General features: G+C 49.0%; 1 protein-coding gene across 1 annotated transcript; it reads right to left on the reverse strand.

Annotated features, from left to right (window-relative positions):
• Positions 1–13921: 13921 nt before the first annotated feature.
• LCP2 (lymphocyte cytosolic protein 2) lies at positions 13922–53201 on the reverse strand. Its single transcript, XM_079772622.1, has 20 exons — positions 52979–53201; positions 48660–48722; positions 44380–44426; positions 37662–37730; positions 37196–37227; positions 36337–36374; positions 32888–33089; positions 30923–31020; positions 29432–29498; positions 29263–29346; positions 26618–26643; positions 26482–26501; positions 26288–26395; positions 24915–24949; positions 21992–22121; positions 20566–20615; positions 19310–19404; positions 18409–18486; positions 16576–16731; positions 13922–14659 (listed from the first exon to the last, which is right to left on the reverse strand). Exons 1-20 carry the CDS (start codon positions 53054–53056, stop codon positions 14537–14539), a joined length of 1599 nt encoding a protein of 532 aa, XP_079628748.1. The 5' UTR covers positions 53057–53201; the 3' UTR covers positions 13922–14536.
• Between the last annotated feature and the right edge of the window lie 18044 nt (positions 53202–71245).

Raw genomic sequence — 71245 nt, forward strand, 5'->3', positions numbered from 1 at the left:
CTCCGAGAGCGAGTGGAAGAGTGAGATAATTTACCCAATTGGTTTTCCTGGAAATGAAGGCTTTATGTCCAGAGTTAGTAATAAAACTAACTGAGGCATTCACACCTGGTTCCATAAAATGCTTAATCACCTTGTTGTTCTGTAACAGCTTTTCTCTTAATGGGGAAACTTATCGGCTTTTTAATTTCCTTTATTTGATTAGCATTAGAATCCACAGCTACAACCTGTGCTGGGCTCCAGCAAAATGTTGTATTTGCAAACGTATTAAAAGAGATAGAGTTGTTTTAAGGGCCTCATCTGTAACAGTCTCAAGCCTTAAGTAGCAGATCATGCTTTTAAAGTTTTCTTATGGAGGAAAAAAGGGAATCTATAATTACTTATGGAGGATGGACACCACAATAAGTAATCATCATGGATCCAAGACATTTTTATGAAGGAAAATACTGTACATTATTATAATCTATGTTTTTCTGAGTTCAGATCTCTTTTCCCCCATTTATAATGTTTATTCAAAATAAACACCATGTTTATCCTTCTTTTAAAAATAGTTTAATGATGATTTTTCCCAAATTACAGTGGTTTGAATCTACTCATATGAAGCAATCAGCACTCTGGATGTGTGACAGGTCTTCAGGTTCTATCTCAAGTCCTGTGAGCAGCAGCTGGGAGGCAGGTGGTTGAGCCCAAGCAGGCCTGGCAAACACTTGTGAGTAGGTTCAAGGTGATGGGGAAGATGGGGCTCCAGAGACAGCACCTTCTACTCAGCCCAGCCCCCCTCATCCCCAATTTTCAGGATTCTCAGTCTTTTTAAAAAATATATATTTTATTGATTTTTTACAGAGAGGAAGGGAGAGGAAGAGAGAGAGTTAGAAACATCAATGAGAGGGAAACATCAATCAGCTGCCTCCTGCACACTCCCTACTGGGGATGTGCCCACAACCAAGGTACATGCCCTTGACCAGGCTCGAACCTGGGACCCTTGAGTCTGCAGGCCGATGCTCTATCCCCTGAGCCAAACCAGTTAGGGCAGGATTCTCAGTCTTAATGCTATCTCCACCTACCTGCCTTTGTTCACCCTACCTCTCTTAAAGGCCTAATTTTCTTCTGCTCTTATCCATGGGGCGTTTCCCACAGCACATCTAGAATCCTGCAGATCTGCGGTGAAGTTTTAACTAGTCTGCATCAGTATAAGGGGAATTTAAAAAAATGAAGCACCCAATAAGATTTCTGTTAAACTTGTTTTATTTTGAAATTATTATGATCTTCCTTCCTTTTCCTTCTTCCTTCCTTTTTGATGCTAAATTATCCCTGCTTTTAGGAAAGAGTGATGGCAGTTATGTCTGTTTCGTTAATGTCTCTAGTTCGGAAAATAAATGTTGCTCCCCCAAGGTCGGTCACTCCGTGCTTGTGTGTTGCGTGCACATCCGTACCTGTGTGTTCAAGTCCAGTGATCTGTGAGGCCCCAAACACTGCGGAGCCAGGATGTAGTTGTTGACTGTCTCAGGAGACTGCATCCTGTTCCGGGAGACAATCTGGCGCAGAGAAAAGAAGGCTTTGGAGTCGCACAGACAGGATCTTGATTCTTGTGCCCCTGGGCAGGCACTAAGCTCTCTGAGCTTCAGCTTCCTTTTCCAGGTAACTGGGGTGATAACAGCTACCGCAGAGAGCTGTCAGAAGATGAAAGCTGCTAGCATAATGCAGGATACACAGTGAGTGCTTAAACAGTGCGTGTTTTCTGGCCTCCTGTGCCTCTTCCTTCTCCCTTACTGAGCACCTGAAGATTAGATGAAAAGTGCTCCACGCGCATGTCAGAAGTAAGAAAACACAAGAGTCTGACACTAGCAAGTGTCCACAGGCAGAATGTTAAGTGAGGAAAGCACTGGCAGAGAGCCTGGCTTGAAACTGCAGAACTGGGTAGGGTTGGTTCAAGAAGACTCCCTCCAGGACTAAGGTAAGCTTTGAAAGGCATCCATAGCACATGGAGAACGAAGGAGTCTTTGCAAGGGATGGGATACTGAAGAGCATCTGATCTTAGGTTCTGCAAAGTGTGGGACCGATCCCACCAGGGATCTAAGAGATGTATGTGATACATAGACACTAAAAATCATGTAACTACACAAGGAGAGTTATTCCCCGTCCAAGTCTTATCATCCTGAAACATTAAGAAGAAAGTCTCTGTTTGTGCCAGACTACCTTTAAGACTTCTATAACACGTGGTATGAACCTATTTTAACAAAGAAAGTCAGGCTGCAGGAACATAGCCATCAGGAGGAAAGAATAGCTAGATGATTAAAAATAATGTTTCCTTCTCATTGTCTTTATTTTTCCTATTACCTTCTATTTATATTTTCTTCCATTTACATTGGTGACATCAAGCTTTTCAAGTAGACTTAAATTTTAAAGGGAAGCACATTTAAAATATGAAGGTAATAATGAAATAGCTGGAACATAGCGGCCCTATAACTAATGACACTTAGGAAACACTGATCTAGCACATCCCTTTCTAAAGAAAGCAGATGAGGAAACTGGGGCTCAGAGAAACGAAGGTCCTCCTTTCCAAGAGTACAGAGCTGGCTGACCTGAGACTGAAGCTCAGTTCTCTTGTCCCCCTCCTCACCTATCAGACAACAAATTCTGTGTTAAATCGAAGGCAACGGGATACAAATTAAACAACAGACTGTGTGCTGTGGGTTATGAGGAAGGGACTGGTTAGTGAGGCTGGTGTGTGTGAGAGTGAGGCTTAGAGAAGACAAAGACATGTATAGAAGCTGGTACTGCAGGTCTGAGCTCCTCATCAAATTGAAGGCATGTCCTGTGGGCACCACGCAAAGTCTCGGAGTCAGCCCCAAAGGTGGTGGTGGCAGAGACTCCTCTTGGAATCCAGCAAAGATGGCCCGAATCCCAACGTCTCTAGTTGGCAAGAAACCAGTGAACATCTCTCAGCTCATCTGTGCTCTTTCCTCATCCATAAAAATTTAGAGGAACGATGATAGCGCACATTTATTGGGCACATCATCTGCCAAGCCCCGTTGATGCATTCTCTCTCTTAACCCTCAAAAGACCACTAGAAGGCCGTTACTATCTGCGTATGACAGATGAGGACATTTGGACCCTGAATGATTAAAGCGCTTCCCAGCCTCTTTATAGCTAAACAAGTGATGGCGTAGGATTCAAACCCCAGCACTTTCAGTCCAGAGTCTGGCTGGCCTTAACCACCCTCCTATGCTGGGAATATTAAATGCAGACGAGGCCTGTAAAGCACCTAGCACAGTGCAGGGCACATAGAAGGGAGGGGATGTCAGCACCTCCCTGCCCGCCCTCTCTGCGCGCACCACAGCGCCGGCCACTTTCAGCCTGGCATCTAGAATTTGCTCCATGGTCAGGCCATTCCTCAGACAGGACAGTCTCCCAGGAGATGGGAGGTGGAGACCAGGCTGGGGCGGAGGGAAGCGTGGGGTGAGGTCCAGACTTCTTTTTTTAAAATTTACATTCATTCCTCATTTTTAAAGTTAAGTTCACTATCCCCACCCGCCCCCTATATTTTTGTATAATCTCTCCTTTCCCCCTCGGACCTGAAGGCAAAGGAAAACGTTCTTCCTTCTTGCCTGGAACTACAACTCCCAGAATGCATCAGGCAGAGAAGCTGACCAATCAGGAAGCCCTCTCCCTTTTAAGGCCGCTGGCCCCACTCCTCTAGGGGTCAGAGCTGCAGTGACCCTGGGCCTGGTGGGTTGTGAGGTGCGCCAGGTTGTGGGCAGGCCAGGGTTCCTGGGTTTTAGGTCATCCTAATCCGGCTTGGGGCCGGGGGACAGGACGGTGGAGACTGTTGAAATGTCCAGGCTACCCTAGGGTCCATCTTCAGTGCCGGAACTAGTGGGCATCGCGGCCGGAGCCCCTGGTGGGTGGTTGCGTGGGGCGGGGTGGTTGGCAGGCCAGTCCAGCAGGGCCAGGGCGTGTCCGCAGGGTCACAGGAAGGCGGTTCACGTGGTCCCTGTTGTCCCCATCGGTTTGCCTAGGGCTCCGTTTCAGACCCCCAGGAGGGCTGGACGGGCCCCCAAAAGCCCGGGGCTCCTCGCGGGTGTCAGTTGGGCCGAGGAGGAGGGGGTGGCGGTTAGAACGGTTAGAACGCGGGTGCGGGCCTGGGTGTGTGTCTGCCTCCGGCTACGGGGTTGGTGCCTGCGGGTAGGTGTCTGGCCTCGCCCCACGCTTCCCTCCGCAGCCCGAGCCCGGTCTCCACCTCCCATCTCCTGGGAAGACTCTCCTGATGGAGGAATGGCCTGACCGAGCTCGCGGGGAGCCTGAGGCAGCCCCGCCTCTGTCCCACTGGAGTGGGGTCTTGTCGCAGCTCTGCCCGCTGACCCCACCCACCCACCCATGGGTGCTTGAGAGCCCTCGGCAACCAGACCCGGAGTGGGAGGGTCAACTTTCTTGGGCATTTCACTGTCCATTTAGTGAAACCTACTTCCTCCTTGTTCTCTTTTCTTTTTTTAAAAATTTACACTCATTCCTCATTTTTAAAGTTAATTTCACTATCCCCACCCGTCCCCTATGTTTTTGTATAATCTCCCCTTTCCCCCTCGGACCTGAATCCCTCGGTTTGCCATACCCAAGATACAGCTGCCATTCCCGCTGTAGTGCCCAGGGGCTTGTGGGTGGATGCCAAGTGTGTTTTATTCATGGTCCTGAAAACGAAAATGGTACTTCCTTTGCAGTGGCTCTGCAGTGAGTTTGAGGAGGAATCGGATAAATCCCTCTGACTCAGGGAAAGGCGGAGGCAAGGAAATAATTGTTTTCAAGGGCCTCTAACCGCCCACCTTGCACATTGCTGGAGTGGGGTGTGCTGACTGCTGACTGCGGCTTCTTTTTCAAGTCGTTGTGAGAGATTTGAATGGCTCAGGTTAGTTTGGTTTCCAGTGATCCACCTACGTTTTTGTTTCTGGCACAATTGTTTAAATATATGTGCTGTATACATAACAGAGTAACACGTTGATTTACGGATTTCACTCAACCAAAATTCAGAGGTGGAATTGGGTTGCCCTAATTTCCTTCGCTAAAATAGAAGTGATCATTTTGCTATCCTCTTAGTCAATGAATTATAATTGAATCTTATTTTGAATTTTACTATCTCTTTAAAAAATTTTTTACGGGGACCCTGTCACTCAAGAATAAGTTAGAAAAAGACAGTGACTTCCATGTAAACAATGATGGCTCAGGTGTCAGGGAGTTAGTGAGTGCAGAGGCTTGCTGAGAAGGGGATGTCTGCATCTCCCCTTTAAGGGCCCCATCTTGTGGTAATGGTTTGAGTAAAGAAGAAAATTCATCCTAAGATTTCCAGTTGGAGGTGTTTTGAGTTGAGAAAATCTATAATAATAAAGGCGTAATATGCTAATTAGAGCAGACAGTCGAACGACCTTCTGGACGTCATTCCGGATGTCCTTCCAGATGAAACTGCAGCGGCTGGGGGGCTGAGGCAGAGGCAGTTAGGGGCAATCAGGCAGGCAGGCAAAGTGGTTAGGGGCAATCAGGCAGGTAGGTGAATGGTTAGGGATGATCAGGCAGGCAGGCAGGCAATCGGTTAGGAGCCAGCGGTCCCGGATCACAGGGAACCATGCGGGATCAAGCCTAAACCAGCAGACGGACATCCCCCTAGAGGTCCCTGATTGCAAGAGGGTGCAGGCCGAGCTGAGGGACGCCCCCCTCCCCTGCACAAATTTCATTTACTGGGCCTCTAGTATTAACATAAGTTGATATCTTTTTATGTTAGAATTCTAACTATAAAGACTACTATTTCACAATTATTTATTCTGAAATAATAGGTTTTCCTTTTAGAAGTATTGAAAATTTAAGTATTTTAATAACACATAAATGCTTCTGATTTTACACTGTTTTTGTTTCTCTTTTAAAATCAGATGTTGAACAGTGATGTTTCTGACCATAGGCTAAATGTAGAAGCCATAATTCAAAATATTAATACAATTTCTTTGGAGTTGAAGAAGATGAAAGGTAAGTAGGGAATCACTAAACTAAAATGTTTGCATGTCATTGTTATAAAATAAATAGTAGAGCCATTTTTGCTTCTGCTGGGGTGTTAGTGAATTTTGCCCACTATTTAGGACTTTTCTGTTTCTTAAGAAATGCTTACATTATAGTGTGAACTAGGATCTCTAAAGATGAATTATGTTTAAGCATTGATCTAGGGTTAGCCGGCTTGAATTCCCATCCTTGACACTAACAAGCTTATGATAGTCTAACCTCTCTAAATTATTGCCCTTTCTTCCTTTCAACAAACTATTACATGACAATGTCACATTCTACAAAATTCAGTGTCTTTATCCATTAATCCTTACTAAGCCCCTAAGATTCCTTACAAATTAAAAATTAGTAGTTTGTTTGATTCTGTGAGTTAAGGGCTCTTCATTTTAAACAGACTCATAGAGTTGGATTAGACCTCATAGGGCACGATGTTTGGGCACTCACCTCACAGACATATTCTGTTTTCCCCCAGGCATGTGAAATTTCCATGACTGAACATTTCTAGGGGTAATCTCTCCCTGACCAAACTTTCCCCGTGTCGGGGAACTCCCTATCCCACCAGTCACCCTGTTCCATTTAAGATTGCTGCTCCCTATGGACTAGCTGCAACCTGTTCCCCATTCCTTTCAGCTGCTGGTCCTACTTCTAACCATGAGAACTACATAGATTATGTAGTTCTTTTGACAGCTCTTGGATATTTGAAGATAGCCTTTGTGTCAGTTATGAGGCCTTCAGCTACATGTAAAAAAATACCAACTTAGCATGCTTATAAGTAAGGACAAGAGCAAGAAGATCCAAGGTGGGGCAGCCTACAGTGGATTCAGAGTTTTAGAAACTGCATCGGATACTGGGTTCCTTCTCTGTTTTTTCTCTGTTATGTTCACTCTGTTCATCCCTCCTCATGGTCATTACCTGCAGACTTGGCCAGACACTACCTCTGCCTCTTCTCTTTACATAAGCCTTTCCCAGATCCCTCCAGCACATTTCCCCTTTCCTGTCATTGACCAGATATGCATCAAAGGCAACTGTTGGCAGCAGCTGCTGCCAAGAGGAAGAGGACTGCCAAGACCAGTGTGGACCAGTCAGAACTTACTGCTGAGGCTGAGGAGGAGAGGACGACCACACATGGAGGCAGAGTGTGCCGCCAAGAAGAAGAGGAAGGTGGCTGTTAGTTAGGACCAGATAGTGAGTGCTGTGACGCTATTTCCACCTGTTCCTCCCAGAGCAGCATTTCCCAGACTTCGCTCTGTGAACCCTGCTGTCCTAAGAGATGTTAATAGATGGGTGCAGGAACAGTGGATTCCACATTCTTCCGGGACTTAAGTTTGGGAAGTGCATAATGCTCTGTATTTCACAAATTTACAGTACACATTAGCAAAGGCACCGAGGAGTCCAATGTAAAGAAATTTGGTTAGCTTTGCTTAATTCATTCTAAAACCAATCTCAACTTACAGCGAGGATTATCTTCTAACATGTAAATATGCTAAAACTCCCATTGGTTCACTCTTGTCCTCCTTGAATGGACTATCAGACCTCTTGAGACCAGGCCCCAGCCCATCCAATCTCTCATCTCGTTATCTCCCCCCTGCATGTGCTGTGCTCCTACCATGCTGAACTGTGGTTGCTTTTTTTTTTGGTATCTGTGTGTTAACACATGCATCTCCTTCTGAAATGCCCACTGCTGCATCCACCTCTCCACCCCCCGCCCAGGTTAGCTGCTACTTATTATACTGTGTTAGTCAAGGCTAGGTAGGTTGGAAAACTTCCTTTAAGCCAGCTTGTTACCCCTTCTACCTTTTCATACCATCTACCACACTGTGTTGTAATTGCATGTTTACTTCCTTTCCCTGTCCCTGCTCGACTGGAAACTTTTTAAAGGTATTCCTAGCAGTTAACAGTACCTTGATATCATGTTTCTTGGAAAATGTTTACTTAATGAATAATTGGTTCTGGATGCTTGCACTTTTAAAAAATTCCTCCCAAACTTGATTATCTAACTGTCCTAGATAATCCTTTCATGAAGTAAATTAGAAATAATAAATATGATATACATGTCCTGAAAAGTTGTGGGGTAGGTCAGGCAGCTAGGATACAAGGGGCTTTTGTAGACGTGTAGGACGGTAGACATCTGGTAAACATCGAAGATTAAATGAACACTCTGTTTACCCTACTCTCCCCCAAAATAATAATGTCAATAAATAATCATAACATTTACCATAATCCAAATATCCTTCTAAAAGCTTTATATAAGTGGCCTCGGTTGTCATAACAACCCTGTGTGGTAGGAAATATTACCATTGCATTTATAGGTATAGAAACAGACATGGAGACATTAACTAACTTTCCCGAGGACAGATATCTAAGTTAAAGTGATGTCAAACAGACAAAAATTCATAAGACAAAGAGCTCTCAAAAAGTGTTAACTACAAAACAGAAAGCTAATGGAAACAAACAAGTTTAAACCCTAAAGTCCAAAAATCTAAACTGTGAACTGGCTGGGTAAAGCAAAGAAATAGCCCAAAGACTCAACACACGATTGTACCAGAATCCTCTGGAAGTAGTGGGGGAGGTGGAGCTAAGAACAGGAGGACTGGTTAAATGTTTAAGAAGTCATAGGCCCCTAAAGTCTCTTCCTCCTCTACAGAACTGGGCAGCTGTTTCTCTGTGACAGAGACGCGAGGTTTATTCCATGAGAGGGTAAAACCAGGGATCCCTGGCCTGCAGCCATTGGTCACAAGCCGAGGGGGAGAGTACTGTACTAAAAATGAGGGTATTAAGACCAAATTGACCTCTAGCTTTCTCTTCCCACTTGCCTATAAAACACCAGAAGCCTGATTTATACCCTTGAGCAGATTTTTCTTTCAGGAATATGACCAGCCTAAGAGAAAAGACCAAAAAATACTGATAGCACAGGTTTCCCCACGAGCCACCCAGTCAGACCAGCCTACAATACCGCCTACCCGAAGAGCTTCTCTTATCCTTTTAGTGCCACAGCCTCAAATGTGAGAAAACAGATGTGGCACAGACATTAGAGGAAAGCATCTACTATGAAAAGCAGAGACAACAAATAGATTCAATCAAGGAGGAAGAAAAACAAATTATGAAGGGAAATAAGAACTCCAGGAAACTATAATATCCACAGAGGAGATGCTATGTCTATGAAAAAGAACATGAAACTACAAAAAATATTTAGAGAACAGAGGGAGCTCTTGGAAATTAAAAATGTGATAATAGAAATAGACTCTGTAGAGGGTTAAAGATAAAAATGAAGAAAATACCCTAGAGTATAAAGAAAAAAAAAAGTTTTAGGGGGGAAATGACAAACCAGGCAAAATGAAGTTCAATATCCAGTAAATAGGAGTGTTAGACAATGGACAAGGAGAAATTCATTAAAGAAATAGTCTGAGGAACTCTTCCAGAGTTGAAGGGTATGAGTTTTTACAGTGAAACAGCCCAACACAATGGATGAAAACCAATGCACACCAAAATACAGTACTGTGAGCTTCAGAACACTGGGAGAACAAAGATCCTCGAAGCTTCTAAAGAGAAACAAGAGAAGCTTGAAAATTCTCAATAGCAACACTGGGAGCTGGAAGAAAATGCAGTAGCGCCCTTGGACATCTGAAGAAACATGATTTCCAACCTAGATTTCTATATTCAGTGAATCCATTAAGCATTGGTGTAGAGAGAGAACTTCTCAGACATAGTTTTCCCCCTCAGGAAGTTACTAAGGTTGGATTCCACCCAACAAGGGTGCAGACCAAAAAGAGAAAGACGTGAGATTCTGGAAAAAGGATGCTCCACACGAGGGAGGGTGAAGGGAGTCCCTAGGATAATGGTGAAGGGAGCTCCCAGGATGCGAGCTGTGCAGTGGTCCTGGCGGGCCTCGGTCCAGTCTAGAGAGGTCAAAAGGCTCAGGAGAGGAGAGACTTTCAACTGTAGAATAGGTAAGCGCGTGACTGGACTGGGAGAGGAGATTTACCCAACTGGGGGGAATTTGAGATATGTTCATGGTAATTAAGCAACAAAAAATGAAATTAACTGTGGCTGGGTGGTAGCTTAAAAGAAGGGAAATGTCATATTACAAGACTCAGCTGTGAAGAATACTTATATAATGAACAATTTTAAGCATTAAATACTGAGCTAGCAAAAATTGTACTCAAGTATATTGGGGATGAGCATGAGTAAAAAGCGTTATATCTTAATCTTCTGTAATCAAAAGCAGATAAGTAATACTTGAATTTGAAAAAATAAAATATGCATGTTATTTAGAAATATGGAGGTAATTCCAGCCCCCACCACAAAAGAAAAAAAAAAAAAGATAAGAACTCCACAGACACAAAACAATAAAAGCAATAAAAACAAAATGAGCTCCAAAAGTTAGAAGTGGTAGCTTTTGGGAGGTAAAACTGCTAGTTTTGTAACATGCCTCATAGACCTATTTGATTCTTTATACTATGTGCATGTAGAACACACAGAATGATAAGTTTAAAAAGTGTAAATAAAATTTGCATAAATCAAGTTGCAGTTTAGTAAGATAGCTGACAAGTTGGGCTAAAGAACCCTTCTAGTAAATTTTTGTCATGCTTATTTTTTAGTACAGAAATTTGACTTGAAGTTACAATAAGCACACCTAAATTGTGGTTTGATCAATAATCACTTAAAAGAAAACTAAATCAAAAATTAGGCAATAGCTACTGAAAGCAACAATAGTTGTCTAGGACATGTGTGCTACAATATGATCCCTTCTGTTATTATTTTACACAGAGCGCTCCCAGTTACTGCTTTGTGACCTTACTCTACATTTTAATCGCCCTGTGAAGACAGATGACTCCAAGGAAACCGAAAGAGACAAGCCCCTCTTTGAAGAGTTTAAACTATCAGATGTATCCCTTGCTTCTAACCATTTTTCTTCCTAATTTCTTATCTGTTGTGAATTTATAACTGTATGTATTGTTGAATTAACAAGTATCTTGGAGAACTTAGTTTACTAATATATTTAATATAATAAAATAAACTGAGTTACAAATAATCATTTTATGTTCCTGAAGGCTGTTGTATTTTAACATTTCAAAGAATGGCTAATCTGTTTCACTAATGGCAATGGTATGACATAGGAAATTGGCCATGTGACACTACTTATCATTTACCTTATGCTTGATTTTGGCTCAGGCTGAAGGAGAGTCACTAAATTATAAATGGATGGTATGAGTTTATGTTAATAAGATGTTTCCTGGTAGCAGGTGCCCAAAACAACTCAAGCTAACTGAAGCATGTATTGGATCACGTGACTTGGAAATCCATGGTGGGAGTAGATGTCAAGGACTCCGGTAATTGACCAGATGTCTCTGTCCTGGTTCTGTTTCTGTGCATTGGTCTCATCCTCTCCTGTTATGGACTGGTTTCCTCCACGAGACAAAAGGAGGGTAGAGGCATGGCAGCAGACAACTCCAGGTGTGCAGAGCACTCCAGGTGTGCAGATCCCTAGAGGAGAGAGACCCTCCAATTCAGCCTTTGTGTTTAGCATTCCAGGGAAGGATGCCAGCTTTGGTTAAGATTCTTATTCCTGAGCAGGGTCCTAAGCAACTGTGATTGGTGAGGCTGGGTCATGTGCCAGGTCTGTGGCCAGAGGAGGAGAGGCCCTACCAGAACGATGGAGTTGCCGTTGCCTGAAGAAGGGGAGGAAGAATGCTAGTCATGAAAACGTCAGGTACTCACCACTGATTTCAGTCATGGCCATGGGATAGCTTTTAGTTTTATAATATCTTTACCCTAAACTTCCTTACTTTGTCCCTTTCCACCAAAGAAGTCTTAAAATAATAGGTTTTGGTTTATCATGTAAACATGATTCACTACCAAACAGTTGCTTTAAAATCTACCATGTCCTTAATTTTAGACTAGAGGCCCAGTGCACGAATTTATGCATGGGTGGGGTCTAGCCAGCCTGCCCTGATGGGGGCTGATCGGGGCCGGACCGGCGGGGGGGAGGGGATGCAGGAGGTTGGCCAGCCCCACCCCAAATAGGGGGGCCTATTGGGGGTGGGGCTGGCTGGAGGAGAGGGGCTGCAGGCAGTTGGCTGGCTGGCCCTGCCCCCAATCAGGATGGGGGCCGATTGAGGGTGGGGCCGGCTGGGGAGAGGGGCCATGGGAGGTTGGGGGGAGGGGCCGATCAGGGCCCCAATTGGGCCAGTTGGCCGCTACAATACGTGTCATAGCGACCGATAGTTCCGGTCATTCCAGTCTTTCTGGCATTCCAGTCGCTTGGCTTTTATATATATCTATATATCTAGATCTAGTTCTAGATCTATATTTATATATATATATATAGCAAGCCAAGTGACCAAATGGCGGAATGATCAGAACGACCGGTGTCTATGACATGCACTGCAGTGGCCAACTGGCCCAATCGGGTGGGACCGGCCAGCCAACCACCCACAGCCCCCTCCCCCTGCTGGTCCCACCCCCAATGGGCCCCCCACAATCTGATCACTGAAGTGTGACCTTCGGTGATTCTAAGTAAGTAAATGCTCTCCAGCCTTCGTAGACCAGGAACCTGAATGATAAGTGGAGGAAAACTGCTCATAGTCTGGACCATCAGACGGGTGTTCAGGAGAGGTGCCCAGCACAACCACCATCTTCCTGCGTTCTCTCTCCACTGCTTACTACTAAAGAGGTCAGCCACATCACACCATGGCCTCTCTTTAGAGGGTTTGTCAGCAGGGAACTAAACCACATTACCTGTCTAGGGTGAGGCTTAGAAACAGAAGCTGTAAGTGTCCCTGACACTAAAGTGCCTTTGAAACTTCAACTCATCCGGAAGCCAATAGCAAACGTGTATACACCCTGCAAAGGTCTTTGACAATAATAACTCCTCCCGGCCGGCCCTGCCCCCAATCGGCCCCCCCAACCCCACCCCACCCGTGCACGAATTCATGTACCAGGCCTCTAGTTTTTTAATATAAAGGGTAGAATACTATGAAGCAAGACACAAAGTCAGCTCACTCCATAATAGAACTTATAATGGTTGCTAGACTCACTATCCAGCACCAAGCTCAGTATTTAACACAGAACAGGCACTGAATAAATGCTTGTTGAATATCCTATTGAATAAACATGTAAATAAGTGTAGGTTTTTCAGCTTTAAAACTCCCTAGTTCTGGACCCTAAATTGAGAACTTTGGCTTGTAAGGATGATGTTTTGTGAAACATCATTTTTATCATCATTGGTTAAAAGTATCCACACACTCATCATAGCAAATTGTCAGTTTTAACCTGGTGACACTCTTAATCCCTTCTATGTTCTATTAGCTCATGAAATGAAGTTGCAAGATATTCTTTTCCACTCGGAAAACATGTAGATTAAGCAGAGAAGCAAACAAATTTTCTCAGTAAAAGTTGTGGAAGAATAACCAAGGGTCCAAAAGGGAAAACTTGAAGAACCACTGAATGCCAGGTTTTTGTTTTGCAAAATGCCTACTGCTTGTTAGGTGAGATATGTTAGCCAAGGAAAGAGCTGCATTCCTTTGCAGAATTTATAAAGCTCTTACGGGAAGGATGAGGAAAAGGTCTTTATGACAGTTGTCGGGGATAAAAAGAGGTGGAAGAAAGGTTATCTGGCCAGAAATTTTTCTGTGTATATTCATTGCTTTTTTATCTTCCTAGGAAGACTTTGGTAAAATCTACAACCGAATCCTTGACATCTACTCCTACCATGGACTTCCAAGTCACATGACCCAATACATGCTTCTTTATACTTAAATGCAAGTGTATTTGATTTAAAATGTTTTCTTTTTATATTTGTAGCTTAAGTTTGCTTTAAAACAAAAATATAATAGTACGGACCAAACAGTAAAGTCAATAAAGTTGTTTTAGGAACCCAAAAGTAAAGCAAAAGGCAAATTAATTTTAATCCCAGGAAGTTATTCCAACATGCATTTATCTTTTCATAAAAAAGTATACAAAATCCCCCCAACAAAAAGAAACACCAAATAAAGGATGAAATATTTTTGAAGCCTTTTAAATTATTGCTGCTAAGAAAGTTAATTTTAGTAATTTTCAAATTACTAGTATACATATAAAAACTCATGGTTGCCACTGACTGACAAGGTTTGGCTATCAAAAAATCAGTTTTATGTGATAACAAAAGCAATTATTGTTTAAAAGTTTTGAATCTTGCCCCAAGTTATTTTTGTAGCTGTGGAAACTACTGTACTTTGAAACAGGTATCAAAATGCACATTATTTGTACAAATCATTACAGTGCACGTCTACAGTGCAAGTGTGCACATTATCACTCATGCACTTCACAAACACTGAAGAAGAATAAATAAATTATGGGACACGTGACAGTCTTCATTTCAAACACTTTGTTAAGCGAAAGGACCAAACCCTCATGTTCATGCTGAGGGGTTTGATTCAGTCCTAAGTGTTTGTCCAGCCACCAGGGTTGGCTGATCGTCCGAACTGGCAACAGTCAGGGAAGGTTCGCCTGCTCAGCTAACGTGCTACTGGCAACCTGCTGAATGGGTTAACGTGCACTGGTATCTGGAACCGCGGTTTTTCCCATCGATGAGCAGGAGCGGCATTTTCCGGAAGTAGTCGATAATATCTGACACAGACAAAAAGTCCTGAAAGATTTGAAACAGGGAGATAAATCAACACTGGAGCAGGTAGCATGAATTTCACCCTCAGTTTTTTAATCTGCATAATACCCTACCTTGTGAAGTTAGGAGGATTTTTATTTTTTCAATGTAAAATTTGACAAATGTTTTAATGATTTCTGCTGTAGGACTTTGAAAAAATGATTCCTCACCAACATCCAATATACTATGGATAAAAGACTATATATACACTGAGTGGCCAGATTATTATGATCTCTGAATGCATAATAATCTGGCCACTCAGTGTATCCTACCTAATAATAGACAAATATGCAAATTGACCACACCTTCGCTACACCCAAGCCACGCCCACCAGCCAAGCCACGCCCACCAACCGATCAGGACAAGTATGCAAATTACCCCAACAAAGATGGCGGCTAATTTGCATATCAAGACAGCATAGGAAGAAGCCAAGAGCTGCAGAAGGGAGCAAAGCTGCGGAGAAGCAAGCAAGCCGGGGGGTGGGGGGGGGAGGAGAAGGGAGGAGTGGAGGCGGGGCCAGGGGAGAAGGGAAAAGCAGGCAGGCTGGCGGAGAAGGCGGGGCGGGGGACAAGGGAGGAGAGCAGGCAGGGCGGGGTAAGTGCAGCAGGAAACCCTATTGCAGGATTTTTCCTGTAATGGGAACGCTAGTGTATATATATATGTATATATATATGACTAATTTTTTTAACTTCATACAGGGGATCATATATAGAGGGTTCTAATTATGATGCCTTTGCCTTTACCTCTCTTGGTGTTTTTGATTTTGGTTTCTGAGTCCCATATCTCAATCATTAATATGTGAGGAGATGTAGGAATCAGGAGGCCACTGTCCCTGGTGTCTGGAGGGACATCTACAACATGGCATAATAGTTCCTTCACGATCTCTCTGCTGCCTGTCCACTGCCACCCCCGCACTCCCCAGGGCTCTGTGGCCGAGTCTTTGCATTCAGTGCCTGGATCACCCTATCCCCGATGGCCAGGCTGGGAAAACCCCATCTATCCTTCTAGGTGAGTCAGAAGTCACCTAAGTATCCCGACAGGACCACGCACTTCCTCTAAGACCACTCTGCTAGGCACCTCCCTCGGGGCAGCTGTGATTCAAACACTTGACCAAAATCATGTGGGGTGGGGGGAGGTTTCCTACTCATTTACATGATTGTAACTTAAACATATTTGGAGTGAAATGGAAGCTATGGTGGGCTGTTTCTCAGTCTGGGAATGTTTGGTTCCGCTGATCCTCCCTCCTGGAACTCTGAACTTAAAGAACGTGTTTGGGGCAGTAAATTTAGCTGTTAGTTTCCTTTGCAAAAAGCAGCCTTGAAAGGCTTTCCTCAACCTGATTACCACCCAAAAAGTGACTGGTATAAACCTCGGCTGAACAGAGGAAGATGTCTTTGGCAATTTGGCCACCTTCATTAGCCACACCTCCAGTTTTAGTAGGAAATGAACCAAGTATCTAAATAATCACCAGAACAAAAATTCTATTTTTCCCTTTTCCATTTGTTGATTTAAAATACAGCCTTATAAATACCCTGCGATCTTACATGGAAATTAGGTGGCAAAGATGACCGAGAAAGGACTTGCCTTTGACACCATCCAACTGGATCTCTTTTGAAAAATTTACATGTTTACATATACTTTCTGATTTCAAAAGTTGCACATGTGACTTTAGATTATTTGGAATCAAAGGTAAAAGAAAGATTCCTATGGTAGAGGTGTGGCTACTGTTAATATTTCGTTTTATTTCCTTTCAGTAAATGAAGGGCTTCACGAACATGATTTAACTAAAGCTGCCATACAGCATGGACCTGCAAAGAAAGTTACAGGGAAGTTCCATTCGGTAGGTATGCAGGGAGGCAGAACAAGAGAATTGGGGTACATTTTGCAACTGAGGTCCTTACCTCCTTTCCTCGGAGCCCAGTTCCCAGCATGTAAACGTGGCTTTCCTCCATGTAACGGATCTGGACATTGTAGACCTTATCTTTGTATAACACCATGAGGACGTACGGATTGCTTGCTGTTTTCTTCGAGCTGTCTCTAACCAGAAAAGTGCCATCCTAAAAGGAAACATTCGTGTGGGGATGGGAACAGTAAGTCAACAGTGGGCCAGGCCAAGCCAGTGAACATTCAGGTCCCAAACTGCTGAAACCCCAGGAATGGTTATGGGGAAGGACAACAGAGAAAGGTCTAAGTCAGTGATGGGCAACCTTTTGAGATTGGTGTGTCAAACTTCGCCAAAAAACTGAGCATAACTCGGGTAGTGTGTCACTTTGAGGAAAAAACTAACTCCAAGACTCTAGTCGCAAATGTTTCATCCTCAGGAGCAGCAAATGTTTCATCCTCGGCATGCGGCCGCGTGTCCTCAGAAATGGCTACACGTGTCAGTGCTGACACACGTGTCATAGGTTCGCCATCACTGGTCTAAGTCAACCTCTGCAGTCTCTGCTGGAAAGGAATGCCCTCTCAGTAATAAAACACGTAGGCGGGTGAATGGGTCCAGGGCCAGGTGAGATAAGGACTTGATTGGTCAACTAAGGATATAGCTCCCTAGTCCTGGGATCTAATTTTCTTGCCCTTTTTCCCTCAGCCAAAGTCAGAAAAAAACACCCAAACGCCTTGAAATTCACGCACTTTTTTAAAGCTCCTGACCTCCAGGGGAAGTATTTCATCCCTGAACAAAACTGTATGTGGACTGTCTTTGTGCTTATATTTTTTTTCTGATATTTCCTAAAATAGTTTTGTGATTCGTCCTGTACTTTAAATTTCTATTCCATAAATTATTGCTATCTAATATGAATACTGTAAAGATAATGATATTAATTAGAATTAATTAGTAAGGAGGCACTTGAGCTACTTTCTCTTCGTGTACTGAATCAGGATGGCTTTATAGAGCCATCGATCTGCATTAATGGCTTTCCCTCCTGCTTTTCATTCCAAGTTAATGAGTAAATTTCGGTCAAAACATCTCTGTTGAAAAAATATAGCCTTGGATCAGTGATTTGGAGGCTTGAGTTCACTTTAGAATCACCTGGAGAGTTTTGAAGACCCCCCCACCCCACCCCGCCGTGCACACACAGCGCCCCTGACTAATTCAGTCAGACCCTCTCCAGGTGAGACCCAGGAAGCAGGATTTTAAAAAGCTCCCCCAGGTGATCTGCAGGTGCAGTTAAGGTTGAGAACCCCTGTTGTGGACTCGAGATGTGCAAGATGCAGGGTCTTTGCTTTCTCCTCTCTGATTTGTGTAGATTTAAGGTTAAGTTCAGCACCGGATGACAAGACATCTGGTTAAGACCCGACAGCATTAAAGGGCAGCTAGACACTTCCAGAGGAAAGGGCCTGGCTGTGACCTGCTGTCCGCCTGGCTGTGACCTCTTCCCATCGTCGTCCGTGTGAATGGCCACTGAGTATGAAGAGGAAGCCTGAACCAGTAAGATGCTGGAACTTTGGGGGAGAGTCTTCTTTGGACACTATGATTCCTATGACAAGTTGGACCTTTTGGATGATAAAATCTGCAATTCTGCCAGCCCAGTGCGGCCTTCATTGAGATTTTTCCCGGGGCCCTAGGATCACTGGGACGCTGCTGGGAGTTGTGAAGCCAGCACTAACGGGTCCCCTCAGTGTAACAGCATGGACCTAGCAGAATCCCTAGCCCGTAAGTGGTACTCAGTAAAAGCCAGTCCCCTTCTTCCCCTGCCATTAAAATTTATACTTAAAAATAAACTTTAGCACAGTACCTGGTTTATCCTTCTAAGAGCAGCTTCTGCCTCCGGTCGGGTAATATAAGAAACGTACCACTCTTCACTTAATGAATTCTGAAAATGTAAAAAATACAGAATAAATTGTGCAGTTACATAAGTAAAAAGAAAGGCCTCCAAGTAATAATTTTCATAAATCACCACCTCCATTCCATGAGGTTTGAAACCTTTGTTTTCTTAATTTAATATAGAATCATTCAGGTAAGGCTAAATAGAAGATATTTCCTGCAAACTGCTTTTTTATCATAACACTGTTTCAAAGGTATCTGCAAATAAGTATTTCTTATATAATGGAATCTCTAATCAGGAAAAATATAGATATAATAATTTCTTCAGTTTAATAGAATAATAGACTTAATGAAAAAACTGAATTAACAAGCATTTAAGGAACTTATTCAAGGACATAAACTAGGAAACAGATGAAAAATAGGATTATGGTACTCATTGTTAAGTGCAAAACACATTTGCCATTGGAAAAGTCTTTAAGAACACCAAGGAAAAAGAATATATTTTTCACCTGGATCCTCCCTTTTAATTATTTTCACTTAAAAACAAATTAAGGCCATGACCAGCCGTGGCATGGCTCAGTGGTTAAGCATGGACCTATGAACCAGGAAGTCCGGGTTCGATGGCTGGTCAGGGCACATGTCTGGGTTGCAAGCTCGATCCCCAGTGTGGGGCATGCAGAAGGCAGCCGATCAATGATTCAATGATTCTCTCTCATCATTGATATTTCCATCTCTCTTCCCTCTCCCTTCCTCTCTGAAATCAATATATATATAAAATTAAGGTCAAGAAGATAAAAGTACAAAAGAATATTCAGTGGGAGTTTATGATGATTCATCGCTGGGGGAAAATGAAAATATATGTGTGTCTTTACCTCTTCTTCCCCAGGGGACGGTGGCCGGGGTTTGGTTGGAACTGGCAAGGGAAAGTTCCTGCCTTCTGACCTGAGCGGCGCTCTGTTGCCAGGACCTTCAAAAGTACAGCATTTGGAAGTGAATTTACTGCAAACCCTTTTTCACTTCTGTCATAACACCCCTCCCCGCAAATGCTCTTGCAGTTGCTTCCAGCAACGAACATTTCAGGAAGCCTACTGCAACAACGGTTTCCACCTGCTCCAAACCACCAGGGCTGCTCGCATGGCTCTGTAGCCGGGGCGCTGGAATTTCATAGAACCACAGATCTGCGTGACTTCTTAAATGTGTATTCCATAACATGAAGTGACTAGCTCCATTGGTGAAAAAGTCACAGTCATCCCAATGTGACCACCAGAAAGAATATTCAAGAGGCAGATCTTTCATAGACTCTCCAGCCCCCCAACCCCCCACCTCTGCCCAGAATGGATTCCCGACCACCAGGTGGTGACAAGGCAGGAGTGAAGATAGTTACGTTCTCACATGTTCACAAAGAGAAATGTCAGTTGCCCAAGACAAGGTGAAATTACCTTGAGAATATTGTTAGCTTTTAGAACCAGAGTTTGCTCCCTGCTGCTCACTCTCTTTGAACACCTGGAGGAGATATTACTTAAATGGCACGGCCTCACCCTAGCTGGTTTGGCTCAGTGGCTAGAGTGTCGGCCTGCAGACCAAAGGATTCCGGGTTCGATTCCAGTCAAGGGCACATGCCCAGTTGCAGTAGGGGGCATGCAGGAGGCAGCCGATAGGTGATTCTCATCATTGATGTTTCTATCTCTCTCTCCCTCTCCCTTCCTCTCTGAATCAATAAAAACATATTATATAAAAAAAAAAAGGCACAGCTTCACCCAGACTTACCGAATTGGAATCTGGTTGTTGGTTTCTCTTAATCTGTGTTTTAAACATGTTTCTCAATTTTTAAGTCAAGTGTAGGTAGATTCATTGTGGAAACAAACTACAGAGAAAGCCAAGTAGTATGCCGAGCCCGGGATAAAAACAGCAGGCCCGGGAGGTCACCTTGGGAAGGTCAAAGGCCAAGGCCGCCTTCGGGAGGAGGTGTGTGTTTCCAGCAGCCTCGGCGCACTGTAGACACCGACTTAAGTGCTGGATGAGGAAGTCAGGTGCCTTTAGGAACCAACAGAACCAATAGGCTCGGGTCGGTGACCCTGTCATGAGGGCGTGTTGCCCAGAGTAGGCCCCTGGGTCCCAGACCACAAACCTTGAGAGAAGTACGGCGGCAGGGAGGCGCTCTGCGGGAAGCTGCTGCTGCTGTGGAGGGAAGAACACAGGCTCAGCTGGGGGAGGAGGAGCCAGCGGGAGGCTGCATGAGGGAGACAGGCCTTAATGCTCCTTCCTTTGTGATCACTTCCCACCCAGCCCTGGAACCGTGGGAGCCGGGCCGAGAAGGAACGGGGCGCACGCATCCCACCACCGTCCAAAGTCTAGCAAGCTTCACAAGCCGCCAAACAAAACCAAGAAAACTGTGAGTAAGGGCATTTACAAGTGACTCCATATGGTTGGCTGCAGTTTTGGGGCTTTTGAGTTTGGGGAATGGCAGAGTCCCCTGGGGAGAGGGCGTCATGGTTAGGGAAATACAGAAATGCGCATGGAGTTGGGGAGCAGGGGACCCCCAGGGCCTAACAGTGGACAACAAGAGGGTGGGCGGGTGAGGAACAGAGACCAGGCGGCGCTGCAGCAGCCGGAAAGGGATTCTGGGGACCTAAATGCCATCTGTCCATGCTGCACGGCCATGTCCCCACCCATTAGCCCAAACCTTCTGTCCAAGTCTGCTCTGCTCAGCAAGCTCCGGGGAGTGGCATTTTGTAAGAATGAAGGCTAGGGCAGGGCCCCGTGTGGGGCGGACGGTGTGGAAAATGGCAGGCGTGGCAGAGGCAGAGGCAGAGCTGGAAGGGGGAGAAGCAGCAGCAAATCAGAGCAAGAGGCACCCAAGGAAGATTAAAAGAAATGAGAATCCTTCCAGATATTTGGTGGGGGAGAAAGAGGGCGTGCTGGTGGTTGAGTTTTCTCCCGTATTTAGAGCGGGACTGGGCCTCTCCCTTTGGATATTAAAGGAGAGAGCGAGCCCCAAGGGCCGGAGGTCTTGGGGGACACCAAGAGGCATCCTGTGGGCTTGCTGAGGGAGAAACGACCCGAGTCTTTCTCCTGTTCATGCCTGTGGCTGGCCTCGTTGTGGGCCCTGAGATATGCCACTGCTGTTGAGAGAGAGGACCTGCAGGGAGGAGCCTGCACAGTGAACTCTTTGCACCTGCCAAGTACATGGTAGGCTTTCTCCATCTCCCATTCAAGGTGCACAGTGAACTCCAGGTACTCAAACAACTGGGTTTCTTGAGTGGTTGTGTGTTTGTTTTAACTCACAAAGTGAAAATATTCCCCATTTCCTGCCAAAGAGTCCATTCTTTGGGATGACCACAAGGCATTCTATTCTGTACCTCTCTGACCCTGAGCACAGACTCAGAGGACACTGTGGGTTAAGATATGTGGCTCTTTGTGATTAGCTTGGTTTTGGTTCTTAAGACCCAAAATGTTCTGACCCTACTACACACTGGCTCATTCAACTTACCTCACATTAGCTCAGTCTAAGTGGACCCAGATGTTAAGTTAGATCTTAAGGACATTGCACAAACCTCTCTGAGAATGCTCCGAACGCGTGTGCTGATGGGAGGGAGGGCTTAGGCGATGGCTTGTTGGATCTTGAAGGGAAAGTGTTGGAGCTCATGGGGAGCAGTGTTGGCTGGGGCAAAGGTCTTTGATGCACTGTGGGAAAGAAGAAAAAAGTAAAGCTGATTATCAGGATCCAAGTGTCATAGAACATTCCAGAACTGCTCCCCCATTAGAAACAACTAGTCCAAAGAGAGATACAAAAATCCAAGGAAGATGAAATGTAATTAGGAAGTGGTTGGTAGGATGGAACCCCACCTCCCAAGGACTTTCTAGAGACTTTTCACCTTGGCATGCATTTTAAAATGCTGCCATTCTGTATCATTCTCTGTAATACACATTTTCCTTTTCTTTCTTTTTTGAAATGCTAAGTTGGCAGAAAATTATCAATCGGAAACCATATGCATTTTAGAAATTATTCACAAGTTTTGTTTTGTTTTATGAAAGCCAAATTTCATGCTGTCTCATCCTTCTGCAGTTGGTGATCCTTTATCCATATGCATGCGAGGGCACAATAGAAATGTTTCCATCAAACCACACATGCCATTTTTCACTCGCTGTACCGTTAAGTAATTTGCACCGATACGCATGAACTTAATAGTTCTCTTTGGTAATCCAGCCAAACAATTCCATTTTATTATAGCCATGCAGTGTACCACATGGTATATGTCCATTTAATACTAATTTAACAAATGTAATTGACTTGATGGTGTTTCTGTACTAAATAATTTCATTTGAATGCCTGAGCAGAAAAATGAAGGGATGAGTTATAAATTGTAAGATGAACATACCATCATCTTCATCCTGGTAAAGGGAAGAAAAAATATATATTAGTCTATCATCAAGACGATTCCTCGATCACATAAATGGCTCTATTTCACATTAGCAGTGTGTGACTCTGTAATGAATATATTGTAGGGAGCAGAACTAGTTAAGTGGTTTATTATTCCTTAATACAAACTGGCATCGAACGACACTCCACCCGGAGTCTCTCCCTATATACTTAGCATCAAATAGGCCCTGAGGTGCCTAAAAGGGCCAAAGACACAGTAATGACACTATCTACTATCTGCCCCCAGTGATTCATACATGATCTTTCATCCAACTTCCTTAGCGACCCATCAAGGATTTAACCTCCCCGTTTTCAAATGGAAACCAGCCGCTCAGGCAGGACTCCTAACTTGCCAAGGAATTGTTACAGAACTGGATTCAACCCTGCATGTGTCCAACTCAAAGCTCAGCCTTCTTTTGGGTTCTACTGTGCAATGGCCACTCCCGTTAAGAGCAACTGCATCTTATTTATGATGCAGTTTACCAGGTGCGTCCACATCACTCAGCACATTGATCTGCAGGGCAACCTTGTGAAATAAGCAAGGGGGAGGCAAGTTGCTCTACTCCTCAGATGAGAAATGATGGGAGAGGCAACAGCCATGCTGCCACTGATTAGACCGAAACTGGCAACTTGGACTTGTTTTGTTTGAAAGTGTTGTGAGAATTACATTAGTTATTACTTGTGCTTCGTATATATGGAGTGCTCAGTAAAAGTTAGCTGTCACTAGTCTACCACTGAGATGAGGCAAGAAGGATCATAGCCAGAATCACTCATCCCACGTGGCCAACTGGGAGTCCCCACACAGGGGCTCAGCGAATCCCCACAATGAAAGCTCTCTTCAACACGGCTGCAACCGGATCCAGTCCCAGGTTCTCACGACATGAGCATCTACCCTTCCAGAGACTGTGAACCTCAGGAATGTGATGTTACCCTCACCTTCCACCTTCCCTCCGCTTGTCCCTCTGGCTCGGCAGCCAAGCTGCCATTCTCGCTAGCTCCTGGGCTCCATGGGCACTGCCACCCACCTGCCTTTGCTCGGGACATTCCTGAGGCTGGGCTGCAAACCCATTTCTCTTAGGGTGACTTTATTCTGTGTCCTCCCCAGCATTCAATGGCCATCATAATTGTCACCCCTACGAAGTCACCCCTGACTCCTCAACCCCCATGGATCACTTTCTTCCCTTCACCTCTGTAGCTCATCCCATGATCGTACACTGTTTAGCATGTTGGCTGTGGGTTTGCCTGTATCCATCACGTGTTAACACTTCATCTGAACAAGCACACCATCTAGCACAGAGCTTCAAAACAGCAGGCACTTGTGGGCTGAGCGCTGAATAGGGGCAGGTGTATGATAGCCTGCAGAAGGCTTCTAGGTCAGAGGACTCAGATCCTGCCTACTTACTCGCTGTACAATGTTCAATGAGCGTGTCACCCCCTCTGAGCTTCAGTTTCCTCTTATAAGAGAAACCATGATTCCTCACGGGGTCCGTAAATACAAAGCAGGTGTTAAACTGGGTGACCAACTTTCCTGGCTTGCCTGGAACGGATGGAATTCCTGGGACATGAGACTTTCATTGCTAAAACTGGGCAAGTCCCGGGCACATAGCTGGTCCACCAAATGTAGCTAGCTTGCTAACATGCACACAGTAGGCCTTCAATAAGTGCTGTTTCCCCTCCTTTGCAGGTTGTGCAGGTATTAAAAGGAAAAGAGAGGACTTAGAAACTCTGCTGCAAGGCCCAGCCTCTCGGCCATCCCTCCCTTCATTCTCCCTTGCACCCACTGCCCTTCACCTTGCCATTTGCCACCAGGGTTGGGGCTGCTATTCACCCAGCCACCCTGGCAGCTCTCAGAGGGGCCTGAGCTACTGCAGTGCAGCCTGGCGGCGGGCAGGCGGGACAGATGGAGGCCCCAACAGGCACAGGACTCTGGAGCCCACAGTGTGTAGGCTTGTCTCTGGGATGGGCTCCAATGAAGGCAGGGACAGAGGGACCCCCACCTCCACGGAGCCCGCACTAGTTTCCCCTGTGCCAGGCGTTCACCGAATGGCATTGTGTACTTACATTCTCTCTTCTGTCTGGTACCCAGGCATGCCTGAAATGAATTGGGGCAAAGAAAGAGAACTGAGCATGAAGTTTCAAAGACCCGGCCTCAGAATATAGATCGTTTCACTTGATGTAATAATGAGAAATCAAGCCCATTGAGCCGTGACAAAATAGGAAGCAAAGAACTCCCAACACCCAGCAGAAAAGCGGGGAGAGGCCATGGGGGGAGGTCTGGTGACTGAGCTCTGTCATGTTGCCAGCTGAGCTAGGCAACCCTTTATTCTGTTCAGCTCCTGCAGCAAATAATTACAAGTGAAAAGAGGGTTTAGCCAGCAAACTAACTCTTTAGTAGCTATTAAATTTCATTGAGTAGATGTTTTACCAAGCAAATGAGAGCCATTGGAGCTCATATTCCCCTTCGCTGATGGTGGTAAAGGGCCATCCCGGCCCACCCTTCGGGGGAAGGGAAGACAGTTGGAAAATGCTGCTGCTCTGGGGCTTTGCCCAGACACACAGCTAGTCCAGCAGGCTTGGTGGCAGCTGCCGTGGAGTGGCGGCAGGCAGCTGTGCACCTGGGCCCGCATCCCCATCCCCATCTACTCTCCCTCCAGAGGGACATGGCGGGAGGGGGAGGCATTGCACATAGTAAGCGTTCAATGTGAGGGCTGGAAGCTCCACCTGCCACGTCTCCCTGTGTGTGTTTAAAATTCCGATATTTTGTTCATTATGATATTTCTTCCCATTCATTTTGATTTTTTAAAATATTCCATTAAAATGTTAACTTGATCGCTGAGGTTTGGGGGTGTCCCCCAGCCCTGGGCCAGATCGAATCGTCACACTGGCCGAGCCAGGGTCAGAGTTACAACTATCATTCAGATAAACGGAAGCCTTGGCTTTGTCCTTAGTAAGTGGTGAGGTTGGGCCTGACCCTTTGGTAAATAGGCCCCCAGAACTTTCTAGCAAAGTGAGCAACGTTAGAGCAGACCTCAGGATTCTGCTGTTATAAAACAAGCAGTAGCCAACACCCACCCCCCCCCCTCATTATCTCCTCCTGCTGTCTGTATGGAAAACTGCAATGCCAGGCAGGTCCAGTTCCCCTGCCCTGTGGTGGAAGCAAAATGCAGCCACACCTGAGACTGGTTGAGGACAAGATCCCCATAAACAGCAGTCACACCCACACCCCCGATTAAGCATCTCTCCACCCCTTTCTTGGCTGGATTGCCATTTTCTTCCAAGGGACCCTGGGACCTTGCATCCAGCCTAAGCGGCCCTAGCATTCCCTCAGCCACAGCGGCAAACAGGATGCGGGTCCCCAGTAAAGCTACCACTAGGCAGGGGGCGGGGCATCCGCAGCGAATGACAAGCTCAAGCAACAGAGGACAGTTACTTGGGCACCGGTGGCTTCTTCCCGGGCAGGGGGCTACTCCTGTCGTGTCTCTCCGTGGTCGGTGGTAAAGGAGGCTTTGGAATCTTGGGTAAATGGTCCCCGAGAGGCCTGCAGAATTGAAAAAAATGTGTGAGACACAAACCAGAGTCCCCAGGTAGACCAGTTCCCTCCCGCAGACACGACAGGGCTCTCACCTTCCTGCTGGGGTGGAGGCCTGCAAGACAGGAGGGGAGACGCGTGAGTGGCCTAATCACTTTTCAAAGAATAAAGACAAGATACAAGACGCGATAAAAACGAAAACAAACACAACCAAACAGGAAAACAGCTCACCTTGTCAGAAAACACTGGTTTCTTTCCTGTAAATGACAAAGAGCAGACGGGCCTTGAGTTCTGGCCTTTACCAGCTAAGCATCAGGCATTGAAACATAGTTTGATGAAATTGAACTGAGTCCCATGGGGGCGGGTTGGGGCGGGGAAGGGAAGGAGCTGCTTGGGTTCGAGCCGTGAAGAACCATAGACCTTAGACCTGATTTCACAGGCTCAGAGAAATTAAGTGACTTGCCCAGGGTCACACAGCATTGCGGACATATAAACAGTATTCTGGGTTCTGTGCTTCTCTTCCACAGTTTATTTTAGGTAACGGGTGATAAAAGGATCGAATGTCTTTTGGTGTTTTATCCCTTTCATTGGTCAAGAGATTCTTGGTATAAAGCCTAAGGTTATGTTTGTATCTGAAATAAACCCATTTGCCACAAAGAGGTTTATTTTCCTCTACCCCTTTGGTACCGTTGACATTATACAAAATATTAATTACACTTAGTTTCTGAGAAGATTTTTAACTTGGGGAAGAGGGTTTCTGAAGATTCTCCTGGTGGGCTGCATATCATTTGGTTTTGGTTTTGGTTTCGGTTGGCTGGCCTTTCTTCCTTTCTTTTTCTCTTCCTTTCTTTTTCTTTTACTTTTCTCATGGAGCAGATAACCCGCAGGCTCCCTGAGGAAATGAGAACTCTGCATTGCAAAGTTATTCACAGCGATTTCTTCTTTACTCTGTCTGAAGTGCCCTATGTCTTCAATGTAATACAAGAATTACTCAACTGGATTCAAGCAGATCTAGAGGTAAATGCTGCATGACCTTGAACAAGTTATTTAAGGTCTTTGCGTCTCAATTTCCTCACCTGTAAAGTGGGCTTGTGGGTGAAAGTGCACAGGTTTGCTCTAGGGGTCAGGTGACACTATATGCAGGGTCAGGCACTTGGTCCCTGTCAGCTGAGCTTCCCCCCTCCCTCCCACCGTCCTGCGCAGCGACCACCCTGAGGTGGACGGTGAAATGGTCTACCAGGAGTTGTGTTTTTACAGGATTTATTTTCTAGATGCTGAGTGCAGCCAGGCCCACGGTAGGGCTAAGGATCTTGTCTCACTGTGAAGGACTCCTGCATAGTGGGGGAGCGTTTCGGTGGTACAAGAATAAGTTTGTCATTCATAAAACTCGTTGGAGGTGAAAACTCTACTTGAGAGGGATAACCAGAAAACTTCTATCTTTAGGCCTGAATAGATTTTCTCTTTTAAAAAATCACTTATTTATGCGTATTCTCTGGGCATTTTAGGAATCTCCTGTGAAGAGTCTGAGCTTTGTAAGAGGTTAGTTCTCCCAAAACATCATGGACAAGTGAGTCACTCCGAGGGCAGAGCTGGTATTGTCAAGACAAGGTCACTGCCAAAAGGAAAAGGAAATCTTCTAAAAGGTTGGGTTAGCTCAGAGGTGACTGAGACTTGATGGCAGTATTCCACTTTGTGAAGCTTTGGGACAGCACCCCGTCCTGCACGAGCCAGCAGAGCCGGGGGCCCTTTAAGAAAAGCAGCAGCAAGCAGCAGCCTCGAGGCCAGGAAGTGACCGTCATTTTGCCAATGGGAGAGGAGGCTGAGGCCCCAGGAGGCGAATGCCTTGCTCAGAGTGCAGCGAAGGAAGGGAGGAGGGGCCCGGGTGGGGCCTGGCCTCCAGGCTCCTTATCCCTCCAAGCCCGGGGCTCCGTCCTTGCCTGGGACTCCCTGGTCCACAGGAGGAAAAGCCGGCATCTTCAGTGGCAGGAGGAGGTGGTGGAAGAGAGCACCACTTTGAAGTCAGAAAGACATGGGTTCAAAGTGTGTACCTAGTTATACACATTTAAGGATGTTATTCAACCTCTCCGAGCCTCAGTTTCATCATCTGCATGGACAGGGGGGGGAATAATGCACCTCTTTGTTGGGTTGGTTTGAGAATTAGAGATAATGTAGGTAAAATACTATGGTAGGTAAAGCCCTGGGCCCATAGGAGGTGCTCAGTAAATGGTAGCTACGTTTTAGAATTGAGTTGAAAATAGCTTCATGTGGAGGTAGCTGCAGTCCAAGACTACCCTGGGTCAGTTCTGGGGGAAAAGGACTGTCGTATACCCACAGTTTGGTCAACTGCACACAAACAACAAAAAAAGTAACCCTGCCATTTAAATAGCACGTTAGAGTTTTACGAAGCATCTTCTCCGAACAGAACACACACCTTACAAATAAGGAGGTAGCTATGAAAAGGTTAGGTCCCTGTGGCCAGGGAGCTGTTAAATAGCAACCAAGGTGGCTGATGACAGGCCTCTCAGCCCAGTTCCTCCCTCTGCGCCACAGTGCCCCCTGCACCGCCTTCGGGAAGGCAATGAGATGAGTGTACACAGATGGCCCCGGGGAGAAGCAGGCCCAGCACAGGGCAAAGGGCAGGAGCTCTGCTTCAGGCTGATCTGGGTTTGGGTCTCCACCTGGTAGCTGAGTGATCTTGGGAAGTTACCTCTTTGTGCCTCGGTTTCCTCATCTGTAAAATGAGGATGTTTCTAATAGCCCCCACTTCGTAGTGTTGTGGTGTTCGTTAAATGAGTTGGTGTGTGTGAAAGGCATGCAATAAGCACTCTATGGAGGCTGGCCATCATTATTATGCATCCAGTACGAATGATACTGACCTAGTGTGAGGGGCTCTCTGTCAAATGGAGCTAACGAACGATCGAGGGTGGGCTTGGTGCTTCTGTCTATCGAAGGAGCCGGGACTGGAAGGGAAAAGAAGGAAGTCAATTACAAGAAGAATGGTTGGCTGGGGATGGGGCATGGCGGGCCAGAGAGAGTGGTACTCACTCTTTGCTGTTTTGGGGGTTCTACTTCTGCTAGGCTCTTCGTGGTTGGGCTGGGGTGTGGGGAGTGGCTGTTTGGAAAAAAACAAACAAACAAATGTTAGGAAGTATTTGCAACACATCAGCAGTTCCTGGTGGCTTTCTCTCCCCAAATATGTCTGAATCTGTTCACTTTTCCCCATTTCCAAATTCCACCCTCAATCTTAATCTCTGATCCCTGCCTGAACAGTAGCCTGCTATGGGAGTCCCCTATTCTGCCCTCTCTCCCCCAAAGCGATTCCTGCATGGCAGCGGAGTGAATGAGTTGCTCCCTGATAAGCCTGCTAGTGGATCCAGCTCAATGTCACCTCCCCACCCATCATGACATTCCTTTCTGTCTCCCTAACCTCAAATTACTACTTCAATTGTCTTGTTTATGCATCTATTTACTTTTTTATTATTTGTATCCCCCCTGATGAAATCAAAACTTCACGAAAGCAGGGACCTTATTTGTCTTATTCATGCTCACTCTCTTCCCAGCAGCTAGAACGCTGCTGGGCACACAGTAGCTGTTCAATAAATATCTGTTGATTGAATGAGGGAATTCTGCATCCCAATAGCGGAGTTCACAGCCTTCATATTTCAAAAGTAAAATGCATTTGTAGATCAATTCCGGTCTGTGAGCCCCCTTCGCAAGAAAACTGCACAAGCAGGAGGGAGCCGACCATTCTTAGATGGGAGGTCCTGACTGTGGTGTGCTCTTGATTTTGAGCTTTGGGGCCAATATGTCCTCTCCCTCCCTCTAGCCCTCACACTGTCCTCTCCCTCCCTCTAGCCCTCACACTTTGGCACTTGCCATAGCTGTTAGAGTGCTCAGGTCCCTCATGCAGAGAACACATTTCCAGATATTGACTCCTTATCCTGAACTTCTCGGGGTCTCTCGGGGTCCCTCTGGGAACTCAGATAGGCCCCCAGGACCTGAGACTGTAAGTTTGGAGAAAGAGGAAAGGGATGCTGCCTGCCTCTCTTTCGATCTGGTTCACTGCTTCATAAACCTTATAGTCTCCAGGCATTTGCCCGTGGAATTTCCGGCATTGGCCAGCAGGTGGCGCACATCTTTTTTGCAGAAGAGAAAAGGGGACCTGGGACTCTTGGAATACCAATAGGTGTCATTGACTTAGAGTATATTTTACAGTTTTCACTTATTTCAAAAGTGAGAGACTTTTTATTATACAATTAGTTTAAATCGTTTATGATAAAAATAGAATGCCAATAAGCATTATAACATGAACAAAAATCACTAGTATTTCAATCCCTCCCCCCCCCCCCAAAAAAAAAAAAAAAAACACACATATACACAACGCTGTGAGTCCGTGGGTATGCATTTCCCCAGCCTACATATAATCCTGTCTTACTGGTGAGAAGTAGATGAAGATGTTTATCGACTTCTCTTCTCTCTGGCAGAGGAGATCTTTGGAAGGGACAGAAAGTGCCAGGGAAGAGCGAGGAGGCCTACCGGGTGGCTCCGGCCGGCTGTGGGGGGAGGCAGGACAGCCATCGGTCTCTGCGGCGGCACGGGCGGCTGCTGTGGGGACTTCCCGGAGAGGGGCCGGTCTGGGAAACACAAGCATAGTAAAATGAAAGGAGAAATGCTAAAGCAAGGTGAGTGTGGGCCACGCTCAGGGGTTCCCAGAAACAGATCCTGCACCCAGTTCTGCGCATCTCGGGGCTCCAGACTTCCGCCAGCGCCAGCGCAGGCCGTGGCAGGGATGTGTCCATACCTGGGTTACAAGCGGTGGAGAACCTGACACACATACCAGTACACACAGAGGCACGCCCAGCTGCCTGGGCAGGGTTAAATTGGCACTCACGGCTCATGGAGATGCTGTCTGGGTTCCCTTCCATCCCCTCACAAATGCTCTGGGCTCTTCTGCCCCCTCCTACTTCCTCCTTTGGCTTATCTCTTCCCTTACAGGGAGGAGCTGGTCTTCAACTCCTGTTACCCAACCACAGATTCTTAACTGGTCAGGACTTGCCCTGGAGAGCAGCTCACATCTCTCTGGTCACTACAGAAGTTTCCCTGAGCCAGGCTGGCGGCTGACAACGGCCCCACCCCTTCAACAGGGAAAGGCCAGGCCAGGACTGCCAGCGCCGGCCTCCTTACACTTTGGACCCTGGCTGCCTCTCTTGTCTCACCCTCGCCCCTGCCCTTGAGAGGCATTACCTGTCCATGGAGAATGGGGCTTAGAACGTAGGCAAGCCAGGTCCGAGCTCATGCCACTCCACCCACACTGGCCATCTCTCAGCTCCTCTGAGATGCCACGCTCCTACTAACCCCAGGACCTTTGCACAGCCATTTCTACTGCTTAGCATGCTCTTTCCTTTCCCACAACTACCCTCACTTAGTCTCATCCCTACTCATCCTTTAACTTTCAGCTTAACTATCACATCCTCAGGAAATCAAACCCAGACTAGGCATATACGCCAACCTCATCTCCCACACTTGTCTTCTGAGTATATATCATGTTTTAATTAAACCATTTTGTGACTCATTCATTTGATGTTGCCTCAGCCACTGGACTATGAATTCTTTAGGGTGAGGACTGTCTTGTTCACTCTGTATCTTCATAACTGACATATACGAGGTACTCAACAAGTTTAGTTATCTGTTTCTTCACTGGGCCTGTTTCCCTATATATAAAAAAAGGTTGATAATTGTTGCCCTTATCACATAGAGTGCTTAAAAAGACAAAGTAAAATGTTGACATCGAGTTTATGAAAGGGCTTTAAAATTGCCAAGTGTGATATAGCTAAAGAATTGGTGGTATTAATTTTTTGTGATACTGACCATCAACTTTCTGGCTTACTCCTTGAGATTCTATTCTACGTGCTTATTTTCTGTCACCATCTCTCCTACAACATATCCCTGTGAGGCAAGGGCTATGTCTTCTTCCCTGATAATGCCAACGTTCAGCATTTAGAATGGTGCCTGGATCCTAGTAGGAGGTCAGTGATTTTTATTGAATGATGAGTGAATGAATGAATGAATGAATGAGAAATGGGCTGACAGAAATAGAGAGACAGTGAAAATCTTAAAAATTTGAAGTTATGCTCAAACCCCATTCAATATGGTTATGTTAATTCTGACAGCCTGTGGGTAGTTGTGTCACATAACTATGAGTTGGTGAAAAAATATGGAGAAACAGGACACAACGAGTTATTCCTGCCACGTGCCCTCAAGTGGCAGTTCAATGCTGGTATCAGCCATCATAGGCAATGATTGCTCTGCAATATTAACAGTCCTCACCGCAAACCTACGTGTTATTACTATCCTGTCTCACAGATGAGGAAACCGAGGCCCAGAGAGGCGGAGTCACTTGCCCAAAGCTGGCATCAGCACATACAGCTTTCTGCTGCGTGGGCGCCCACCTCCGTGCATCGGTGGGGGCGGGGGGCCGGGGGCGGACTGCAGGGCCCTTACCGATGTACATGGAGTTGGAGTTGGAGAAGGGCTTGGCAGGCAGGATGGAGCTTTGCAGGGCTTCCTCGTCATTGGAGGGTGGCGGCTCGTAGTCGGCGTCGTCTTCCACGGGCGCCTGGTCCTCCTCGTTGGGGGATTCGTAGTCACCATCATCCTCCGCAACCTGGTCGTCATTGGGACTCTCGTAGTCTTCTTCATCTTCCTGCCCACAGTGACGGGGACAGGGCAGGCTGTAGAGGCTCCTCGGCACTCAACACGCCTGTGTCTACTCTCTCTGCCAAGCCTCATAGTGGTACTCGCGCGGGGTGGCAGCACCAGGGCGGTTACTCCCATCTTACAGATGAGAGCACTGAGGGCGGGGAGGACAGTCTGACAGGGCCAGCAAGTCGTGGCCTGGGACCTCTGTCAAGGTCTTCAGGCCACGAGGGCAGTGCATTCTCCTCTGCACCGTTTTGCCCAACTGAGACAAGCGGAAGAAATGAGGAGGACTCTGGAATGGAGGGGCCGGAGGCCCGGCTCCGCTTTGAGTAAACAGTTTTTACTCCAGGCATCACCAAGAGCAAGACTAGACGCCTGAAGCATTTGTGATGCCCCAAGCTCACTGTCGATTCTGTTCATTGGTGGTGGGTGCTCATTACAACCCAGTGCGGCACTGAAGGCTACGCTAATGGCTAATGGGAAGGCAGAGAGCCCCGCCTGCGAGTCAGAAAGCAGGTTGCACTGTGTCTGAGAATGTTTAGGGGAGTCACACTGCGCTATTCATGTTGGCTGAGGGCTGCACATACAGAAACAGGTCATTACTCATGACCTCTGCCACCGGGTTGGAAGCCGCTCTATTGGAAAGACTCTAAGCGTTAAGCTTTGTTGCGTTTCACGTGTGCTTCTTTGTGTGTGCCAGGAACGTCAGCCCAGGGGCGCGGTGGTGGCCTGTGAAGCAGTCCCGGGACCTGGACAGTCACAGGAATGACGTCCCAAGAAGAGGGGCCGCCATCAGCCGCCCAGCGGAGTGGCTGGTCACTCTCCTGCCAAAGTCAAGGGCAGTCAACGCGCCCAGGGCATTTCTCTCGAGTTCAGGGCAAAGAAGCAATGGGAGGTTGCAGCTCGGTGAGGAAAGCTACGGGGTGAAAATCTAGAAATCCTGGCAGCTTTGCCGGGTGGCGTGAGGAAGACCAAATTGTTCAACTGAAAGATGGTTGTGTTAATTTTTGACTTGAGGAGCATTTAAAAATATATGTTGGGAGGCAAAGTGAGGACTGAGTGGCTTCCTGAACTCCAAAAATGGCCTGTCCTGTCCTTAGTGTTTCTTTATCTTAAGAGCCAAGTGGCGGGGGGGGGGGGGGGGGGGGAGAGGGGGGAAGAACCTGTGATAATCAGGACTTCAGAACGATGGTACCAGCCCTCTCCAGCCCAGGCTGACTGTGCCCTGGCCTCATGGGGCGACTCTCGGTTCTCTCAGCCTGCCCTCCCAGGCCCATTGCTCCTGACTTCCCACCAGGCCTCCCCCATAGGCCTTTGCAACAGTAGACTCTTCCTCTCCGCCTCGAGGACGATTATGTCTCCCAGTGTTTTATGTGTGTGTGTTTGTTCCTGATCATACTCTGCCCCGTGCGTGTTACCCTGTGCCTGCCCTGCTCTGCGAAATGCTCACACATTCGGGTTCTTTATCCCCACCCCGCCCCCTAGTGCCCGTGCGGTGCCTGGCATGATGTGGAAGCCCCGAGTGGTGTAGTGGGCAGCGAATGGAAACCCTCTGTTTATAGACGGGAGTGGGGAGGCCCGTCTCGGGCTGAGCCCTGCACAGAAGGCACTGCATGCCAGCGCCCGCAAGGATGTCGCTTCTGTGCCAGTGGGTAAACCTTTGGGGACGCTCTGGTCTGTCTTCCCTTCATACAAGATAAATCCGTCCTATTCCTTCGTGTTCAGGCACAAAGCACAGACTTAGCGGGCATCTTTTTCAAATTCAGTGCTCCCTTTTGCCTGAGACCCAGTAAATGGGACAAGGAATGTGTAGGGCCTGTTCCTAAAGGCACTAGATCAGTGGTTCCCAACGTGGGGCACACACCCCACAGAGGGGGCAATTTGATTTTTAAGGGGGGCAATTTGAGAATGAGTCATTAACAATGAGTTTTCATATTTCTTATGGTTCTAGGGCCTCATATACAGTATATAAATATATATTGTGACATATTTATGCATTTCAGTTCTCTATTACATGTTTTGAAAGTATTTGCTATTTTCTCATATCACTTCATATTATTATTTTTTTTTTTTAACAATTTCTTAGTGACTTCTTCCTCAGGACTTCAACTGTCCTTTCATTCTTTTATTTTTATCTTTCATGGAGGCCACGTTCTTTAGACCAAGTGAATGGCCTTTTAGGCTTCCTCCCTGTGAGCAGGAGCTCACTTTTTGAATAATAATTCTATCTCACAGGTGAGGCATCAGGGTTTTAGAGATGCTTAGGTGGGGCACGACCTAAACGGTTGGGAGCCACTGCACTGGAGGCAGCACCTACGGGAAGACCCGTGGCCCAGGGGCAGCCACCTGGTCCTAGGCGGGCCTCTAACTAGCTGAGTGGCTCTAAGAAGTCAGGCGCCCACTGGGCTCAGCAGCTTCATCCGTACAATCCACAGATGGGCTGCGATCCCCATGGAGCCTTCCCCCGGGCCTAGCCTCGTGTGCAGGGAATATACACTGAGTGGCCAGATTATTATGATCCCTGAACGTATAATAATCTGGCCACTCAGTGTATATCCTATATAATAAAAGGCTAATATGCAAATTGTCCCCTCGACCAGGAGTTCGACCAGCAGGTAGGCCGGCCAACTGCCCATGTCCCCTCCCCCTGGCCAGGCTGGCCGGACCCCACCCATGCACAAATTCATGCACCAGGCCTCTAATATATACATATATATATACTGAGTGGCCAGATTATTATGCGTTCAGAGATCATAATAATCTGGCCACTCAGTGTATATTGGATATTAGGGGTGAGGGTGTGCAGAGCTCATTAGAACCTCAAAGGGATCACTGTGATTCCTCAGCTATAAAACCAACTGGCTGGAACCTTCCCTGAGGTCTTCTCAGGGCTAAAGGTTGATTCTGAAATCCCCTTCCTATTGCTTCACCAGGGGGGACTTATGTGCACGAGAAAAGCTCCATCCAAGCTGCTCTAAAGCAGGGGGTAGGGGGTGGGTGGGGAGGCCCTGCCGTGGGTGGTAATGGTGGGTAACAGTGTGGGCTGCACTGCACGGGCCAAGTTCGGCCCAGCGTCTGGGTTTGTAAGAGAAGCTGGTGTGCTGCCACGTGGATGGCAACGCCAAGAAGAGTTCCTCTCCGGCCTTCCCACGTTCCCTGACCGTGGCGGGCACACTGGCCTCTGTGAGAGGCCTGCTCCTCACTACAAAGACGCTCTGGCAGCTGTCGGGAGAGCAGCCAGCCATACTCACAAAGGACGACCAGCCCCCGTTCTCCTCCTCGTGGCTTTCTGTGGAAGGAGACAACGCTACGTTAGTACCAAAGAAGGCGCGAGAAAGAAAGTGAAAGCAGCTCTCCCTTCGAGTGCCTCCCCCATCAGTGCCCCGTCCCCGGCCTCCATCCCACCTGACACCCCCCTGAGTGCTAGCCCGTCTGCCTGAGGGGCTCACTCTCCCAGAGGGCAGCGGGCTCTCCACCTCCCGTGTGTCAGCCCCCGAGAGCGCTTTCAAGCCGCCGATGTAACCACTGGGAGACTGCGTTAGAGGCTCAGAGGCAGGGGGCTGGCTCCACGCAGGTGCCCAGCCAAAGCCTGTGTTCCCCCGCACCCCCGCCCCGGCCCCGCGTTCCTCCCTGTGTCTCTGCAGAGTGTCCCCGCTGAGCAGGGCCGTAAGCCAAGCGCCTTGTATAGTGACATCTCTCCTGCCCTCAGTCGGGACCCAAACCCTTTTCTGGGTCAGAACTGGCTAACAGGCCGAAACCGGTTTGGCTCAGTGGATAGAGCGTCGGTCTGGGGACTGAAAGGTCCCAGGTTCGATTCCGGTCAAGGGCATGTACATTGGTTGCGGGCACATCCCCAGTAGGGGGTGTACAAGAGGCAGCTGGTCGATGTTTCTCTCTCATCGATGTTTCTAGCTCTCTGTCCCTCTCCTTTCCTCTCTGTAAAAAATCAATAAAATATATTTAAAAAAAAGAAAAGAACTGGCTGACAGGCAAATGAACAAGGTCACCGGCATGCCACCCAGGAGCCCTAGGAACCAGCAGATGGACTGAAGCACCTGTCCCCTCTTCCCCCGCCCCCTAAAGCCATCCCTCTCACCCCGAGACCTTTACCTATTTCCTCAGGAAACCGATGGACTTGGGGTCTGCAAAGGCAAACAGCGTTGCGTTAATGGCCTTACTGACTTCAGGAGGCTCCCCCTTTCCTCCATCCGGCTCTGCAGGAGGATCCCCCAGTGGAGAGTATGTCTCACCACCCAGGACTGATGTCCTTGTCGCTTGGCAACCAGAGCCGGACTGCCCCAAATTCTAGAAACCACCAAAGCCACACGGGTGTGGCCACGGGCAGCTCGTGACTGTCTGCCTGTCTCGGACTGTCTGACTGTCTGCTGACATCCAGACCCGGGGTGCAGGGTAGGGAGCGGGAACACCCCCACCCCTCCCAGGAACCAGCTTCAAGACCCCGGACTGAAGGGACACTGATCAAACACTGGGCCGAACCAGTTCTGCGCCTCCCATTTAAGGCCCAACTTGAGTACGAAAATCCTCGCCCTCCCTCCAGCACACTGGGCCCACTCACTTGCGTGGTGCAAAGATGCTCCTCCTCTCCTCATTCTTGTTGATTTCTTGACTTAACTTACTGAGAATCCTACAAGATAAAGGGACGGATAAGGTGACAAAACCATCTGCCCCCAGCCTTCCCACTCAACCCGTCCGACCTCACGCCTGGACCGGCCTCCCCCAGCCTCCTCCTCTGCCTCCAGCCAGTCCCCTAGGAGGCTCCTCTCCTCACTTCCCCCCAGAGCTGGTCGCCTGCATGCCCTGCCAGCCCTTCTCCTGCCCAGGAAGCCCTCTGTGTCTGGCTCAGCCTCCTCAGTCTAGCCCCGAGCCCTCCGCGAAGACGGGTCAGCTCACACCTGGCCCCCTTCTCCGGCGTCCTCAGCCTTATGACATGGAGATGATGGCCGTGTAGTGGGTGCTATCGCGTGAGCCTTCCTGGCTGAGGTGCTCTGACTCCTGGTGCCTTGCGGAGATGTCTGGCTTCTAGGAAGCCTGAATCATCTCGGAGAAGATTGTATAGCGCTTGACAGGGGCTGTTCATTAGCCCGGATCTCCTTCATTCTCCTCTGCCTGCCTCCCCCTCGGTGACGTGGGTTCTAATCTCGGAGAAGTATTCCCGGTCAAGGAACAGCCTGCGGAGTGGGAGTGGAAGACTCCTTCCATCACCCATGCCCTGAAGCTAACCGTGGCCAGGACCCTTGGAGATACTCGTGAACCAGAAAATCACCAAACGCCAAGACAGGGGGGCCTTCTCCGGCGGGACCACACACAAGCAGGCCCTGGCCATAGGCGTCCATTCCCTGGGCTCGAGCAAACCCCCAGGACACGGGACTCCAGCCTCCCTTCAGACCCACTGCTGAGACCACGGGAGTGAACAGGCTCGGAGTTTCCTAGGGACTCGGGGCAGCTGGGAGGAGCCTGGGAGATGATCTGGTCTCATGCCATTTTACAGACGGCCCAGACAAAGGCAGGGACAGGCCACCTGTGGGTTAGTGACGAAGGCCACCCCTCTCCCCACTACACAGAAGCCGGGCTCCCCAGTTTCCAGGCCAGCACACCCCACACACCACTTCCTGTATTCATGCCCGTCAGAGGTGAGCACTCTGAGCCGTGCCCATCTGAGAATGACCCAGGAGCTACGTGCCTTCTGCGAAGTGACTGTCTCCAGGTAACAAGCCTGGCCCAGAACAAAATAACTATTTAGAAAGGCAGTGCTCAGCACCCTCCACTTCCTGCTCAGCACCCTCCACTTCCTGCTTCCCTCCTGACCAGCACCCTCCAGACCCCAGACCCACGCTTCTCCAGGCTCCCAGGGCTGCTGCTCAAACCCTCCTCCCACATTAGATTGACAGCTAAACTAATCATGATCAAGGCAATGGGGACTTCTGAGAACAGAAGGGGTGGGCAGTGCTTAATCCTGGCAGCAATGTCCTGTTGGGATTTCACACTTCACTGACTGCCCGGAGGGGAAGAACTCTAAAATACCTGGGGCTTCCCACTGGCCTTCTGGCTATCACCTGGGACATGTGTCACCTGGACATGGTTCCTTTGTTTCCTTTAAGTGATTGCTTTGAGAGGCTAAGGGCCCCTCTCCTCCCTCTGACTTGGGGGATGGAAGGATTCCAAAGAGGGAATCCCGGCAGGGAGGCCCGATGGTGTCCAGCCTGTGGCCAGGTTGGAGGTCTCCCTTCATTCAACAATGTGCCAGGAACGGGCTCAAGGCACCTCAGTGCACAAAACAAAGCTCCCTGCCATCAAGGAGGTTCCATGCTAATTCAGAGAGAAGACAATGCACAGTGAACATTTAAGGAAGTGAAAGCTAGGTGAGACCTGTGTATACAAACATGCCATGGTGGTGGGGGGAGGGGCGGGGACAGGGTGCAGGGGCGGGTGCAGTGCAGTTGAGAAGGAGCAGGCCTCCTGCTGAGATGACATTTCAGCAGTGACCTGAGGAAGGTGGGGCGGCCCGCCTCACCGCCCCCACCTGGTCCTGCAGAGCCTGGCTGGGCTCTGACTCACGGGGCTGCTTTGATCCTAGAAGGACCTCCTACTCTGCGAGGTGGAGGTGTCGCTTCTCACCAGTATCTTCAGCAGCCAGGCTGGAGGCTAAGGAAGGAAATGCCAAACCACAGGCCCCAGCAGAAGAGAAGCAAAGAGCTGAGAGAGCGGAGCAGGGCCTGCCCTTCTGGTTTGCAGCAAAACCTGGGCTCTTGGGGTCCTCCTCCTTTGGTAGGCCTCAGAGGACACCTTCCTAGCCAGCTGGGACCACGCTGGGGAGTGGGGGGACAGGGCAGGAAGGCAGTGGCTTCCTCTATGTGCAAACTTTGTAAGTTGTCCTCCACTCCCACACCCCCAGAGGACCAAGTGACAGTGAGTGGCCGGAGGTGACTCATTCCCCCTCCTTCCCACAAACCTCACGCCTCACTCAGAGCCAGGGAGCAAGGCGGAGGGGGCTGGGCAGCTGGTAGACATAGTTCTCTTCTTTGTCTCATTTTTAGGGGTTCACTGGCTGAGGAAGAGGGGCTGAACCTTCCAGTAGGAAGCTAGGCCATTGCAACAGGTGACACCCTGCCGTGACCTGTTCCAGCCCAGTTGCACCCCTGCTCGCTGCGTGGTAGGGGCCAGTCTGGCATCTCCTCATCACGTTAGACCCAGAGTCTGACTGCGGCGTCCTGCCCATGGGCAGAGCCCACCCTGTGACCTCAGGCAAGGCGTTGGCCCTCCCTGTGGATTTAAATATAAAACTTACAATATGGGTTTTTAAATAACCTCCCAACAGGCATCAGCAGACTTTATCATGCACTCTACCGGCTTACCCAGCTCCTGCTCAGCTGCGTGTTGGTTTTGGACTAGGCCCTCTGTAAGGAGGCTCCATTTTCCTATTTGAAACCTGTCCCCCATTACAGAATTTGGGGTGTCTCTGGGAGACACTGTGTTCTGAGAGACCGACGACATCTGCAGACAGAGAAAGCCCTTCTCACCAGCATGTGTGTTCTGACAAAAACCCTGCTTAATACTGACTTTTTAATCAGGGGGAAGGAAGTAGATTCAGAGGAGCGCAATCGGGTTTTGGTCTGTTGCACATAAACAAATTCTCCTTCACAGACCTTTCGGGTAATGATCAGGGCAAATGGACCTACGGGCCAGGGATGGGAATGAGTAAGTCGTGACTATCCATATGTGTCAAGAACGGCACCAGGCCCCTTATGCGGGCTGCCTCCCTGAAAATCCACTGCTCCCAAGGGTTGGCTCTTTCCCCCTCTGTAGATGAGGAAGCCGAGGCCAGAGTGTTGAAGTGACTGCCCCAGCTCGGAGGAGGCAGAGCCGGCTTTCGAACCTGGTTCTCCCTGGCTCCAAAGTCCATGCCTTTCTATTCCTTCACACACACACACACACACACACACCCTCTTACCAGGATAGGATAATTAGTGAAACTTTGATATTGTGCTCATGGGGATTTTGCACAGAATAATAAGAACAGCCGACCCTTCTTCCATGCATTTTATTATCTCCCCATTATTTCCTCTAACGTTCCTACTGGCCCTTTGAGGTAGGTTCTTTCTACACTTTCCTCTCCTTTGGACTTTAATTCCACATCTATGAGGCTACTGGAAGTTTTCTACAGTTCCTTGGTACTCTTTATTGTTTTATTTTAATAAAGCAATGTGTTTCATTTCGGGTAGTTTCTATTGCTGATTCTTCATGTTTACTAATATTTCTTCTGCCGTGTCTAATCTGCTGTTAATCCCAAGCAATGCATGTCTCATCCCAGACATTATCATTTTTATCTCTAGAAGGTTCTCTTTGGGTCCTTTTGTATTTCTCAAGCCTCAACTTAACTTTCTGAACATATGGACCACAGTTATATTGCCCTTGTCTGCTACGTCTACTATCCGTGTCAATTATGGGTCAGTCTCAAATGCATCGTTTTTCTCCTCATTATAGGTCAGACTTTTCTGCTGATTTGTGTACCCATTCATCTCTGATTTGATGCCTGACATTGTGAACTGTACTTTGTTGGGTGGTGGATGTTTTTATATTCTGATAAGTATTTCCGAGCTTTGTGTGTGTGTGTTGTTTTGTTTTGCTTTTCCAGTCTTGCTGTTAAGACTCACTAGGTAGGAACAGACATTTTTTAGACTAGGACTAATCATCCCCTATGATTGAGGCAAGGCCTTCTATTGTTAAAGATTCACTCTCCCCAGTGACTGTGAATCGGAGGTTTCTCCAGTCTGGCCCGTAGACACAGACACCATGTCCAGCCCCGTGGCTGGATGCTATTCCCTCTAATGGTGGGTGGTTCTTTTCAGGACCTCTCCGTGGGTGCCCACTCCAGTGGGAGCTCCGCTGCAGAGGGACCCCTGCAGTCCTCCAGGGCACTTCCTCAGGGCAGCTCTCTCTTCTCTGATCCGCATTCAGTGAACTCTCACCTTCTGCACCCTCAGCCCTGTCCCCTCAACTCAAGGAGTTCAGCAGACTCCACCCGTGTCCCCTGCCATGGCCTGGAGACTCCCTCAAAGCAGGGAGCAACCATTACCACCACATTCGCTTTCCATCTCTCATTGTCTGATGTCCCATGTCTTAAAAACTGCTGTTTCATATATTTTGTCTAGTTATTTGGTTATTCAGGTGGGAGTGTAAATCTGGTCTCATCACTTCTTATTGGTCAGAAAGCGAAAGTTTCCATTCATACGCTAGAAATGACTAGAGCACCTTAGGGGGTGGTGGGGACTGCAGTGAACTGGGGAGCACACCCCCTATCTAAACAGGGCAGTAGACACTCAGATCCAGATGACTGCTCCCACATTATAACATGAGCCCGGGGTTACCGAAGCTTCTGTCTGTTTCTAAAGAAGCCAGATTTTATGAAACATACTTTGATTTTAAAACCCCATGTAGATCAAACCTACCTTGCCTGCAGGCTGGCTCTGGCTGACCAGCCACCAATTCTGACCCCTGTGTGTTAAATTCTCTTCTTTCTACCGAACCATGGTATTTTTTCTACAGCATTATATTTCCATAAGCATAGAAATATTCTGTCTGCACCCTCCAATACAGTAGTCACCTGTTCCATGTGGCTATCAGCCACCAAAATGTGGCTAGTATCTGAGGAACTGAATTTTCCATTTCATTTACATTTATAGAGCTGCTATATGTAGTTAGAGAAAACCCTTGGGAAGAATAAGCATTCTTCAACAACACTTGCCCGTGGAGACAGGTAGCACCAAAAGCAAATCCTTATCCCTTTTTTCCTTCACCCTGTCCGATGAGGAAAACCTGGGGTCCTGTTTCCTTTAATTGACCTTCTCTAGCAGTCGTATTTACTAGAGACCTCCCGGCCTCCCACTCCATTGCCCTACTTCCCTTTTATTAGTATGAGCTCTGAGACCCTTGGAACAAGAGAAAGGACCTCAGAGAATGTCAAGAATACTGGTCTCAAACTTGTGTCCCCGAGACAAAATCTAGCTCATAGATATGTTTACTTAGACTTTCACAATATTTAACAATATCTGAGCCAACATTTAAAAATTAAGATAAATCAAATAAAGCCAAGCTATCTAGCTACTTTTGGTAAATTCAGAGATTGAGCATTCTTGGGTCCACATTGACCGGAGCTGAGTAGCTGCTGCTCTCTGTGGGTGGAGAATATAATTCTGATTTGCCACAATCTCCACCACTCCCTACTGTTCACCACCAATGAGGCTTTGTGTTGATTACCTCATTTATCATCATAATTGTGCTATTATTTTTCTTATAGAGAAGAAATATGTCTCCATACCCATGTCTTATTCATAGGTGGTAAAATGATCCCGGCTGGCGTGGCTGAGTGGTTGAACATAGACCTATGAACAAGGAGGTCATGGTTGGATTCCTGGTCAGGGCACATGGCTGGGTTTTGGGCTCAATCCCCAGTGGGGGGCATATAGGAGACAGCTAGCTGATCAATAATTCTCTCTCCTCATGGATATTTCTCTCTCTCTCCCCCTCTCCCTTCCTCTCTGAAATCAATATTTAAAAAACACACACAGAGGTGGTAATATGAAAAAAAAATCAATAGGTCTTTGCATTTTTCAACCTGGTAATTTTACACATTTATATCAGCTGCCTGGCTCCTGGAAGCATCGGAGGCTGTGGAACCTTTACTAGAGGGACAGAATGCACACAGCACACTAGGCACGCTGGGCTTCTCATGTCAGCACCCATGTCAGACTTCAGTAATGGATCACGTCGCCCTTCCCAGGGGATTCTTCTCAACACCGTGCCCCTCCCTGCCACGTTCCCAAGCGGTCAGCACTGACAGACAAAAGGATGCCCTTCGCCATTCTTCATGCTGAGCTCATTCTCTCCTTTCACTGAGCTCACAACCAAGGTCCAGAAAACTTAAGCAATCACGGAGTCTGTGATGACGCCACAGTGAAACCTCGGATCACTTGACTGGAAGTATTTCCACAGGCCCAAGCCGCCCGTTGGGAAGAGAGGAAATGAAGACATGGCGCAGGGTGGGCTTGTCTTTGGCAACAGCAGACAGCGTGCCAGCTGGGCTGCTCCTGCTGCTTCCTTTTCCCAACGCGCCGTGTAACTCCTCCTCCCCACCCCCTGCCCTTGCCTTCACTCCCTTTCCTGTTTCAAACCAACAATGAGAGGTCACTGACTCAGCTCCCCCTGAATTACTCCCCATTCTAACCTCTGTTCCCCAAACCACCCAACGAATCGGGGAGGGGGGGGGGGATACTTACGGCACCCAGAGCTTAGGGAACTTCTGAATGTCATTTTCTGTCAGGTTCTGAAATGAAGACACAGGCAGGTTACAACCACAGGCAGGGCTCTGGGCCAGGCGAGTAGAGTCAGGTGTGAGACAATAGGGAGTGGTGGGGACTGCAGCACACTGAAGAGTACACCGCCCACCCACTCAAAGTGGGCAGCTTCTAGATGTCGCATAAAGGCCTGTGGGCCTGGTGTTGCTGGATCTACCTTTTTTTTAAGGGAACACCATTTCCTGTGTTCTCTTGACAAATAATCTTGATTGACTTAAACAAGCACTATGAAAGCTGAGTTGTGGACCAAGCAGAATTTGTTTGGTGGGCTGAATCTGTCATGTTATGACCTCTTCCCATCTGAGGCCCTTACCCCAGACTTCAGGGCCCCTCAATCGCTGTACGAACTGAGCAGCTCTGAGAAGCCAACTCGGAGAAGGAATCTGGGCCTCATACCACCATTGCACCCAAAAAGCCTCTTTCACCAGGCTTATTGAGAGAATTCTCTAGATGTGGGGACACGACAATGAGGCTTTCCTGAGGGAACTGAGAAGGAAAGAAGGAAGAAATCATATTTGTGATGAACCGGACCTCTGCCTTATAGCACCTTGATTAACCTTGACATCCACCCTGTATTGTAGGAACCGCCAGTGTCCCCATTTTGTAGATGAGGAACTGAGGCTTGGGGGGTTAAGGGAATTTCAGCTTGTGGGTGACAGAGCATCTGTAGTCAATGTTCTTCCTATCAGCTTCCCTCCTCCCAAGTCCGAGCCCTTTGAGGGTCCGGGAGCCTATGTTGGAGGGGAGGAGGGTGAGGGAAGGTGGCTGAAAGGGCGGAGGAGAGGCAGGGGTGCAATATTGGGAACAGAAGAGGGTGGGCCCACTTTCTGTAGAACCAAAGGGGCCCCACTGGCGTGCCAACTGAGGCCAGAGCCTGGGCGGGAGCTCTGGGGTCAGGCAGGCCCCTCCTCAGACCTGCAGCAGGGCTGGGACAGGCATCTGCCAAGATTCTTGAGAAAAATCAGGCTTTCCAGTAAGCTTCTTAACTTCTCTTCTTCATCTTCATCTTCTTCAATATCACCGAGCAGTGGCGTCTCCTCTGCCAAACCCCACCCCTCCCAGGGATGTACTAGGCCTCATGTCCAGAGTGTGGTATGAAGAGGGGAGGGCCTCCTGGGGCGGCTGGACACCCCCTTCCGGTTTGCTAAGCCAGGGTCGGATGCTGAGGGAACCCCGGGAAGAGAGTGAAGGAGGAGGTGGAGGTGAGCGTGGCTGGAGACAGAGCAGCAGATGTTAGGGAAGAGCGATCCCTTCAGAACAGGCCCAGGAGCTGGGAGGAGAGATGAGAGGGGTTTACTGGGCAGTTTTGCTAGGTGATGTAATCTCCTCCCCCACCTCCTTCAAACGCCTCCGGCAAACTCTGGGCTACTTGTGCAATGACTCAGAGTTAGACTTGTGGCTTTGGGGAATATGACTGTATGCTGAGTGTATCCTCAAGAGGGGCAGGAGAGAGAGGAAAGCTGCAGATTGGCCCCACGTGGAGGGACGACGTGGCCCAAGAGACATTGATGCTTCTCGGTCCCATGCCCATTCTGTCTTCCTTACTAACAGGACTGCATTTCGTTCAGGAAAACAAACATGTCCTGTTCAAAATACATAATACCCTGGACACTCTTGCAGATGGCTGAGGTCACAGGACTCAGGATGGCCAGAGAGATCATTGAGGTCTACTGGGTAGAGCTTCTAGAAGTTACTGCTTTCCTGCAAACAAGGAGGATGCATTCCCCATGCACTTTTGCACCTTTTACTCTTTGCCCCTCCCCCCTTCCTCCTGCCTGGAATGCAGATGTGATGCCTGGAGACGGAGTAGCCCTCTTGCTGCCATGAGGACAGAAGCCACAGGCTTTTCCCATAAGCGGGATGGGGCCTGGGTTCTCAATGACTTCCTTCGGCAGCTCACCAGCCACGAGTGCCCACCTCTAAACGTCTTACCACGTGAGAAAGATAAACTCTGACATGTCTGAGCCACTGTGATTATGTTCCTGTTACATGCAGCCACACACCTCCCTAAGCACACGTCTTCCTTTTCTTCAACCTTCTGGAAGGAGAAGGTGGACGTGAGCGTGGCTGGAGACAGAGCAGCAACTGTTAGGGAAGAGGGAGCCCTTCAGAACAGGGCCAGGAACTGAGAGGAAAGACAAGGTCTCACCCTTCTCACAAGGAAACAAAATGGTAGCAGAACAGACCTGAGAAACATGGTAGCTCCTATGCTGCAGAAGAATAAAGGAAAGAAGGAAGGATGGAGAGAAGGAAGGAAGAGAGGGAGGGAGAGAGGGAGGGAGGGAGGGAGGGAGGGAGGGAGGGAGGGAGGGAGGAAGGAAAAGAGGAAGGGAGAGGAAGGGAAAAACACATGGGCCTTTCACTCTGCCTTCAATGGAGAATGGTCCTGGATACTCTAAAGCAGGAAGGAGTGATAGACAAGAGATTAGAGCTCAGATCAGAACCCACGTTGTATCCAGAGCGCCTGGGATGGAGGGCGGATTTAAGCAGAAGCTGCCTTTCAGTACCCCAGCTGCTGAGGCAGCCACTGGGTTCTGCTCCCTGCTCTCCTGGCTCCGAGCACCCTCTTTCCCCTTCGCTATTTATAGAATGATCAGAATATGCAGCGGGTCTGCAGGTCCCAGATATTGGAGCAGAGGTGACAAAGTGGCTCAGATACCACTTCTCGACCCAGGAAACAACTCGGTCCTAACAGGCCTGACACTCCCACGGGGAGTGTTGGGAGACCCACAGGCTGGAAGGACCATCACCCAGTCCAACGTGCTCGTTAACAGAGGAGGGAGCTAGGGCACGCTCAGCAGGCAACTGTTTATTCAAGGTGAGCTAGGCCATCAGGACCATCCTCAGGGATGTCTCACCCCTTTCCCACTCAGCCCCAAAAGGTCTCTGTTCTCGGTGCTAAAGGCGCCAGAAGGGAACATTTGGGTTTAGCAGTAATTTGCAAGAACAACAATAACAACAAAACTCCAGGAGTTCTATTGGGGGAAAGCTCAGTATGGAGAAATAGCATTGTTAAAAACTCATGCAGTATTAGGCTGCATTAAAATGTGCACTTGAGTCCAATTGCTAAGTGTGTGCATTCACACAAATCCCATCACACCCCTGTGCATTATTCCTCAATTGCAAACAAGGTGGTGGGAGCCCGCCTCAAGATCCCTTTCTGCGCTAAATCTAGCCTCTGGAAGGCAGAAGTCACATCATAATCATCCCTGTATTCCCAGCACATGGAATAGTCTGGTGTGTAAGAAGAACTCAGGGAAATGCTTGTCAGATGAATGGATGGGTCAATGAATGAAATGATGTACTTGGGACAGTGAATAAACACGTCCTACATGACACACGAAAGCAAAACTCAGACCCATAGGGACAGAGGTCTGGTCTCAGCATGAGACTTCAGTGCTGCCCAGAAAGGGGCTGATGACTATGGGTAGCAGTGAGCTCACCATCACTGAAGGGATTCAAGAAGATTGGGGATGCATTTGTGTAGTCAGGGTCTCTCTTACCCATTGGCAAAGGTGTCATTTCAGGGGAAATGCTCAGACCACACCCCCAACCAGCACCCAATGCCTCTGTCCCCACCATTAGATCTGCATCCCTTCCATTCAAAGGCTAAGTCCTTAATATACAGATGCATCTTAGTCTCCACTTAAAGTGGTATGCAACATCATGGAGTGGAGAGAGCCATATCCCATGTGTTTAATTGGCACAAGATTGTGAATTTAGTAGCAAGAAATAGAGATGTAATTGAAATAATGAGGGTGATCCCACTCTTTATCCCACTCCATGAGCATGCACCCCAGAATGAGAGATGGGGGAAAAGACTCCTTCTGTTCTCCCAGATGGCCTTTTCTCCCTTGGACTTGGATTTCTCAAAGTATGGGTGGTATTTGAATAGATTTTCAAGGTGTGTTTGTGTGTGTGTGTGTGGTTTTAACTATATTGGGTTTCTTCTTTATACTTTGACTTTGGAATGTACCTTGGTATCAGTGAAAGATGTGGGAGGTACCCTACATAGGAGGATCCTGAGAGGTGATGAGAGGTTCATACAAAACCTCTGAAAAAGGCAAAAGGTTGTATGGGGATCCTGTAGACAGGCATTGATCCTGGGCACTCTCAAGGACAGGTAGACCAGTTGACCCTGCAGCCATCGGCTAAAGCACAGAACAGCTCCGGTCTCCATGTGTCGGACCAGCAGCACTTACCAAAAACCGTGGCCCATCGATGTGATGCTTCTTCACGGCCTTATCACAGTCCTTGTAGTTCAGCTGCGAAGAGGAGAGGAAGGTGCTGTCAGTGGCAGGCTCATGCCATTGGTTCCCCTCCCTTGCCTGGCCCAGAAGCTCAGCAATTTGTGGTACTTGTGGCTAGCCAGACTCCCCGCTCCCTCCCCTGTCTAACAGAGGGCCCGTCCCCACCTCACCCCTGCTTTCACTAATCCCGTGGGACTCTCTGAAATGGAGAACTTGCCTCGGTCTAAAGCTCTGGGGCCAACCCCTAAGAAAGAGAGTGCCTTCGAGGCTATCTGCTCCTCCCAAAGACAAGCTCGGTGGACATGGCCGTGTGTTTCCTTCCACGCCTTCACTCCGAGCATACTTCTAAATGTAACTGAGGTTATAATTTATATTCAATCTTGTGAGCCTGACTTTTTCTTAAAATTACCCTCAGGCAATATAAGCACTGCCTCATGTTATTGCAAATTTATTTTAAACATTAGTTTCATTGATCCCTTGTTGCTAAACATTTATATTGTTTACCAAACTGCTGCTCCAATAATGATAAGAGCAACTGCTGAAAATTATCCAACGCTTGCTCTATGGCAGGCATTGTTTAGTATTTAAACCAATCTTAGTCATTTTATCCTGGCCTTCTCCAGTGGAGAGCCAAAGGCACAGAATCAAGTAACCTGTAGGAAGCTCCCAGGGAGTAGGTGACAGAGGTGACAATCAGGCTTCAGACCAAGCTTTTAATGTCAGGAACGGTCCCGTATTTGTTAATAACATTATAATTTAGCCTTAAGTAAAGTGAACAAATTTAAGTGCAACTTAATACACCATCCAGATCATATCAGAGGTCATCACGGCCATTCTTTTGCATCCATTTTCGTTTTCTTCTACTTAACACATTGCAGGCAGATCACAAGCATTCTCGTATTTTCATATTACACAGTGTTTTACATAAATGTTAAAGGCACGCCTTAAAATTAAATACCCATTGCATTTTGAAGTTATTTATTACATGTTCTTACAAGCTAATAACTTTTTAAAGTATGGTACTTTGTAAAATGTTTTTTGTACTCGTTCAATAGAAACTTATCTGGCCACTGGGTAAAGCTAGCAATAAAACTACTGGTGCGCAATGTGTTAAGAGAAACTGTTTAAGTTAGATTCTCAGAATAGAGTTATAGGATTAACAGGAGATGATCTTTTTGAGGGTCTCAGTTGCTTTCCTAAAGAGTCACATCCATCAACAATCCTATCAGGTGTCTGTGTTACCATGTCTGCAACAGCATATGAATTTGCATTGGGAATATCTCTAATCTGATGTGTAGGGATGGAGATGTAAGGTGAAATGTTTGTCCTTGAGAATCTTAGGTCCTCCTTACAACTGTGTCACAGTTTGTGGCAGCCTTCTTTGGGCACAGGTTTAACATGGTGACCTTTTCTTATGGCCAACAAGACTAAGAAGTAAGCACACTTGTAACCTCTTGGCTTGGAAGGGTGGGATGAATGTTAGAAAGCTCAGAAAAAGCTGATTTAGAGGTCAGCGTGGAAAGCACGCAGCATCCGAGGATCCCTAAGCATCCCTCTTATCTACGTGCTCTGAGCTGTAAGTGGTTCTTAGAAGAGTCAGCTGCCTTTAATTCATCATTTTCACTGTCATCGTTGTCAGATGAACCTCTGATTTTGCAAAATGCTGACCTCACCTCTAGATAGACAGACAGCCTTGCCGACTGGGACCTGCCTGGGAGTTTGATTCTGATCTAACAATATCTGGTCTTGGGGGCTAGAATCTATATTTTTAGCAAATACTTAGATGGCTTTTATGAGCACCCAGTGTTAGTTGGCACTGAGCTAGAGCAGGTACCTGGTGCTGCAGACAGGACAACCGAGGCCCAGAGAGGCCTGAGTCTGCGGCCTAACATCACACAGTGAGCTGGGGACACAGCTGGGACTGGAACTCACGGCTCTGAGCCAGTGCCTTCTCAACTGCATGGCCCAAGTCAAAAGGAACTAGAGGGGTTAATGAAGTACAAACCATGGCCTAAGTCCTCCTTGGGGGCTTGCATTCCAGACAGAGGATGAGCTACTTTGTAGCTGAGACAATAAGACACAAGAACCTGCCAGTCTGCCTGGGCCTGGGCACCCAGCTGGAGGCCAGCAACTAGAGCAGGAAAAATGGAAGCTCGATCATTAATTGCCCCCTCTGTTGAATGCCTCACATACGTTACTTCCTTTAATTCTCCCAACAATCCCACGAGGTTAGTTACTGTTAGAATCTCTATTATACTGATGAGGAAACTGAGGCACAGAGAGGTCAAGTAATGAAGGCAAGGTCACCCAGCTAGCAAGTGGCACAATCAGGATTCAAACCGAGGTATGTATGACTCCAGAGCTGACTGGGGAGGTGTCTCTAAGGGGGGCCTGATATCACTGCTTCATTAGAAATTGTGCCTGCCAGTCAGGGTTTTAAATAGATTTGATGGTTAAGATCCATCCCCATTTGGTATTTTCTGTCTGGGGGACTGAAGTACTTAGGATCTGAAGGGTCTTTATCTGTGTCTCTGGGGGACTTCCAGGTCACAGAGGCCCCGCAGTCTCCCCATTCCCCCCTTCAGTTCTTTTGTGCTGGAGCTGTGGACTTGACTGGGGTATGGAATTTCCAAGAAGAAAGCTCTCCCTCTCCCCAGCTCAGGCAGAGACCTCTCCCTGAATCACCCCGGGCCTGGGGTCCATCTCCCTGTGCCAGGGGGACTGACCATGGATTCTTCTGTGGCTGGACTGGGTTGTGCATTCTTCTTCTCCCTTTGGAGATGGAGTCTCTCTGTGCCTCCCAACCTGTCCCCTGGTTTCCCTCCCTAATTCTCAATCCTTCTCTCCTTTCGTTTTTGAGCCAACATGCTGCTTGATAGAAATCTTGGCAAATTTCACCGGTTGCCCTGTTTCATTTGGTCTATGTTTAAAAAATATATATTTAGAATAACCTTCAGAAGTCAGTTTTCCCAACCATCTTTGCAACCACAATGCTGAAACCTAAGGTGAGATGACCTTTTGGAGGGAAAAAGAACAGAAAGGAGATGTCCAAAAAGCAGCAACAGCAGGGCTCATGGGCTGTGTCTCCATCGTGCCACACCTGATTCAACATTTTCAGACTGTTCTTCCCGAGGTCGGGGAAGAACAGTGACAGTAAACACCTTGGGGCCACACAGACCCCAGGGTTGGCTGTGTGACCTCGGGAGCTTGTGCTACCCCAAGAAAAACAGAGTGGGACTTAGACGATCTCTAAGGCCTCGGCTTTAAAAATCTCATCTGTATGACGGTGTGGAGTGTCAACTGAATGTGAGGCCAGCCTCCTCAGGTGCAGGTGCTAAAAGGTCAAATGTCCCTTACAAGACACCGTATCCCTTGGACAGGGAGAGAATGTCCCTAACTGAGTCACATGGCTTGGGATCTGCCCAAGCCGCTATGCGACCTGTGGTCCCACCAGCAGATGACGAAGCATGGGGATCTTCGAGCATCTCCAATGCTAAAGCAGGACAACAACATTCTGGTCTCAGCTCTGCCATAGCTCACTTCTGACCCTTCTGGCTGAGCCTCTTCCTCTGCAGGAGCCTCAGTTTCCCTAGCTGTACCCTGGGCTCCTGTCAGTTTTCTCACCTGCCTGGCAAGACTCTCATAAAGCTCCACGGAGATGCTGTCTCACGTAAGGGCTGGAGGAGCCCTCCTTCAGGGTGATGAACAAGGACTGCCACCTCGGGCATTGCTCATCACGGCCTTCCCCACCCCCCGCCCAGGGCACCACTTCTCCCTTTCTAATAAGGAGCCTTGATCTCACTGGGGGTTAGAGCAGTTCTGTATCTCAGAGCGTGGACTTTGAAACCAGACAGGCGACAGACCGGAATCCTGCCTCGGTCACATGTAGTCCCTGGGGCTTTGGGCCATTTAACCTCCCTGAGCTGATTTTGCAGCTGAGCCAGGGGACAGACCCGGTTAAACAGTCCTGGAGAATGTGAAATGCGACAGTGCCTGGAGAGCACAAACTCAAGCCCTGGCACATAGTAGGTACACATTCATTGGAGGACCTCCCTCCTCCCCAGATCTTATTGCGGGAACCCTCGGGGGTGTAGGCATATCTAATGGCACTTGCTCAACTGGTGAGGTGGCCGCGAGGCTGGAAGTTCGCTGCTATCTTTCATGCCTTTTGCGTTCTGCCTGGACCCCACCTTCAAGCCTCTGTCCAGCCTCCCCCCCCCCAGCCCCCGAGGGCACTGCCAGCCCCACCACCACCTAAGAGCACGGCTCACCTTCCTGAAATAGTCGGCGAGGCTGTCGGGGTCCCAGGCCAGGACCTCAGAGCGGAAGGGCACGTTTTTCAAGGCCATGGCTGCTCTCCGGGGAGGACGCTCACAAGCTGAGCATGGGTGCGGCACCCATGGATGGAGAACCCCAGTCCAGAGCGTGGGGGTGTCCTTCGCTCTTCCCAAGCCCAGTTACCCTCTGGAGCAGCCTTGTCGGAGCCAACGTCTTTTCTGCCGTAGCCAGATCCCAGAAAGCAACGCTTCCTCCGCGAACAAATATGGTCTCTTCTCAGAAAACGACTCAGCAAGTTTCCTTTACCACTTCCTCTGCTGGGCACTAAATAAGTAAACAAGGAAGCCAGCTCCCCGCTGGAGAGGCCCAGCGAGCCACGGGTGGTAATTCCCCACGGCCGGCCACCCAGCCCCGTGGGAGTGGCATGAAGGGGACTTGGACCCCAGTGTGCGTCCAAGTTCGTTTCTGTTAAAACTCCTGGTTCATCTGTCTACACCACATGCCTGCCTGCCTGGGTCTTGGCAGATGAAAATCTGTTTTGACAGTTGACCTAAAATGCAGACGATCTCCCACATCAGTGAATTGCCAGGGGAAGCAGCAGGGCCTTTTCGTGTTTTCCAACCACCCCTCGGTCTCTCTAGCAGGGGTGGGGAACGTCCGGCCCGCGGGCCGTATAAGGCCGGAGAAGTCATTTGGTCTGACCCCGCCAAGGCATTAGAGGTGACTTAAATGTTTGACCAAATATAGCAGGCTAGTCTTTAAGTTGATCATTTGGAATGGCCCATGAATGTTGGTATAACTATCCAAATGGCCCTCAGCAGAAAAAAAGGTTCCCCACCCCTGCAAGGATAAAGTTGAGATGTCTTCAGCTGCCCCCTGAGAGTTACTGCCAGAGGGTTCTCTGTGAGTGGGTGGGCGAGGCAGGACCCAGCGCTGAGAAACGGGCTGCCCGGGCAGACCAGGCTTGATTTCTCATATGATGGTTTCCATGCCGTGCAACGTGGGTGAGGACGTAAGATCTAGGAATCTCGGTGTCCATGTCTGTAAAACAGGAAAACAGAGGCATTGCTTCACGAGCACATGAAATTAGTTAGATGCATTTAACTAGACTCACTTAAAGGAAAAAAATTAAAAGAAAAGATTGGTATTGATGCTGCCATATAGTCTATTCACTATTCCTTCCTCCGTATATTCCATCCAAAAGACACATTTCCTGGAGTGGCCTCGAGACAGGGAGGGGAATCTGCTGTTTCTGTGGATGTTTTCAGACTCTGTGCATTTCCCACAGTCTGAGAGCATTGTTGGCAAATGTATTTATGCTACATCGCAGCCTCTAAACACAAGTTTATGGCTTCATCTACTCTCTATGCAGCGTGCACGCGCGCGCGCGCGCGCGCGCACACACACACACACACACACACACACACACACACAGATGGCCATCAGCTCCGATGAGGAGGAGAGAACCAGCTCCGTTGCACTTCCCAAGTGACACCACACTGTCCCCGAGGCGATGCCTTCCCCCAGCTTTTCCAGGGGGAGCTGCGGCCGTGCACCGTTCCCATCCCATGCAGATCCTAAGGGCCCCGCCGGCCCTGTGGTGCACCAGCCTCCCCGGTCACGCTGAGCTCCGGTGACATCTGCATTTCCTCCCAGGCCTGGCACCTTAATGGAAGTGGCCCACGCACCTGAGCTGGCATCATCCTCGCTGCACAGGGAGCCGGGGCATCCATCGAGGCAGCCCAGGCCATGCGCTCCTGACAGGCCTGGGCCTGAGAGCTCGCAGTCATGGCCGTGCTCTGCAAAAGCCACAGTGGGAGAGGTCACCTCGCTTTTCAAATCCCCGGAAGAGAGCATCCATTTGAAGAGAGAGAGAGAGAGAGAGAGAGAGAATCACTTCGAAGTAGAGTGATCAAAAAAGATGCCGTGGAATGAGCTGCGATTTACGCAGGGCCTTGGAAGGTGGAATAGAGGGAGGGCATTCTGTGTGTGTGTGTGTGTGTGTGTGTGTGTGTGTGTGTGTGTGTGTGTGTGTTTTGGGGTGTACTCCATGAGCAAATAAAACACTCCGTACCTGGGGAAAGGAACATTCAAGATTATCCTTAGAAGTAGAAGCACTATTTTTAATGATGTTCACCCCCCACTCAGGAGAATAAAAATTTACAAATGTTAGATAGAAGATATAGCTAAGTATTAGGCTTTGGGGGAAGACTTGTCCAATAAATGTGGCCAAGATGGACAAGCCAAGGAGCCCATGCAGAAGAGGGACACAGCAATCAGGAAAGCTGGTGACCGCGGTGATGGCGCTAAGAATCACCAGGAGCCCCTCCTAGGTGCCGGGAGGGCTGAGGACTTTGCACAGATTCTCTTATTGAATTGTTGGTGCAATTATGCCTCCTTTGCAGAAGGGGAATCAAGGCTCCGAGAGGTAAAGCTACTTGCCACCGACCCCTCTGAGTCCACCTTCCTTTACCTCGGAACCACGTAGGCTCCGGGATGTTACGTAAACTGTCCAAGCTGGAGGAGGGATCCAAACCCAACTCTGTCTCAGGAGCCTGCGTGGTTTCCACTCTACCTGCCTGCCTCCATGGAGAGCAATGTAGGTTGTCAATGTTGACAAGCTAAGAGAGGACACAGCCCTCTCCCCGAGGCAGGCCTCTGGTACCCCTCCCCGTAGGGCCCCATGCCCACCGCTCAGAAAGGGCAGCTGGGCAGGCGGGAGCAGGTGACACAGGGGAAGCTGCTTGCTTCCGGCCTGGAGCCTCTCCTCTTCCCTCTCCTCGGGGATTTCCCAATGCTCACAAGTTTCACATCTCCTGTCTCTGGCCAGAGGGTTCCAGAAAGCCCAGGGGCAGGGCCAGTTAGTCCTGGGGGCGGGGGTGGGGGGGTGGGGGACGGAGAAGGTCAGGAGGACCACGTGACCCTGTGCAGGCTGGCTCGTTGGCCCAGGCTCAGGCTTCACATCTGTAAAATGGTCAGGGACGATCGCAGCCTCTGCATACAGCCCGCAGCAGATGGGATGCTGCAGCAGGTAGGCTGGGCCAACTCACATCCATCCTCTAAAGAGCATCAGTCTTGGCCTCAAACATGAAGCAGAGAGCAGGGAGCAGCTGTGGCCTGGGGTGGGGTGGGGGGACCCTCCCCTATCCCTCTCTCTCCCAGCCAGGTAAAGAAGCCCCAGACTCATAAAGAAGCAAACGATTAGGTAAGCAGAGGCCTTCTTAGGCTTTGGAATCTGCATCTCAGGGTTAGCACAGGGTCCAATAGACCTGAGCTCAGTAACAGCAGCATCGTGCGAGGTCACAGGGACGGGGCGCACGGGACAGGCATCTTAGAAGTGCATCAGGGCCTGTGGACAAAAACGCAATACTTGCAGCGAGTGATGAGTTGGAGATTTCAATCTTAGGGACAAAAATAGATGTAGGTGCAGCACACTGCAACCCAGAGGGGGATCACCCCAATATCCTCCCTGCTCCACCCCACCCTGTCCAGACTTGAGGGTGCCTCTGGCTCCCGCTCACCCACAGCAGAATCGGTGGCGGGGTCGGGGATAACTGCCTTCTTCAGCTGATTTTAAAGGTGAGGGAAAGAACAGTTCATTAAAAGAGACCTGGGGGCCTCGGCCTCTGTGTGTGTGTGTGTGTGTGTGTGTGGTGGTGGTGGTGGGGGGGGGGTGAGTATCACTCAGGGACCAGGAGAGAATGGAAAGTAGGGACCTTGGAGGGGACCATGTGTTGACCTTCTTGGGAGAGGTACCTACGAAGTTAGGAGGTAGGTGGGAGGATGTGCTACTTTGCATTTGGTTTGAAAGAGGGTGTTGGCTGGAGGACAGAGGAAAAGACAGCAGCACGTGGCCCGTGGAGGGGCCGACGTGGGGGACCGCAGAGAACGCGTCCCCGTGGGCTCACCCCAGCCTCTCCTGTTGCTGTTGGAACTTCCTCTGGGCCTGTGTGGGTTTGCCTGCAGAGGGGACGAGGACGAGGACGGTCACCTTCACAGAGAGGGAACTGTTCCCCTCTCACCCCCCCATTCTCTGAGGCTGGCAATGGAAGCACCATCTATACCCGGTGGAATCCTCTGGATGGCAAAGCTGCACCCACCGGGGAAGAAGGGGTCCCGGCTGCGCCCTGGCAGGGCAGCTCCACACACCAGCAGCCACACAGGAAGGCACAGAATTGGGTATCGGCCTCAGAGCGGTGTGCCCCAAGGGGTGGGCCGGCCGTGCGGCATCCCTGTCCTCACCGGCGCGCCTGGAGGCTGTGGGGTGGCAGGTGGGGGAGGGCCTCCTGCCAGGCACACTGCCCTGTCTCCTGTCAGCCACCAAGACCCTCCTCCCTCCCAGACTGGACAGTCCTCCCCTCCCCGCCCCCGTCCTGGGATAAGCATGACAGAGGATGAACCAGTTGCCGCAGGCCAGACTTCGAGGAGCAATATTTTCCACTTCCTCAGGGTTAACAATTTCAATCTTTTCAAAAAACATATGTTTTTCATCCTCTCTCTCTCTCTCTCTTCTGTTTGAGCTGAGGCACCTCCGAAGCTCAGGGTGGGTGGGAGGAAGTGCTTATTTGGACTTCCTGCCAAGCCTCCCTCCCTCGCCTGCCCTATTTCTGACTTGGGCAGCCGATCCTCAGAGGGCTCTGCTCCCAGGGGAAGCCCCAGGCCCGAGAGGGTGGGTGGGGTGTGGAGAGGGAGCAGCGGAGGGGGAGACAGGCTTCTCAGTTGACAGAAGAGGAAAAGGCTTGTCCCCTCTCCTCCGGGCAAGCTGAGAGGGCAGCGGGGTGGGAGGGGAGGGAGGGTGCCAGCAAAGCAAAAGCAATGTTATCTGCAGCCCAGAGAGGCGACTGTGGCCTCCTCCGGCTGCACCTGCATGTGGGCCCCAAAGAGTGTGTGCACCCCTAAGGTGAGGCTGAGGTTTGACCAACAAGCCCAGCAGCCCAGCTCTTCCTGCCTCTTAGACGACTGATCCTCACAAAAGCCCTGCATGTGGGCCTGCGTGTAGACAGCAGTGCTCCAGGCTTACAGGATGCCGAGACGTAATTCACTTGCCCGAGTTCCCGCAGCTCCGAGGTGCGGGGTAGGGTGCCACTCATGACCGGGGGCTTTCCGTCTCTTCTACTTGTATGACTTGTCCCTTCCTCTTGGCTTGTCACTGAGCGGATGACTTTGGGTCTGGACTTTCCGGCCTCACCTGTGGCCTGGTGCTGTGGCCCGTGCACCTGTGGCCGTGGAGCTCCTGCTGTGGGCTGCGTTCCCTGCCTTGAGAATACCCGTGCCCTGCCCACCAGTGTTCCCCTGACCTTGTGGACTTTTGACCCGGACAGAGTGCGTCTCCCAAAACACTGTCCCAGGAGGGGTCCTTGCTGGGCTCACCAGCTCCTTAGGCCTCACAGCACGTGAGCGTCAGGGCTTTCCCGTGAGTGTGTTGCTGGCAGTGTGGAGGGAATGGGGACAAAGACAGTGAGTCCCCTAGAAGGGGCGGGGTAAGGGTTCGGGGAGAAGAGGATGCATCTAGAAAACACGTCATTTGTCTCCCCAACCCCTCCAGGAGGCCTCAGGGTTTGGGGAAAATGAATGCTAGATTCTCATACCCGTTACATCCTGTAATCCTTCTGAGTGCTCTGTGAAGGGGAGTGGAAGCATGCATCCCCATGTCACAGATCACAGAGAGAAGCGCCCACAGATCATCAGGGGCGGAATGCACGGTGTGAAACCAGACCTGTCTGACCCTGAGACGCTTTCCACTGAGAGAGGCGGTTTCCAAGGAGGAAATTTCACTCGGTGTCTACCCAGTATTTACCTAGAACAGGCCATGCCATACTTACTAGGCTGTAAAAGAAAGGATGTTTTGCCTTTGAGTTTTCGTAAAATAATGATTCTTGTTTTTTCTCTAATTAAAAATTAAAAGTAAAAACAGGTTCTGGCCTGTGTGGCTCTCAGCTGAGCGCCGTCCCAGACACTGAAAGGTCTCTGGTTTGACTCCCGGTCAGGGCCCATGCCCAGGTTGAGGGCTGGATCCCCAGTCTGGGTGCATGGGGGAGGCAACCAATCGATGTTTCTCTCTCTAAAATCAATTTGGAAAACACATTTAAAAAGAGCTTTTAAGCCCTAACTGGTTTGGCTCAGTGGATAGAGTGTCGACCTGTGGACAGAAGAGTCCCAGGTTCAATTCTGGTCAAGGACACATGCCCAGGTTGTTGGCTCGATCCCCAGTAGGGGGTATGCAGGAGGCAGCCAATCAATGATTCTCTCTCATCATTGGTGTTTCTAGCTCTCTCTGTCTCTCCCTTTCTCTCTGAAATCAATAAAATATATATATATATACTAGAGGCCTGGTGCATGAAAATTCATGCACTGGAGGGAGGGTCCCTCAGCCTGGCCTGCCCCCTCTCACAGTCCAGGAGCCCTCAGGGGCAGGAGGCAACCCGGTGATCAGGGGAAGGTGATGCCCCCATCACTCCTCTGCTGCTGTCATTGCTGGCAGCGCAAGCCTCGGCCGCCCCTGGTTACCTGAGCCTCGGGCCAGCCTTAGGCGGCTGGGCAGCTGACATCCGATGCTTGCCTGTGCCTCAGGCTGTCCCTGGGTGGCTGTAGGGCTGAGAGGACTGGGGGACTCCAGAGGCAGGTTCACAGAGCGACTGGACCCGCCTGGGGGCAGGCCCGGCCATGTCGCGCACCTGCCACCCCAGCGGGGCTGAGGAGACTGAGCGCCGCCATCTTGTGGCTGTGGGCGCCACCATCTTTGTGAAGGCATGATGGTCAATTAGCATATTTCCTCTTTTTTAGATAGGATACTTTTTTAAAAAATCTTTTAAAAAGCCAGTGTAGCAATTCTAGTGCAGGATTAGTGGTGCAGGCTCACTGAGTTGAAACCCTCAAATGTACACTACAAGTAGGGAGCCACCCACTCTGGGGGATGCCTCAGCAGGGTCAGGCTGAGTGGGGATGGCAGGCCAGGGTTGGGGAGAAGAGTCATACGAGGAGGGAGAAAGGCCAGCCCTCATTCCTTCCAGTCTGGGTCCCTGAGGAAGCCTGCTTGCTCTGCTGTTGTCTGGCTAATTAAAACCATCTCTGTGGTGCAGGAATACCCCTGTATCCTTCTAATAAGTGACCTTATGACTCGGTTGGCAGAGTTAGGTTCTGTCACTTGCAACCTGTCTGAGTCTGCTCGGGCTGCTATAACAAAATACCACAGACCAGGCAGCCGATAAACAGCAGACATCTATTCCTCCCAGTTCTGGAAGCTGGAAGCCCAAGATCAGGCTGCCAGCATGGTCGTGTTCTGGTGATCGTTTATGTTATCAGCCAAGCTGGGACTTTTTGAAAGTGGAAGGTGCCCTATTAATGATGTGCCAGGTCAGCAGGCATAGTCCGGGGCCATCACTGGCAAATGGGGACATACAGGCGCCCGAGTCACACAGTTCTCACCAGAATTATCCTGGGGCTGTGGCCAGTCTTCCCCTGCGAGGTCTCATCTGCCCACTGACGCATAATTCCCCATCCTCGCCCATCCTGGCACATGGCAACTCTATTTGCATTTAGCAAAAAATCAGAATCCCCTTTGCCAGAGGCAGGAGCCCCAAATGTAACTCAGGAGGGGGCACACATTTGAGCACATAGACACCAGCCCAAGCAGCTGCTGATTCCCAGCTACGTGATGGGTTTCCTCCGAGCAGTGCCATACCCGGCCCTTACTGGAACTGGAGGGCTGCTTTTCCTTGAACCAGGGAGGCTCACAGGTTCACATCTCTAAATTTAATGTGTGAAAAGCCAAGAGGCCCGGCCGGTGTGGCTCAGTGGTTGAGCGTCAACCCATGAACCAGGAGGTCACGGTTCAATTCCAGGTCAGGGCACATGCCTGGGTTGTGGGCTCGATCCCCAGTGGCGGGCGTGCAGAAGGCAGCTGATCAATGATGTTCTCTCATTATTAATGTTTCTACCTCTCTTCCTCTCTTCAAAATCAATAAAAAAAAAAACATATTTAAAAAGCCAAGAGAAATGCCGGATTCTCACAACCAGCCTCTCTCCCTCCTCCTCACCTCCACCGTTGTTCCTTGCTGTCTGTTATTGAGTTTCAGGCCTTCTTGCAAGCATCTACACCCCCGACTGCCAGGGTGATGACTTAGGACCTCTCGTGTGGGTGACTCCAAGGGCAGCAATCCCCTGAGCTGCAGCATCCTCTGCCACAGGCCCTTTGTTCCCGTGTCAGTGGCCTCCTGTGTGAACCTGGGAACGCAGAGGGACTCGGGGTCATTCCGGAGACCTGCTGGAATGATCCTTCTGGTCCAGCTTCTCTTCCCAAGTGCACCTCCTCAGAAGCTCCAAACCGCAGACAACTCTCTCTTTCTAAAGATAGAACCTATAGGTCTCGAGACTCAGACTCCGGAGTCAGAATCACATGTTCCAATCCCAACTCGGTCACACTTCCGCTGTGTGACCTTGGGCAGCTTGGTTGACTTCCCTGTGTCACAGTTTCCAGAGGGGGCTGAGGCAGGTTAAATGGCATCCACCTCGTTGAGCAGCTGTGAGGATGCCGTGAAATAAAATTGCAAGCACGGAGCCACACCATAGAAAGGGATCCTTTCTGGCGTTTTTCACTCTTGTGAACATACCTGCCTTGTTCATGCTTCCCCAGCGACTAGCCCAGGTGAGCAGTTAGTTCTTCATTGCTGTGGGCTCCCTGGGTGGCATAGAACACCAGGCTCCCCTTTCCGTCTCACATGTGGTAGGGAATCAATTGCCTACACCACTCTGTAACGTTTCTCATGTAGACATACAGCAAAAGTGGTAGAGCTGAGCCTCCCCAAGAATTAAGAAGAGGCACTGAGACCTCACAGGCTCATAAGCCAGGGGCAAATGCAAGTGAGTGAAGCAAGCCTGGTAGGAAAAACAGTCCAGGACAGTGGTTCTCAAACTTTCTAATGCCTCGACCCTGTAATACAGTTCCTCATGTTGTGGTGACCCCCAACCATAAAATTATTTTCGTTGCTACTTCATAATTGTAATTTTGATACTGTTAATGAATCGTAATGTAAATATCTGTGTTTTCCGATGGTCTTAGGCGACCCTGCTAGCGGTTCTCAACCTGTAGGTCATGACCCACAGGTTGAGAACCACTGCTGTAGAGCCTAAGACCATCGGAAAACACAGATATTTACATTACGATTCATTAACAGTATCAAAATTACAATTATGAAGTAGCAACAAAAATAATTTTATGGTTGGGGGTCACCACAACATGAGGAACTGTATTACAGGGTCATGGCATTAGAAAGGTTGAGAACCACTGGTCTAGGATGATGACAGATGGCAACTTATGGGCATCAATCAGGAAGACAATAAAGAGGTGGGGGGACTGGGGCAAACAGGGAGCAGTTCCAGCCGACTGTTGCCATAGCATAATGAGGGCTGCTAGTGCAAGAAAGGGGCCCAGTGGTGCCAGATCTTTGCTTATAAGTAGCTAAAAAGCTAGATTTTATGTTAAAACACACACACACACACACACACACACACAGAGGAAATGCCATCAATGTTGTAACCAAAATCTGTGGATATGTTTGGTTACATGGCAAAGGGGAATTGAGGTTCCTATCATGCTGGCCTTAAAACGGGGAGATTATCCTGCAATGTCTGAGTGGGCCCAATAGAACCACCAGGGTCCTTATCCATGGGAGAGGGAGGCAGAGAGTCAATAGGAGACGTGGATATGGAAGAAAGGCTCGGAGAGGCGCACCATTGCTGGTTTGAAGAAGGAGGCCACAAGCCAAGGAATGTGAGTGGCCTCCGGCAGCTGGGAAAGGCGGGGACCCGGATTCTCCCATGGACCCTTCAGGAAGGAACGCAGCCTCTATTTTAGCATCGTGAGGCCTGGGTCAGGTTTTCGACCTCTGGAAGTGTAAGAGGATGGATCTGTGCTGTTTTGCATCACTAGTTTATGGTAATTTGTTACAGCAGCAACAGAAAACAAAGGTATCGACTACGTTTTACAAAAAGCCAGGTGAGCCAAACAAACCACGTGTTGGCTGTGGGGAGCACCTATGAGCCACTTCCGATGTAGAATCACTGAATGACATGATTTTTTAAGTTGGAAGGATTTTTCCATGGCCTAATCAGTGGCTGGGAGGTGACCACAACCGCATAGGTGTGACACGCCAGGCACTTCGATTCCAAGAACAGGACTCATGCCACTGTGTGAGCATCCGCAGAAGGCAACTGCAGGTGAGCTAATGTTGGGTAGGTCTCTGTCAGTGTGACATTCCCATTATAAGCACTTATGCCTTACAGAAACACACCATACAGGGACAGGAGGAGAGAAAGGTACAGCCATTTAGGTGCTGGGGACCATTTTGCCTACTGTTCTAATTAAAAAAACAAACAAACAAACAAACAAAAAGATGCCCGGGTGAGCTCAAGAAGGCCAACTGCAGGTGCTGTCTTCAGAACGCAGACCCCGTGCAGGAACAAACTTCCTTGTAGATGGAAAGCATCGTGCTCAGCCCTTTCTCTGTCACGGCAGTTAACTTGGCTGGCCACTTCCCAGACTGATGTTCCTGTTTCTCAAGCTAGTCACACTTTATTTCTTTAGTTTCTGTTTAGTGTGTGTGTGTGTGTGCATGTAATTTCTGAGGCTCTGTCCTGTTCCCCCAGAGAGACCTGCCAGGAGTGCGAACATGAACGGACATGTCTTCTTTCAGCACCGTCGCTGGCATGGTTTTCTGAGCCCTGGTCCTCAGCACGTGGCACAGTAAGGATTACTGAGACGGTGCAGATTGAGAGTTGAGCCCTTGAGAACTGGAACCAGCGGCTTGTAACTATGGGGTGATCAAGTCCCCCAAAGGGGCCGCTCGTGGTGTCCGGGAGCCGTGGCCGTGCTGCGTGGACCACAGTGCTCCACCAACCTCACCCCCAGAAAATGACTGAAAGCCCTTACCTCAGGTGTGTTCTCTTCAGTTCGCCATAGTGCCTCTTCCTTCCCATTATCTCACACCACCCCCTCCACTCATTTATATTTAAGCCAAGCCCCCAAAAGAGTTTGAGTTTGTGACAACTGAGCCTTATCCAAGTCCCACATTCAACTCTACTCGCTTATTCATTCATCCAACAACTAGATATTGAGTACCTACTATGTGCCAAGAATGTTACAGGTCATGGGGAGTCACCATTGAACAACAGATAAAGCGCCTCGTCTTGTGGAGACTCAGAATGATGCTGGTAATGGCAATGAAGGTGCACTGAGTCCAGCGAACAAGGTGCAACGAACAAGCACTGAGTCCTGAATCCCCAGCACACACCAGAGGCCTGAGAACTATTTCTGAATCAATGAGTGAATGATATAGAGAAGGAAGAACAGCTGATACTTGAGAACACCGAAGCCCAGAGGGGGGAAGTCATTGGCCTAAAGCCACACAGCAGCGAGTGGCAGAGCCTGTTCAAGAGCCTCGGCCTCCCGACCACGGTCCTGTGCTCCCCACCACCTCATGGAAGTGTCCCCTGTCTTCCCGGAGCTCCCGGTGTTCACGCATCGCTTTTCCCTGGACCAGCCGCGTCTTTACTCTCTTCCCCATTTTCTCCAGAATGCACTCTTCTGTTTGGCTGAACTCTCCCTTTTTCTGCAGGCCCAGCTCAACTGCAATATCCGGAGCGTCGTCTGCACCATGTGAAAGAAATGGGACAGGAAGCCACGATGCCCAGCCTGGTTTCCCTAAGAGGGCAGTCTGCGCAGTGAGACGCAAAGGTGCTGCCCGGACTGGGGGCCGAGGAGGTGAGCTAAGCATCCTCTCCCAAACATGCACGTTACTGAGCAAGGAGGGGGGTCACGCCGTTTGCTCTGCTCCCTGCCAGGGACGGCCCTAAAGAACCTCACCCCACCTGATCTTGTGAGCAGACAGCCCCCTTCCTGTCGCCCCTTTCCCACCTCCCCTCGCTGACCCAGGTCGGGGGGGTGGGGGAGGTAGGGTGCTTCTCCAGCTCGCCTACAGACTCTTAGTCATCACAGTCTCCTCCATATTCTTTATCATTATAATATTTTAAAGCTACGTTTTAGTGCATATTCTGTATTAGACACTTTGCACATCTGCAATCCTTGCATAGCCCGTTTTACAAATCAGGGCACTGGGCTCAAAGGTTACCCCATGGGTAAGTGATGGAGTTGGGCTCAATCCTAAGGTCTCCCTGGATCTGATTCTGGAGCTTGTTTTTCCTCCAGACATAATCACCATTCATTCATTCATTCATTCATTCATTCATCATTTGTTTGTTCATTCATTCAGTAATTTTTATTTTTAATCAAAGCCATACTATGTGCCAGACATGGTTCTAAGTACTGGGTGAACAAGATGAGTAAGACAGACCACATCCTGCTCTTAGAGGGCAGCAGGAGAGAAGACAATAAAGGAGAATGAATGCCCGAGGCCTTCTCAGTAGGGTTACCTGCTGTGGACACAAGGGACCCAGCCAGCGAGTGAGTGCAGGGGGCAGGTGATCTTCTCCAGTGGGTGGTTGGAGGTTGCTTTGTGCCGTAGAAGTCAAGTACAGCTGGAAGGAAACACTCCCTGGGAGGTGGGAGTCCAGTCTGGGGACTGAGGCCGGCCGTCAGGAGGGTGGGGAGGCGCATCCTTGGGGAAGTCATAGGGTGGTGCGGGCATCTCAGGTCCTCGTCACCAGCCCTTGTTTATTAAGTGGGACTATCCCAGCTCCCCTGTTAGGTTCAATGTCAAACAGCTCCTATCTCACCCCTGTCCTTATTCTTGTTCCTTTTTTCTCACTGTGCCTGGTTGGGCCCCTGGAGGTTCTTCTCCTACCACACCGCAGGCTGAGGAACCTAAAGCCACAATCACAGGGGAGGTAGCAGCAGCTGGAACAGCTGCCTCCAGCTCCACCTGGGGGCCTGTCTCCCAGTGGCACCCCTCTCCCCCTCCACTGCTCCGGGGCAGCTGGTTCCCCACTCCACATGTTCCCCATCTCTGTCCACAGCTGCACACATACCTCCTCTCTCCCCCTCTGCCCAGCCCCTCCGACAGGATACTTGGTCAGACCCAATGCCTGGCTTTGACTTTGGTGGCCTTGCCTGAACCTGGGCTTAGGAACCGACCCCTCCTGGCTCTTCTCAGCTCTTGCCTGGTCACCTGACAAGGGCCCTAGGGCCCTGCGACCAGACACAGAGCCCCAGGCCCTCTCACTGGAAAGTGACTGCAGAATCCCTTCACACGGCCGAGATGCAGACTGAGAACATTATCCTGTCTCTGCTCTGAGAATGTGGACAGCCCCTCCCCACTCGCCTCCCATCAGAGCTGAGCATCACCTTCCTGCACCTCCAAATGGGGGTTGTGCTCCTTCCCAAGTGCATCCTGGGGTGCTGTGCCTACCTCCCATGTAGCACCAACCAGGAGTGGCCACCTGACCTCTCATCTCTCCCACCAGAAGGGGTCTCCTTGAGGGCAGGAGTGACAGGGTGCCTGGCACGGAGGAATGAATGACCCTCAGGAGCCCTACTGGCCCAAGTTCAAGGCTCCTGCAGCCCTGCTGTCTGAACCCTGGGAAACAGCATGCGCTCATTTCCATGTCTGTCTAGCGTGTGGGAGTCCTTCAGCTTCCCCTCTGGTTTCTCCTAAAAAGCACTTCTGGGGATCGGTTAGCTCAGCTGGGGCTGCAGGGCCCGACGCACGTGTGTGGAGAGCACCCTCTGATTGCGAGCAGGGAGACCAGACGGCCTATGATGTAACCAAAACAGCATGTGAGGGTCTGTGCATCGCTGAGGACAACTCCAAGAGCCCCTGCTTAGAAGGTGGTGAATCCCTGGCACTGAGCAGGGTGCTGAGCCAGTCAGAGGGCAGGGGTGCGAGGGCAGCCGGACGGCGGCTTCCTGCACACCCCCCCCCCCAATCCTTTCAGGTTGTCTGTTCCCCTCCTAATTTGTCTTGTTTGAACAAAGCTATGATTTTTTCTATCCATAAAGGTAAAACACAGTCATTGTGGGAACATTAATAAAATACAAGCAAGAAACAAATACAAGACAATAAAAATTAAACACTTAAAAATTTATTTTTTTTAAAGTCTTTATCACTGTCAAAATGGGGTCACACTCTTCATACAATTCTTTAGAACTTCTTTTTATTTTACAGGCAACCTATTGTGAACAGCTTTCCACATGGTTGAATGCTATCCTGATGCAGTTTTTAAAAATGACAGTGAGAATCCTGTGATATGAAGGTACTAGAATTTATTTCAATAAGTCCCTATGTTTGGATTCTTGGCTCCAGATTTCACTGTTATGAACAACTCAGAAATGAGCCTTTTTGTTTTGTTTTGTTTTGTTTTTATTGTTGTTTTTAGAGCTAAACTTCTGTATGCTAAGATGTAGACTTGCTAGGTCAAGGATATGAACTTTAATAATTTTGCTACATCTCATCCCACTGCCCTCAACTAAGAGAGCCTTAGCTGTGGCTCCTGCCAGCAGGGCACAAGGGTGGGCACTGTCCTTCCTGCCAAGGCTGTCCTTGGTGTTCACATAGCCTGTTTTCCCGGGGGTGAGGGGTGGCGGGCCGTGCAGTTGGCTCCAATACCTACTTGGGAAAGCCCCAGACACACCTCAATCCATGTGGCTTATGCCAGTGAGAACATCGGTGTGCACACTTGGAACAAGGGAGGGTTCGAGAAAGGCAACGGCGGTCCTATCAAACACGGCATGGAGGTGACTCACTCTGGGGTCACAAAGACTTGAGTTTGAATCCTGCCCTGGACTTGGCAAGTCCTTGCTGAGCCTCAGTTTTCTCAGCTGTGAAATGGAATCATAATATCACATCCCAAGGGGGTTTATTGGGAATCAAATGCACTCAGGTCTGTAAAATGCAGGGGTAACAACGGGGCCTTCGTACAGAGTGGCTGGAATTGTTAGTAAATAGGCACAATACTTTGAGCCACTACAACGAGGTGTTTGTGTAGCTGAGGTCCTTCGGAGGCCTGCTGAACTGCTAAGAATGATTTCTAACAGCTATTCTCATGGGAAGAGGGGCTCATCGGAGTTAATTTCCCTAAAGATTTACTCTATTTTATGTTTCATCATTCAGTATTTCTTAGCCTTCCCTGTGGCATTTGGCCTACCAGGCCCCGTTTTTACAAAGCTTAGCCTCGCAAGCTTCCCCAAGGTCCCCAGGTCAGAGGCTCCCGGGCTGGGAGCTCCGGGGGAAATGCGGACATTTGGGTCTCATCACCCCCGTCCCCACCCCCTACCCCCGCCTCAGACCTCCAGGTAGGTCCTAGGGGCCTGTCCCATCAGCAAACTCCCAGGTAATTCTTCTAGCTGGCTGGCCCCAGACTGCAAACCAGCTTTGGAAATGCCAGAAGGTAACACTGGATATTTGGGGATTTCCAGGAAAAAAGATGTCCATTTCCCCCCATTCTGTTCAAAACACTAACCGAAGTAACATTTCCACTCTATCCAGAGGGAACATGGTCTTGGGGCTTGACAAGGTTAACACTTCGTTTAAACCTGTGATGTTCTATTTTCCTTCCATCCTAGGCCCACCTCTCGGGGCCCGGGAAGAGGGCTTTCTGGTTCCGGCGTTGGCCGGGCAGCGCGGCCCGAGCCCCACTTCCTCCCGAGGTCACGGTTGTTCCGGGGTTCTGTATCCCACTTAGCTGTCCCTTGGCAGTGGCTCCGTCCACAGAAGCCAGGTTAGTTAGAAACCACTCTGTTCATGGCTGGCAGCTTGGTCTGGACAGGAGGGAACGCATCATGTGGAGCTCCAGGTCGGCACCTTCCAGTCCTCCCTGGAGGGTAAGTCATTTCATTTTATTTTATTTTGAGGTAGACTTCCTAGTTTCCCCTCTCCTTAACAGGCCCATATCTCTGATAATTCATTCAGGTGACAGAATTAATTATTTGGGCACCAGGCTCTCTATCGGGCACCAGGCACTCTATCGGGCACTTTGTACAAATTCTTTCAAATTCTCAAAACTGATGAAAAGGTCCGTGAAGGGGCCGGTTGCCCCTTTTGGATGTCCTGCATCACCCCCTCCTTCGCTTGGGGGGTGCTCCCCTCGGCACAGTCACCGTGGAAGGAGTGGGTGTTATACTGGAGACCCTACGTGGTTGATTTCCCTCTCTCGCTTTCCCCTATTGACTTGGCCCACCAGACACTCTGTACCAGTTTGAACATGTGATGCAAAGATGTGGGGCCTGCTGTGTGGGGCCTGCAGCCTGGCCTCTGAGATCCCGGGGCTGCGGCCACTTTCCAAGCCTGTCCATCCTCCAAGCCTGTTTGCATCTCCATCAATCCTCTGAGCCCCCAGAGCTGTTGGATTCACGCCATTTGCTGTTTAACACAGAGTCAGTTTCTGCTGCTTATAACCAAGAACCTAATCGGACCTCCAGGAATTAGTGACCCCAGTTTACAGGTAAAGAAGGTGAGCTCTGGGTTAGAATTCTTAAGCAAAAGCTCCCCTCTGAGAGAATTCACGTGTGAAGAAATACCTGTCCGGGCTTGGCAAAGTTGGATCTGTAGCTCTGGTACCTAAACCCAGTATGTAATCTTTGGTTTGGTTTCCCCACTGCGGCCTGCACTCCAGTATTTTCTGCGGTGTGCACTTAACATGGCCGAGTCCAGGTCCACACAGAATGGTAGCTCGGCATTTCACCAGGTGTGGCAAAACTGAGTCAGAACACAGACGGATGCACACTTTTTAAGAACATAAGTATTGTGCATGCGTGCACACACACATACTGCTCTGTGTTAGAAAAACACAATTGGCTCATCTGATGCATGAAATCCATGTGATATTGCTCAGAAAGAGGAAAAAAAATTCAATTGAAATAAAATAGCAAATAAATAGAAGTAACTGCTGTTAATCTTAAGACAAAAACTCCAGCACAGGGGGAAGGACCCGGGGAAGATTCTCAGGCCACAGTCTGCTCCCCGAGGTGTCAACCCAAGGGGCCGGTCTTCTTGGTACCAACTCTTTGGTTGAGATGGATGACGGTTAAGCTTCCGGTTGCTGTTTATCTATCCTTTATCTGCCAGTCTCAGCCGAACCATGCCTGGGTGAGAGAGATAGGCCCCTCTGGCCCACTGGCTAATGAGCCAGTGATAGGGGCAAGTTGAGGTTTATCTGATTATACAGGGGGACGTTCTGGGAAGCCCATGAGTCAGGACCTCAAGAGTTCTGGCTGGTGGTAACCCAAGGGCATGGGCAAAAGTGTGTTTCCAGGCGAAGCATGTCCTCAAGGAGGTGACGTTAACTCCCACTCTTCCCATGAGGGCTGAGCAAAGGCGTTTCCTTTCGGTAAGCCCATGTGGAAAGGGAAAAAGAGAGGAACCTTACAGAGGAGAAACCTGACAAGCACACCTCAGCCGGGCGATGGAGACTAACATCCATAGACGACGTTGACAGTGTCCCTCAAGGTGATGTGATATGAATGGCATTTACCTCTGTGGTCTTTCTCCCAAAATCCTATGGCCCCTTTCCAACTATAAAAAAACCATCATGTTCACAATAGACAAGATATGGACACACCTGTAACCGTCTCTCTATGGGTGAGTAGATAAAGAAGATGTGGCATATATACGCAGTGGATATTATTCAGCCACAAAAAAAAAAATAAGAAAACCCTGCCATTTGTGACAACATGGATGGCCCTTGAGGGTAGTATGCTAAATGGGACAAATCAGATGCAGAAAGATAAATACTATATTGTCTCACTCATATGTAGAATCTAAAAAATCCTACTTATAAAAAGAGACTAGAAGAGTGGTTGCAGAGGTGGGTGGGTGACGTTGAAATGGTGAATGTCGCTATAACATAATGTATAAGGATGTTAATAACTTCACCATCAACTTTGGTTCCCGCCACGCTGGTTTCCCCCTTGAGATTTTTAAGTTTCTTAATCCGATCACAGTTTCTCCTAAATGCCCCACCGTAGGAGAGACGCCGTATTTACATATTTCCACAGAAGACCGACTATCCTACTTCACTGAAAACAACAACTGAGGTTGTCAGGGGCATAACTCCCCCACTTCCTGTCCTCCACCTACAAACTTATTTATAGCCTTCCCACCTTCACCCCTTCCTTCCAGACTCAGATGCCAATTTGGGGTTGACTCCTCATCCTGCCCTTCCTTCTCCCCTTCCTAATTCTTCCAGGACATTCATGTTTTTTCATCAACTACTTCCTTGCTTCCCCGAATCTTCAGATTTTCTCCACTAATTCTTCTTCACGGCCACCAAAGCACGTGAATTTCATCTTTCAGCAATGAACTGCATCCTCC

The sequence above is a fragment of the Cnephaeus nilssonii genome (genome assembly GCF_951640355.1).
Source record: "Cnephaeus nilssonii genome assembly, chromosome: 5".
Taxonomy (NCBI): domain Eukaryota; kingdom Metazoa; phylum Chordata; class Mammalia; order Chiroptera; family Vespertilionidae; genus Cnephaeus; species Cnephaeus nilssonii.

Coding starts and splice junctions, on each gene's coding strand:
- LCP2 (XM_079772622.1), bottom strand. CDS start 53,056: ATGGCCTTGAAAAACGTGCCCTTCCGCTCTGAGGTCCTGGCCTGGGAC. Junction 33,090..36,336: donor ACGGGGGCTGGTCGTCCTTT/GTGAGTATGGCT, acceptor CACTGTGGGCAG/GAAGATGAAGAAGACTACGA. Junction 29,347..29,431: donor AACCCCCAAAACAGCAAAGA/GTGAGTACCACT, acceptor TTTCCCTTCCAG/TCCCGGCTCCTTCGATAGAC.